Below are 72,089 nucleotides of genomic sequence, written 5' to 3' on the forward strand. Positions count from 1 at the left end.
CTGGGCAAGTTTTTTCAATGACAGCCTAGGAACAGTGGGTTAAGTGCCTGTTCAGGGGTAGAACGACAGATTTGTACCTTGTCAGCTCGGGGATTTGAACCTTTCCAGTCCAACAATCCAACACTCTAACCACTAGGTTACCCTGCCTCCCCAATTACTTTTAACCCGTTGAAAATCAAAATCAAAATGTAACTTGTTATCCGGCCTGCCTTTGTGTATCACCACATCATTGTTTGATCTAGCATGGATGACAGCCTGTAACAAGCAACAACAAAAAAGCAGGCACTTTATCCAGGTTAGCTGGTCTACTAACAGATGAGACTATCTGTGTATTTGATTTTATTTTCATGTCGTCAACATGAGCCGCTGCCTTCCCTCCATCTCTGGGAGAATACTTATGTTTTTTTTTTTTTTTCATTTCTCTCAATCTAATAGCATTATTTGGAATAATAATTTTGCCTTGGAGGCCTGGGGGAGACATCTTAGCGATGCGCCGTGCTAGTCTTCATTTCAGTGCTCCCCGCTGCATCTCAGCAAATGTTCCCCACAGTTTATTGCTTTCTGAAATAGCTCCATTAGTGTCGAAGGAAGCCTACAATATTGGAATGCAGACAGGCTGGCGACTAGCAAGCTATCCATGTGTTGAGCAGGGGTGATTGACAGATGGAGAAGAACAAACCTAGGCTACCTGAAAAACCAACTGGGCTACTGAAGTTATATAAGACTGGTGAAAGTCCTGAAAGTTTGTTAGGCTAGTTGAAATGATGAAGACACCCATCCAATTTCCATAAATCAGTCACAAAGAGTAAACCAGTGAAAAGACGAAAAAATAACAAAGTTTGTTATTGAAACAAAGTAACAGGTGGTTGTTTGGCAAATCGTTGTTTGTTTAAACTTTCTGTTAAAAAGCCCAACTGACTTTCAAAGAGTGGGAGTCCAGTCAGTAGTGTGAAAGATGACAACCTAGTAAATGTCATCCAGCCTTCTGTTCCCAGGCCGACTAACTGAACAAACACTGAACATTCTTCTAGTACAGAACCTTGCTGAGACATTTGAGGCAAGGTGAGTGGCAGGTCTTTATTTCAACCCCACACCCTTCCCCCTTGATGCCTTCCCCTGTTTATCCACAACTAGACAGCCCTTTATCCATACAAATATGGGAACCTACCAAATAGTAACCCATGTGTTTCTACTCAGACAGGGAGCAGAAAGTGACAGTAAACAACTGTTTACAGGGTGAGCTCCAACGCCCCGCAGAAAATGGAATGTATTTCCTGCCGTCCTGCATCCCACTCCTGAGCCTGCATGGGACGAGGCAGGAGGATGATCAGTCATGTCAGAGGCAGTGTTTGTTTACCTCATTGTGGTGTGTTTTTGTGTGCTGTGTGTCATACTTTACGTGCTGCCGGGGGGCGATGCCACAATGAATTACAGCTTACACAGAGGAGGCCAACAACCCACCCAGACAGATGAAGCCCCTCCAAACTCTGTGTTTTCATTATTGTCAGTCAGACTTTTAACTCCCTGTATGTGTGTGCCTGTGTGTGTTCTCTCCCTGTCAGTTGTGTTCATGCCCACCGGCGGCAATCAGCCCTGGAACTGCACTGTGACAATTCAGAGGAAGTAGAGAAAATAGAACTAATGGGGGGTACAAAACGCTACCACCTCTCCTGCCGCAATATCACTGTGTCTTCAGCCTGCAGACTGTTTAGTACAGAATTTGCCCTGAGATATCAAAAGCTTTAGTAGATGTTTTGTTTCATGGATCTAGTATCTTAATCATGTTGTTATCAAATTTTGAACATGGTTCTTTCTGAGTAACAGCTGTGGTTGTTTTCTTGGAAGGCCTGAGGGCAGAGCGACAAGGGGCTAGTGGGGGTGGAGATGAGGGATCTGTGGTCCCCAGATGGTGCTCTCTCTGTGGTCATGGGTCCAGTGGGGTGGAGGGTGGCTCCCTGGTACCAGGCCATGATTGGATACGCTGACCTGTGAAATCACTTGGAACACTTCGCTTCTCCAGCTATGTACTGTAGCTCCGCAGGCTAAGTGCTTTTGGTTTGGAAGCTGGTCGTTAATGGCCTATATTCTACAGGCAATCAAATGCTGTAGCGAATGTAAGATCATTCTCGTGAGATTGGTGGACAGGGGGTCGCAGGATCACTTATGAGACAGAACTATTCATGTCACCCCTCCCTACTCTGTTCCTTACACTGTACCTCCTGCACTTCCCTGACAGAAGTCCACTCTGTCTGTTCCTCCCTGATCAGCTTACCTTCCACCATGAGGACAGCAGAGATATGAAACATGGCTGCCTTCTCATATTGTCATGTTGTTCCCTAAAAGCTGCTGTAAAGGTGAAGTGTTTAGGGGGTCTGGGACACAAAGACAGGTCAGATCAATAAACAACAGCTTTTCTCTTGCAAGGAAGGGCTTGCATTCCAAATGGCACCCTATGGGCCCTGGTCAATAGAAGTGCAATATAAAGGGAATAGGGTGCCATTTGGTATGCACTTAGAGAGAATTCCTTGGGACATTATGGAGTAACCTCCCTGTCAACACATTAACACAGTGCAAAACATTCACTGGAAGGGGATGGGTAGGCGCACTGAGGAGAGGAAGGTGCAGAAAAAAATCTCTGTGTATTATATTTGAGTCATTTAGCAGACACTCTTATCCAGAGTGACTAACAGGATGAATTAGGGTTAAGTTCCTTGCTCAAGGATTTTTCACCTAGGGATTCGAAGCAGCAACCTTTCTGTCACTGGCCCAACACTCTTAACCGATAGGCTACCTGCCTGGCGCTAACATTAATATGTTGTCCTGTCCACATTCTGATTGGCTCCCGAGTGGCGCAGCGGTCTAAGGCACTGCATCTCAGTGCTAGAGGTGTCACTACAGACCCTGGTTTGAGTCCAGGCTGTATCACAACCGGCTGTGAGTGGGAGTCCCATAGGGCGGTGCACAATTGGTCCAGCGTCATCCGGGTTAGGGTTTGTCCGGCATTGTAAATAAGAATTTGTTCTTAACTGACTTGCCTAGTTAAATCATAAATACAATTAAAGTGTAGAAGTCGCATTGTGATATGACTTTCCTGACCACCTCCGAAGACAGGCAAGATGCATTGTTCCTGGGTATCTTGTAGACAGATCTGGACAGCGAAACTGTTTAAATCACTATTTTACCACTCTCTAAAATCGTTGACAGGTGGCACCATTGACTCATGGTGTCAAGACGTCTCTTAAACGAAATAATATTTATGTAAACAAAATATCTGTAAAATAATTTGCATACAGGGAGGGACCATGAAATCTGGTCTCAAAGCAGACGTGGCTAGTGGATAAGAGTCAAATGTTTATATCATGTGTAAATGCAATGGCTAAAAGGTGGGCACATTCAGAATGTGGACAAGACCTGGACAAATGATTCCAAGTATAAAAAGGGCTTTATATAACAAATACTCAATTTGGTCAAGTTGATTGAAGACATAAAAAAAAAAGTAGTAGGGAACATCACGTTCACAGACAGTTGCTGTAGACTGTACTGAAGAGTCTTGTTTATCCCATTAGTGTTTTAATTGCAGAGGTCGTCATGAGTTGTTGCTGTTGGCCCACCCATCACCACCATCAGGCCTTTTCAACAAGGACAACGACTGTGTTTTTCCTCAGGTTATCATGATGATTACTTCCTAGATCAGCTCTCCTACTTTGAGATGCTTCATGAATAAGTGTTCAGTTCACTTGAACGTTTGCTACGTTGTGCAACGTTTGAACTAAACAAAACATTATTGTACATTCTTGAAAAGAATTTCAGGTATGTTTGCTCCTGCTCGGTGGGCGTGGCGAGGTGTGGTTTGAAGCAATGAGTGAAGTATTTTTAAGAAAAAAATATTTACCTTTATTTAACTAGGCAAGTCAGTTAAGAACAAATTCTTAATTTCAATGACGGCCTAGGAACAGTGGGTTAACTGCCTGTTCAGGGGCAGAACGACAGATTTGTACCGTGTCAGCTCGGGGATTTAAACTTGCAACCTTCCGGTTACTAGTCCAACGCTTTAACCACTAGGCTACCCTGCCACCCCGGGCAGTGGCCATGCTGACAGCACTCCCCAAACACTCCCTGTTTTTCAACTGGGCTACATTCAGTACATACAAACTTAATAGAATGTTCAATTGAATAAAAATGATGCTGTACTGAATGACCAGTTGAGAAAGAGGGAAAGGTTGGGTTGTGGCTTCAAAATGCACCAGTGCCCTTTAAATACATCCCTATTTGCTTCAAGTCACACCCCGGCACACCCACTAAACGTAGCAAACGCATCTCAAAGTCTGCTTTGATGGTTTGGTCCAGTAATTCTTGCATTATGGGTCCATACTTGCAAACATTAGAAAAAGTTTATGTTTAAGCAATAAGGCCAGAGGGGGTATGATAAAATGGCGCCGGAAGAAATGGCAGCAGTTTAACCAACTGTGCTATTATGTGTTTTTTATCGCATTATTTGTAACTTATTTTGTACATAATGTTTCTGCAACCGTATCTTACGGCAAAAAAAAGAGCTTCTGTATATCAGGACAGCGATCACTCACCTCGGATTAGACAAAGAGCTTCTGTATATCAGGACAGCGATCACTCACCTCGGATTAGACAAAGAGCTTCTGTATATCAGGACAGCGATGACTCACCTCGGATTAGACAAAGAGCTTCTGTATATCAGGACAGCGATGGCTCACCTCGGATTAGACAAAGAGCTTCTGTATATCAGGACAGCGATGACTCACCTCGGATTAGACAAAGAGCTTCTGTATATCAGGACAGCGATGACTCACCTCGGATTAGACAAAGAGCTTCTGTATATCAGGACAGCGATCACTCACCTCGGATTAGACAAAGAGCTTCTGTATATCAGGACAGCGATCACTCACCTCGGATTAGACAAAGAGCTTCTGTATATCAGGACAGCGATCACTCACCTCGGATTAGACAAAGAGCTTCTGGATATCAGGACAGCGATCACTCACCTCGGATTAGACAAAGAGCTTCTGTATATCAGGACAGCGATCACTCACCTCGGATTAGACAAAGAGCTTCTGTATATCAGGACAGCGATCACTCACCTCGGATTAGACAAACATTTTTCTTCAACAAGGAGGACACACAAGATATTCTCCAAACACCCCACAGGCTGACATCCCTGTTATTTGCAAGAGGAAGCGTCGCAGGTACGGAGGACAAAGAGCCGGATGTCTGGTCAGGACCTGGAGAAGGAGAGTGGGAAAGCTGCTGTTACCGTCAATACTACTCGCCAACGTGCAATCATTGGACAATAAATTAGATGAGATTACGATCACGAATATCCTACCAACGGGACATCAAAAACTGTAATATCCTATGTTTCAAGGAATCGTGGTTGAATGACGACATGGATATTCAGCTAGCGGGATATACGCTGCACCGGCAAGATAGAACAGCACACTCCAGTAAGACGAGGGTGGGGGGGCGGTCTGTGCATATTTGTAAACAACAGCTGGTGCACGAAATCTAAGGAAGTCTCTAGATTTGCTTGCCTGAAGTATTGTACATTGTGATAAATTGCAGGCCACACTACTTGCCTAGAGAGTTTTCAGCTATACTTTTCGTGGTTGTTTATTTACCACCACAGACAGATGCTGGCACTAAGATCGCACTCAGACAGCTGTATAAGGAAATAAGCTAACAGGAAAACACTCACCCAGAGGTGGCGCTCCTAATGGCTGGAGACTTTAATGCAGGGAAACTTAAATCAGTTCTACCAAATTTCTATCAACATGTTAAATGTGCAACCAGGGGGAAAAAAATTCTAGATCATCTGTACTCCACACACGCGTTCAAAGCTCTCCCTCGCCCTCCATTTGGTAAATCCGACCACAACTCTATCCTCCTGATTCCTGCTTACAAGCAAAAATTAAAGCAGGAAGTACCAGTGACTCGGTCTATAAAAAAGTGATCAGATGAAGCAGATGCTAAACTAGAGGACTGTTTTGCTATCACAGACTGGAACATGTTCCGGGATTCTTCCGATGGGATTGAGGAGTACACCACATCAGTTACTGGCTTTATCAATAAGTGCATCGAGGACGTCGTCCCCACAGTGACAATACGTACAAACCCCAACCAGAAGCCATGGATTATAGGTAACATTCACACTGAGCTAAAGGGTTGAGCTGCCGCTTTCAAGGTGCGGGACTCTAACCTGGAAGCTTACAAGAAATCCTGCTATGCCTTGCGACGAACCATCAAACAGGCAAAGCATCTATATAGGTCTAAGATTGAATCATACTACAACAGCTTTGATGCTTGTCTTATGCGGCAAGGCTTGCAAACTACAGTGCCTTGCGAAAGTATTCGGCCCCCTTGAACTTTGCGACCTTTTGCCACATTTCAGGCTTCAAACATAAATATATAAAACTGTATTTTTTTGTGAAGAATCAACAACAAGTGGGACACAATCATGAAGTGGAACGACATTTATTGGATATTTCAAACTTTTTTAACAAATCAAAAACTGAAAAATTGGGCGTGCAAAATTATTCAGCCCCTTTACTTTCAGTGCAGCAAACTCTTTCCAGAAGTTCAGTGAGGATCTCTGAATGATCCAATGTTGACCTAAATGACTAATGATGATAAATACAATCCACCTGTGTGTAATCAAGTCTCCGTATAAATGCACCTGCACTGTGATAGTCTCAGAGGTCCGTTAAAAGCGCAGAGAGCATCATGAAGAACAAGGAACACACCAGGCAGGTCCGAGATACTGTTGTGAAGAAGTTTAAAGCCGGATTTGGATACAAAAAGATTTCCCAAGCTTTAAACATCCCAAGGAGCACTGTGCAAGCGATAATATTGAAATGGAAGGAGTATCAGACCACTGCATATCTACCAAGACCTGGCCGTCCCTCTAAACTTTCAGCTCATACAAGGAGAAGACTGATCAGAGATGCAGCCAATAGGCCCATGATCACTCTGGATGAACTGCAGAGATCTACAGCTGAGGTGGGAGACTCTGTCCATAGGACAACAATCAGTCGTATATTGCACAAATCTGGCCTTTATGGAAGAGTGGCAAGAAGAAAGACATTTCTTAAAGATATCCATAAAAAGTGTTGTTTAAAGTTTGCCACAAGCCACCTGGGAGACACACCAAACATGTGGAAGAAGGTGCTCTGGTCAGATGAAACCAAAATTGAACTTTTTGGCAACAATGCAAAACGTTATGTTTGGCGTAAAAGCAACACAGCTCATTACCCTGAACACTCCATCCCCACTGTCAAACATGGTGGTGGCAGCATCATGGTTTGGGCCTGCTTTTCTTCAGCAGGGACAGGGAAGATGGTTAAAATTGATGGGAAGATGGATGGAGCCAAATACAGGACCATTCTGGAAGAAAACCTGATGGAGTCTGCAAAAGACCTGAGACTGGGACGGAGATTTGTCTTCCAACAAGACAATGATCCAAAACATAAAGCAAAATCTACAATGGAATGGTTCACAAATAAACATATCCAGGTGTTAGAATGGCCAAGTCAAAGTCCAGACCTGAATCCAATCGAGAATCTGTGGAAAGAACTGAAAACTGCTGTTCACAAATGCTCTCCATCCAACCTCACTGAGCTCGAGCTGTTTTGCAAGGAGGAATGGGAAAAAATTTCAGTCTCTCAATGTGCAAAACTGATAGAGACATACCCCAAGCAACTTACAGATGTAATCGCAGCAAAAGGTGGCGCTACAAAGTATTAACTTAAGGGGGCTGAATAATTTTGCACGCCCAATTTTTCAGTTTTTGATTCGTTAAAAAAGTTTGAAATATCCAATAAATGTCGTTCCACTTCATGATTATGTCCCACTTGTTGTTGATTCTTCACAAAAATATACAGTTTTATATCTTTATGTTTGAAGCCTGAAATGTGGCAAAAGGTCGCAAAGTTCAAGGGGGCCGAATACTTTCGCAAGGCACTGTATTACAGACTACAAAGGGAAGCACAGCCGTGAGCTGCCCAGTGACACGAACCTACCAGACGAGCTGAATCACTTCTATGCTCGCTTCGAGGCAAGCAACACTGAGGCATGCATGAGAGCATCAGCTGTTCCGGACGACTGTGTGTTCATGCTCTCCGTAGCCGATGTGAGTAAGACCTTAAAAACAGGTGAATATACATAAAGTTGCGGGGCCAGACGGATTACCAGGACGTGTGCTCCGAGCATGTGCTGACCAACTGGCAGGTGTCTTCGCTGACATTTTCAACATGTCCCAGATTGAGTCTGTAATACCAACATGTTTCAAGCTGACCACCATAGTCCCTGTGCCCAAGAACACAAAGGCAACCTGCCTAAATGACTACAGACCCAAAGCACTCACGTCTGTAGCCATGAAGTGCTTTGAAAGGTTGGTAATGGCTCACATCAGCACCATTATCCCAGAAACCCTAGACCCACTCCAATTTGCATACCGCCCCAATAGATCCACAGATGACACAATCTCTATTGCACTCCACACTGCCCTTTCCCACCTGGACAAAAGGAACACTTGTGTGAGAATGCTATTCATGGACTACAGCTCAGCGTTCAACACCATAGTGCCCTCAAAGCTCATCACTAAGCTAAGGATCCTGGGACTGAACACCTCCCTCTGCAACTGGATCCTGGACTTCCTGACGGGCCGCCCCCAGGTGGTGAGGGTAGGTAGCAACACATCTGCCACACTGATCCTCAACACTGGAGCTCCCCAGGGATGCGTGCTCAGTCCTCTCCTGTACTCCCTGTCACCCACGACTGCATGGCGAGGCACGACTCCAACACCATCATTAAGTTTGCAGATGACAAAACAGTGGTAGGCCTGATCACCGACAACGACGAGAAAGCCTATAGGGAGGAGGTCAGAGACCTGGCTGGGTGGTGCCAGAAAACAACCTATCCCTCAACGTAACCAAGACTAAGGAAATGATTGTGGACTACAGGACAAGGAGGACCGAGCATGACCCCATTCTCATCGACGGGGCTGTAGTGGAGCAGGTTGAGAGCTTCAAGTTCCTTGGTGTCCACATCAACAACAAACTAGAATGGTCCAAACACACCAGGACAGTCAGGCACGACAAAGCCTATTCCCCCTCAGGAAACCAAAAAGATTTAGCATGGGTCCTGAGATCCTCAAAAGGTTCTACAGCTGCAACATCGAGAGCATCACTGCCTGGTACGGCAACTGCTCGGCCTCTGACCGCAAGGCACTACAGAGGGTAGTGCGTATGGCCCAGTACATCACTGGGGTTAAGCTGCCTACATTTAGGACCTCTACACCAGGCGGTGTCAGAGGAAGGCCCTAAAAATTGTCAGACCCCAGCCACCCCAGTCATAGACTGTTCTCTCTACTACCGCATGGCAAGCGGTACCCCAGTGCCAAGTCTAGGACAAAAAGGCTTCTCAACAGTTTTACCCCGAAGCCATAAGACTCTTAAACAGGTAATCAAATGGCTAGCCGGACGATTTGCATTGTGTGCTACCCCCCAACCCACTTTTTACGCTGCTGCTACTCTCTGTTTATCATATATGCATAGTCACTTTAACTATACATTCATGTACAGTGCCTTGCGAAAGTATTCGGCCCCCTTGAACTTTGCGACCTTTTGCCACATTTCAGGCTTCAAACATAAAGATATAAAACTGTATATTTTTGTGAAGAATCAACAACAAGTGGGACACAATCATGAAGTGGAACGACATTTATTGGATATTTCAAACTTTTTTAACAAATCAAAAACTGAAAAATTGGGCGTGCAAAATTATTCAGCCCCTTTACTTTCAGTGCAGCAAACTCTCTCCAGAAGTTCAGTGAGGATCTCTGAATGATCCAATGTTGACCTAAATGACTAATGATGATAAATACAATCCACCTGTGTGTAATCAAGTCTCCGTATAAATGCACCTGTACTGTGATAGTCTCAGAGGTCCGTTAAAAGCGCAGAGAGCATCATGAAGAACAAGGAACACACCAGGCAGGTCCGAGATACTGTTGTGAAGAAGTTTAAAGCCGGATTTGGATACAAAAAGATTTCCCAAGCTTTAAACATCCCAAGGAGCACTGTGCAAGCGATAATATTGAAATGGAAGGAGTATCAGACCACTGCAAATCTACCAAGAACTGGCCGTCCCTCTAAACTTTCAGCTCATACAAGGAGAAGACTGATCAGAGATGCAGCCAAGAGACCCATGATCACTCTGGATGAACTGCAGAGATCTACAGCTGAGGTGGGAGACTCTGTCCATAGGACAACAATCAGTCGTATATTGCACAAATCTGGCCTTTATGGAAGAGTGGCAAGAAGAAAGACATTTCTTAAAGATATCCATAAAAAGTGTCGTTTAAAGTTTTCCACAAGCCACCTGGGAGACACACCAAACATGTGGAAGAAGGTGCTCTCGTCAGATGAAACCAAAATTGAACTTTTTGGCAACAATGCAAAACGTTATGTTTGGCATAAAAGCAACACCCTGAACACACCATCCCCACTGTCAAACATGGTGGTGGCAGCATCATGGTTTGGGACTGCTTTTCTTCAGCAGGGACAGGGAAGATGGTTAAAATTGATGGGAAGATGGATGGAGCCAAATACAGGACCATTCTGGAAGAAAACCTGATGGAGTCTGCAAAAGACCTGAGACTGGGACGGAGATTTGTCTTCCAACAAGACAATGATCCAAAACATAAAGCAAAATCTACAATGGAATGGTTCAAAAATAAACATATCCAGGTGTTAGAATGGCCAAGTCAAAGTCCAGACCTGAATCCAATCGATAATCTGTGGAAAGAACTGAAAACTGCTGTTCACAAATGCTCTCCATCCAACCTCACTGAGCTCGAGCTGTTTTGCAAGGAGGAATGGGAAAAAATTTCAGTCTCTCGATGTGCAAAACTGATAGAGACATACCTCAAGCGACTTACAGCTGTAATCGCAGCAAAAGGTGGCGCTACAAAGTATTAACTTAAGGGGGCTGAATCATTTTGCACGCCCAATTTTTCAGTTTTTGATTTGTTAAAAAAGTTTGAAATATCCAATAAATGTCGTTCCACTTCATGATTGTGTCCCACTTGTTGTTGATTCTTCACAAAAAAATACAGTTTTATATCTTTATGTTTGAAGCCTGAAATGTGGCAAAAGGTTGCAAAGTTCAAGGGGGCCGAATACTTTCGCAAGGCACTGTACATACTACCTCAATTGGGCCGACCAACCAGTGCTCCTGCCAACCCCTCTTGGCTATCTGCATTGTGTCCCGCCAACCCCTCTTTTACGCTACTGCTACTCTCTGTTCATCATATATGCATAATCACTTTAACCATATCTACATGTACATACTACCTCAATCAGCCTGACTAACCGGTGTCGGTATGTAGCCTCACTACTTTTATAGCCTCGCTACTGTATATAGCCTGTCTTTTTACTGTTGTTTTATTTCTTTACTTACCTATTGTTCACCTAAAACCTTTTTTGCACTATTGGTTAGAGCCTGTAAGTAAGCATTTCACTGTAAGGTCTACATCTCTTGTATTCGGTGCACGTGACAAATAAGCTTTGATTTGATTTATATGGCCAGTATACCACGGCTAAGAGCTATTCTTATGCACGATGCAATGCGGAGTACCTGGACACAGCCCTTAGCCATGGTATATTGGCCATATATCACATCCCCCTGAGGTGCCTTATTGCTATTATAAACGGGTTACCAATGTAATTAGAGCAGTAAAAATAAATGTTTCGTCATACCCGTGATATACCACAGCTGTCATCCAATCAGCATTCAGGGCTCGAATCACCCAGTTTATAATTAAAATTTGATCCATCTCAAAATGCGCATCAGCCAATTAAAATCGTTGACATAGTTGCACGTGATAAAACACTGCATGTTAGCTGTTACCATTACCTAAACTGGCACATTTAGTCCTATTCTAACCTGACCAGGTGGCAGTGATTTATATCTGGTAACAAATGCTGCATCAGCCAATTAAAAATGTTGCCGTAGATGGACGTGATAGAACAGGCAGAAATACATCCAGTATGAAGGGTTTTGCTTCATACCGGCTGTATTTCTGCCTGCTTGAACGGCAATAGCTCAGATACACATGGCATTACCCCGGGAATAGATAGAACATCCGTCCGAGATGCACAAAAACGATATAACATTCTGAATTGATGAATCTTTCCTTTTAACAGAAGTCCTACTGCAACATCCGCTAATCAAAGTCACTAAAATACAATTACAACTGGACCAATATTCAGTGTAGCGAGCCAGGCTTCTAATAATTGACTGCCTTTGCGGAAAGTTCGAAACCCAGGTGAGATACGTTTGTTCCTCTGAAATGTAGAATTATATTGATTGTAGTGTTGCGAAGGGAAGTGCAGCCAAAACCTTGTAAATTAAGATTGCATATATTTAATTAGGAGCTTCTTTGAGTCCCTCTTGCAGACCTAGTGGGGTCCCCACTTCTCAGAATGGTGCTCATTTAATAAAGTTTATATCAAAGCTGAATCAATGTCTTACAAGATCACTTAATGATTCATTAGTATTCTACATAGGCCTAACATACTGAATATGATAGCATAGTATAACATTACTGTTAGACCAAAAACGCCATGTAATTTCTTATGTAGGCTACACTTACATGTACAACGTTTTATATGAATTATTATAATCATCCACTCCGTCACATATACGTTTTTTGAATAGAACATCGAGGACCAGCAGTGAACAGTTTTATCCTTAACAAAAAAGCTTGAAGGGGCCTCGAACCCACGGTTACAGTACCCAGAAGATTCAGTCAACTGCCTAGCAACAATGGTACTAGATGTACATGACAGCTGTTTGACAAAATCATAAGGCTCTTTGACTTTTTGTTTTTACAATGTATGATCAAATTAAAATGTTGTATGTACCTATCTTTTTGTGTAAACGTACGTGGATGTGTGTGAAACTGATAAGTAAAAACGTGTGATTTTGTCATATGCGAAAACATGCCTTATGAATTTTGTCTTAAAGTCTTTGATAGGCTGATGAGGGATTTTTGACAGGAAATCATCACTGCCACCTTGTCAGGTTAGCATAGGGCTAAATGTGCTAGATTATGTGATGTGAACAGCTAACATGTAGCGTTGTAAAAAATCTAAACAAAAAAAAATCCAAATCTAATTTTATTTGTCACATACACATGGTTAGCAGATGTTAATGCGAGTGCAGCAAAATGCTTGTGCTTCTAGTTCCGACAATGCAGTAATAACCAAAAAGTAATCTAGCTAACAATTCCAAAACTGCTACCTTATAGACACAAGTGTAAGGGGATAAAGAATATGTACATAAAGATGTATGAATGAGTGATGGTACAGAGCAGCATATGCAAGATACAGTAGATGGTATTGAGTACAGTATATACATATGAGATGAGTATGTAAACAAAGTGGCATAGTTAAAGTGGCTAGTGATACATGTATTACATAAAGATGCAGTAGATGATATAGTGTACAGTATATACATATACATATGAGATGAATAATGTAGGGTATGTAAACATTATATTAGGTAGCATTGTTTAAAGTGGCTAGTGATATATTTTACATCATTTCCCATCAATTCCCATTATTAAATTCCCATTATTAACAGTCTGATGGCCTTAAGATATAAGCTGTTTTTCAGTCTCTCGGTCCCAGCTTTTATGCACCTGTATTGACCTCGCCTTCTGGATGATAGCAGGGTGAACAGGCAGTGGCTCGGGTGGTTGTTGTCCTTGATGATCTTTATGGCCTTCCTGTGACATCGGGTGGTGTAGGTGTCCTGGAGGGCAGGTAGTTTGCCCCCGGTGATGCGTTGTGCAGACCTCACTACCCTCTGGAGAGCCTTACGGTTGTGGGCGGAGCAGTTGCCGTACCAGGCGGTGATACAGCCCGACAGGATGCTCTCGATTGTGCATCTGTAGAAGTTTGTGAGTGCTTTTGGTGACAAGCCGAATTTCTTCAGCCTCCTGAGGTTGAAGAGGCGCTGCTGCGCCTTCTTCACGATGCTGTCTGTGTGGGTGGACCAATTCAGTTTGTCTGTGATGTGTCTGTGATTGTATCACGTGCAACTATGTTGACAATTTTAATTGGCTAATGCGCATTTTAAGATGCAGAAAAACTTGTTTGCAAGGATGGACCCTATGTGTTTAGGGGGTCTGGGACACAGACCGGCCTTATCAATAGACACACAGTATAAGACCTCTATTGGGAGGGGATGGGTAGGTGCACTGAGAAGAGGAAGGCGCAAAAAAGTTTGTGTAGCTGTTATGGACAGATGATCAACAATTCAGCAACATCACTTACATAATCATTGCAATAGTTTAAATCAATGTTTATTCATTTAAAAAACAAAACATGACATTTAGTTGTAGTGCGACTAAAGAAACTAAACTAATGGAATCCTCCTGAGCATACCCCAACTTAAGTACTAAATCAATTCACAAATCTAATATAACAAATTCTCAATGAGGTCAAGAAGATATCAAATACATAGTAGGGAACATCACATTCACAGATAGGATGTTGACGTAAACTGAAGAGTTGTTTATCCCATTACAGTGTTTTCATTGCAGAGGTCATCATGTTGTTGTTGGCCCACCCATCACCACCATCAGGCCTGTTCAACGAGGACAACTGCTGTTGCCATGACAATTTGTTGCGTCAAGGATTGGGTGAGTGGGGTTGAAAATATTCATACAGGGCAACAGGGAGTCGTTTCAGGGCTATAGAGTCATACTAGTACCCGTTGTCAGTAAAGACATTCAGTGCTGCTGCAACTAGACTAGACAAACATTATTCACCCCAAGCTTGATATAAAAAAGACATGACTAACACAGGACATGCTCATTGGATTAGTTTGCACAATGAGTGTTACAGACAGTGTCTTTGTAGACCTTAGAGATAGTCATAACTAGGATATTCTTGACAAGAGTAACTTATGACAACAGTAGAACAGTTTTTTCTCTCTCTCTGGAGTAAGGTAAATCCAGCACATTCTGCGACTGATGACCTTGTCCAATACAATGGGTTGGTGCTTATTCACAGTAGGCTACAGGTCTTAAGATGATTGACAGGCTTCCTCTCCACCGTCTGGTGTTCTGAGCCTGTATTAAGAGTCAGAGTAGCAGTAGTGATGTAGGATCCGTTTGGCCTTTTAAATCATAAGGAATAAAAAGAGGGACCTAGATCAGCACTTCTCTCCTGAGATGCTTCATGAATCAGGCCCTGGTATTCTGTTCCTGTGTGTCCCCTCTTCTCTGATTGGCTCAGGCCTGCAGTAGTTTCCTGAGGTCCTCGTCCATGCCCCGCCCACTGAGCTGCTCCAGGCTGTGGTAGCGATGGATGACCTGGTCGGCGGTCACTACCACCACCCTGACCCCGTGGGTGTCCTCTCCCAGCTGGCAGCCTATAGCGGAGCTCACCACCATGTCCAGGCCATTGTGGAGCCCCCCCGCATTACGGTGGTAGTGGCCGGAGAACACCGCCTTCACTCCTACACAACACAGAGCAAGAGAGAGAGTGTGAGGAGGAGGCTTACAACAATACGAGAGAGGAGGAGTAAGAGGAGGAGTAAAGAAGAGGAGTAAGAGGAGGAGTAAGAGGAGTAAGAAGAGCTAGAGGAGGAGTAGAAGAGGAGTAAGAGGAGGAGTAAAGAAGAGGAGTAAGAGGAGGAGTAAGAGGAGGGGTAAGAGGAGGAGTAAGAAGAGGAGTAAGAGGAGGAGTAAGAGGAGGAGTAAGAAGAGGAGTAAGAGGAGGAGTAAAGAAGAGGAGTAAGAGGAGGAGTAAGAGGAGGAGTAAAGAAGAGGAGTAAGAAGAGGAGTAAGAGGAGGAGTAAGAGGAGGAGTAAGAAGAGGAGTAAGAGGAGGAGTAAGAGGAGGAGTAAAGAAGAGGAGTAAGAGGAGGAGTAAAGAAGAGGAGTAAGAGGAGGAGTAAGAGGAGGAGTAAAGAAGAGGAGTAAGAAGAGGGTTATCAAAGCTTTTTGGCTCACCAGACCCATTATGTCCAGCCACAATATTGGGGTTTCGTCCCAAAAAACAGCAACCCCAGAAAGTGACGGTATCGATTAATAATCCAATTAGTATTGATTAACCTTAAGTGACATGTGACCATATGGTGTCGGTGTCTGTTGGGTTTGTTGGAGAAAGACGGTTCTGTTTTCTACACAGCTCCAGTCTGCATCCTGTCTACATGCATATACAGACCTAAATGTAACACAGGCAAACTGTCCCTGATCTGCATACAACAGCAATATATTCATATTAGCTCAATATAATTGCATAATGAGATCATTGCCATATCTGTCAGATAGACTGAAAACAAATGCCTGAGGGAGGGGGGGAGGAGAGAAAAATGAGAGGGAGAGAGATGGGAATGAGAGGGAGTGCAAGCTGAGAGAAACTGAACTCATTTTTGAATAGTTTGTAAAAATGTAGAAACTTTTCAGGGGCTTTTTACTTTTCAATTTCTTTTCCATCACAATCGTTGTCATTATTAAATTGATTTCTATCGGTGTTTCTGCAGGGCTCGGGTTTCTCCTGAGAAATAGAAGGCACTGAACTGATTTCACACTCACACTGGTTGGCCAAGCAAGCCCCTGAATGAGAAGTGCAAATAAGTAATTATCTTTTTGCGGATGTGTGTGCGTGTTCCCCACTGTGAGTTCACTCTAGGTTTTGGCAGACAGAGGAAGTAAGATGTTTCGTTTCTAACAGTAGCGGGGTAGTTAGACTTCTACCCGCTTGCTGCCATTCCTCAATACACAACACATGCCAAGGATATAATTAAAACGGGCTAAAGCTGGCAACGAAGAAACTAAATTCCTGTCCACAGTACACATGAACATGACTCATGTCCTGGAAATCCATCCAATCCTCAACACTAAAATAACATAAAGAAAACCCTGGAGTTGCTTTTCAAAAAAATACTTTTTCGTCCCCTGATCAGCAACATTCAGATTCTACACATAATGGGTGCACCATTGAATAATGAATCTAATATAGATGGAAGTTGATAAACATTTTTTTGCAGGCTAAATTAATTTGCTATCAAAACCCAGCGGCTATTCTACTAGCGTTACTTAGTTATGCCAATGCACTCATCAACATATCAACCAGCTGGTTACAGACTCATTTTCACGTGGATACATTTTACACATCATACTAACTATGTTATTTATTTAAAAGTTTAAATTAGTTAGTCCGTCGAGCCCTCTCCCGCTAGAATAAACGGCATGCATCTTCTAGCGATCTATTGATCACAAAGTGAGCGATGACAGGGAAACGCAGCAAAGAGGAAGAAGCAAAGTGAGAGGTTTCACTCTCGCCAAAAATCTGTCCAAAAAGGCTCTATTAGTTTCTATGACGTAATTTAGACCTAAGCTTGTCGCCTGCCTTCCCGCCTTTGGGACGACTCCCATTGTAAGGGCGGATACCTGAGTATCTTCTAATTATATACAGATCTCGGACTGCAGTGGAATTTCTTTTCGGAGGAAAAGAGCATAATGCTCGTAAATTTGCACGTCCATGTAATGTAAATAAAAACACAATTCCTAGGTTTCCTGTCCGGGCCAGACAGTGATGCCAAAGTTAGTGACTCGTCTCATCAGTCAATAGGCAGGTTTCCATTGACTCAGGTTTTTTCAACAAAAGCAATGTTGCACTTTTTTTTTTATTGCGACAGATGTAATGGAAACGACAGACATAGGAGACATTTTCTAAAGATCCACAACATTTTTATCCATTGATTTTTCTTTTGTCAAATAATTTATTGTGATAAATGAAGATTGCCGAATACTTTTGAAAGTACGCAGCCAGGCACGTGATGTAATCACGTTCCACATTTAATTACATTTTTTCCAACTATAATCATTGTTTCTTTGCAGGACAAGGACTTTCAAAAATTCCTGAATTGCTTCGCTGGTTGGCTGGCAAGTTTCATCATCCAAGTGGCACAGCGGCCTAAAACACTGAATCTCGGTGCTTGAGGCGCCACTACAGACACTCTAGTTCGAATCCAGGCTGTATCACAACCGGCCGTGATTGGGAGTCCCATAGGGTGGTGCACAATTGGCCCAGCGTCGTCCGGGGTTGGCCGGTGTAGGCCGTCATTGTAAATAAGAATTTGTTCTTAACTGACTTGCCTAGTTAAATAAAATAAAAACATCCAATCTACATGAGTGCAAATTTATGGAAATACAGTGCATTCAAAAAGTATTCAGACCCCTTGACTTCTTCCACATTGTTACTTTACAGTCTTATTATAAAAATGATTAAATTGTCCCCCCACCTCAATCTACACACAATAACCAATAATGACAAAGCAAAAACTGGTTTTTAGAAATGTTTGCAAATGTATAAAAAAATATATATAAAACTGAAATATTATATTTACATAAGTATTCAGACCCTTTACTCAATACTTTGTTTAAGCACATTTGGCAGTGATTACAGCCTTGAGTCTTCTTCAGGATGACGCTGCAAGCTTGGCACACCTGTATTTGGGGAGTTTATCCCATTCTTCTCTGCAGATCCTCTCAAGCTCTGTCAGGTTGGATGGGGAGCGTCGCTGCACAACTATTTTCAGGTTTCTCCAGAGATGTTTGATCGGGTTCTGGCTGGGCCACTCAAGTACATACACTTTCCCAGAAGCCACTCCTGCGTTGTCTTGAACGTGTGCTTAGGCTCGTTGTCCTGTTGGAAGGTGAACCTTGCTCAGGAGCAGGTTTTCATCAAGGATCTCTCTGTACTTTGCTCCGTTCATCATTCCCTCAATCCAGACTAGTCTCACAGTCCCTACCGCTGAAAAACATCCCCACAGCATGATGCTGCCACCACCATGCTTCTCCGTAGGGATGGTGCCAGGTTTCCTCCAGACGTAACGCTTGGCATTCAGGCCAAAGAGTTCAATCTTGGTTTCTTCAGACCAGAGAATCTTGTTTCTCATGGTCTGAGAGTCTTTAGGTGCCTTTTGGCAAACTCCAGGCAGGCTGTCATGTGCCTTTTACTGAGGTGTGGCTTCCTTCTGGTCACTCTACCATAAAGGCCTGATTGGTGGAGTGCTGCAGAGATGGTTGTCCTTCTGGAAGGTTTTCCCATCTCCACAGAGGAACTCTGGAGCTCTGTCAGAGTGACCATTGGGTTCTTGATCACCTCCCTGACCAAGGCTCTTCGCCACTGGTTGCTCAGTTTGGCCGGCAGGCCAGCTCTAGGAAGGGTCTTGGTGGTTCCATATTTCTTCCATTTAATAATGATGGAGGCCACTGTGTTCTTGGGGACCTTCAATGCTGCAGATATTTTGGTACCCTTCCCCAGATCTGTGCCTCGACACATTCCTGTCTCGGAGCTCGACGGACAATTCCTTCGACCTCATGGTTTGATTGTTGCTCTGACATGCACTGTCAACTGTGGTACCTTATATAGACAGGTGTGTGCCTTTCCAAATCATGTTTAATGTCATTATGGGGTAATGTGTGTAGATTGATGAGAGGGGGGAAAACAATTTAATCAATTTTAGAATAAGCCTAACATAACACAATGTGGAAAAAGTCAAGGAGTCGGAATACTTTCCGTGTGTGTGTGTGTGTGTGTGTGTGTGTGAGAGCAAACGATGGAGTGAGTGTGTGTAGGACCCTGTGAGTGTACATAGATACACTGCAAAAATAAGAATAAAATACAAGGGTCAACTTAGTCCGTGTAGCCATTTAGTTAGCTATTTAACAGTCTTATGGCATGGGGAAATGAAGCTGTTCAGGAGCCTGTTGGTGTCAGACTTGATGAACCGCTTGCCGTGCGGAAGCAGAGAGAACAGCTTGGGTGGGTTTGTAGTCTAATGATTTTCTGGGCCTTCCTTTCACACCGATTGACGCCCTTCTGAGGTCCTGGATGGCAGGGAGCTCGGTCCCAGTCATTCGAAGAAGATGGTGAATTATCACTGCAGGAACAGTAGGTAGTAGAGCCTCATTCTGTCTCAAATATGATAATTAGGGCCCTCACGGAATCCAGGCATTAAAACATAATTCAACAATATTAAAAAACATTTGACCTTAGCAGGGAATCAACTAAATGTATTGAATTAATTCAATTTGCAGATGTTTATCATAAGACATGAACAGAATGCATCAGTGATTCGTATTTGCTGTGTGTGTGTGCAAAGCTACCACTTTGTGTAGCCATTAGCGATGATGCTAATGAAAAGTCTTCTGGTAGATGGAAAGCTTTCCCAAAAACTTTCTCAATTAAATGTTAACTACGAAGTAGCCTATACTTATCTGGCAGAATAATATCATGATTATTTTAATCAATCAAGATGGTAGAGTTTGCAAAACAAATACCCTACAAATGTGGAGAAAAAAAAACACTTGCTAGATGCACACTTGAATTGAAGGGTAACTACTAACCTTTCTGCAAACCCTTAAAAGATTAAGAAAATACAAACCACAGCAACAATGACGTAAGCATCAGAGAGGGAAAAAAACAGAATTACCAGGAGGAAAAATAAGAGGAAGTGAACCAACAAGACGAAAGAAAAATTACTTTTTAAATGAGTAGGTTTCCTCTGAGGACCATCACAGTAGAGGTAGAGAGAGAGATAGAGGTAGAGAGGTAGAGAGAGAGGAGAGAGAGAGCAGTAAGCTACTAATTACAGCTGGCAACCAGCCAGCCCAGTCTAAATCAGCCATACATCTCTCTTTCTCCCGCTCCCATTTTGATGTCCTACCTCTGGGTTTATTCAGGAGACTGAGACAGAGCAGTTCAGAATGTTCTGATTTAAATACATGTATTGTTTGACTCTTTGTTGTTACGGAACCGAAGGACCTCTATCCAGTGCATGTCTATCTGCAGGGGTCACAGCAGGACAGGAACTGTGCCTAACCTGCCTAATGCTTGAAGGGTGAGGAGGGTGTCACAATCTGTGGGTTCGGCTATCACACCTTACACAATCATCCTATCATTCTTGATAACACGAGTTGAGAACTCTACGTACCCCAGAATGAAAAGTAAAAGCTATTAATGTTATGATGAAATCATCCTGAATTAATTTGAATACATCAGTGTTACAGTCATGAAAAAAGCTCATGAAACCAAATGAGAATGATTTATAAAACAAACACAAACAACATAAAACAAGCCATGTCACTTAGCACTTTTGTTCTTCACCAATTGAGCTAAAACCATCTGTCAATGTTGAGGAGTAGTCAGCCTACTCTGCTCCTCTTGATAGTGTGGTGAAGCTTCAGGATTAATTGGTAGTGATCACTTAACAGCCAGTGTTACTGGCTCATTCATATCTCCAGCTAGAGTCAGGCCTGCTGTCGAGTCCAAATGGAAAAATGAGATGAGAAACATCTACACACTCTGTCTGCACTCACAAGTGGTATCAGTCACTAGCTCTAATGACCTAACGTAGTCTGTTTCCCTCAGGAGTTCTTCCTGACCACGCCATTAAAAGGATTTGGATAAATAAGTGGTCCAACCTGTTCAGACCTGCTCCAGAGCACTCAGGACCTCAGAATGGGGTGAAGGTCCCCCAATGGTGGAACAAACTCCCTCACGACGCCAGGACAGCGGAGTCAATCACCACCTTCCGGAGACACCTGAAACCCCACCTCTTTCAGGAATACCTAGGATAGGATAAAGTAATCCTTCTCACCCCCTTAAAAGATTTAGATGCACTATTGTAAAGTGGCTGTTCCACTGGATGTCTTAAGGTGAACGCACCAATTTGTAAGTCGCTCTGGATAAGAGCGTCTGCTAAATGACTTAAATGTAATGTAAATGTAAGGTTCTCTCTCTGGACTCTCCCTTAGCCTCCCACTCTCACACTGTTCACTCCCAACGGAGCTGTCATTGACACATCTGTAAGACTGCGGTGTGCGTGTGAATGTGTGTGCATTTCTACCCTTTGTGTGTGTGGTAGAGGGCGAGTGTCAGAGTATTGGACTAGAAATAATTCATCATGAAAGCGTGTCCAGCTGTAGATAATTAGCATGACCGAGGGAAATAGAAAACTTAAGTAGCTAGCATGTGGATTTTCATCTATGGCCTGTGCCTGAAAGATCCATCACTCTCATCATATCTCTCTTATTGCATCCCAACTGGCACCCTAATCCCTATATAGAGCACTGCCTTTTACCATTTCATGATGAAATGTATTTCTGTATATAGGGAATAGGGTGCCATTTGGGACATGGCCTCTATCTCAGGATCCCGTTCCAATGTCCTCACCCTACACATAATACTACTGTGCTGTGTGTTACTGTGGTGTGGGGGTAGATCAGAGGTGCACAGCTTCAGTCCTGCTGTTTTCTGGTCTTTTATCCCGAGACTGATTCCTAGATGATTTCTGATTTCTACTCTTTAAATCACTTGTTCTGTTATGTCTTAATTTCTTGTCCTTTTTTAAAATTGTGTGTTATTGTGTTGCTAGGTATTGCTGCACTGTTGGAGCTAGAAACACAAGCCTTTCGCTGCACCTGCAATTACATCTGCAAAACTGTGTATGCAAAAAATTAACTTTGATTTGATATCAGTAACATCCACGAAACGCTGGTGAAAAAGATTTCCACCTGCCTGGGAAACCAGATATGTACGTTCTCCACTCTCAGTAACATCAATAGAGCGCCAGAGAGAAATTAAAAACCAGTTAATATATCTGAAGGGGCAATATATCAATCATGAATACTAAATCATCAGACATGAATGGAAAAACACATGATTCATCTTGGTCGTAGTAGTATTCGCATTGTCAATTCACATGCTTGACAATACAAAAGAAACATGGTTACAACTAAAAGCTTACATCATATTATACACAGTTAAAGGGATACTGCGAGCAACGCTACCATACCTGTAGACTTCGTCATTGCGCTAAGGCTAATTAGCATTGGCTTGTGAAACTACCCCTAACTTCCTACACACTGCACGCAGAGACATATCAATGGTATCCATGAGTTCCTCGGACTCTGTGGAAGTAGAAGGGCCTACATGCCAGAATCTGGCATTATCCCTTTAAGTGTCCCCATTCTGAGAGCACGAGGAACAACAATGCTCATGCATCTATAAATGCCCTTTCAATAGAAATGACTTCAGAGTCCGAAACAATACTGTAGAGACAACCTTCATCTTCCCTGGTCTGTAAACACACAGAAACCTCCTTCACCTAAATTAAACAGTGAGGGTATATGGGCGTGCAACAAGTTACACATACAGATTGAAAAATAGTTGGGAAGAGATTTTTGATGTACCGATTCCATGGTACAGGGTGTATGAGTTGATATATAAAACACAAGATTCAAGACTTCGTGCTTTTCAGCTAAAATTATTATACAGAATTCTTGCCACCAACAAAATGTTGAATATTCGGGGCATACAATCATCGAAGCTCTGTAGATTTTGTTGTGAGAATACAGAATCAATAGACCATTTATTTTGGTATTGCCCTCAGGTAGCCTGTTTCTGGTCTCAGGTTCAGGAATGGCTGAAAAGGCATAGCATTGATCTAAAATTGACCCTAGTAATAGTACTGTTAGGAGATCTGGAGAGACCTGGTCAGTCAATTACTAATACACTAATACTCTTAGTAAAATCATTTATATTCAACTCGCAATCTGTGTATCCTATTTGATTAGATTGATTGAAAATGTACGTTAAACATTACAGCATAGTTGAAAGATATGTGTTGCGTAGAAACCCGAAGTGGGTGGCCAGCAGAGATAGATGGGATGGGCTGAGGGAAGCTGAGGGTTGGGATGTGGGTATTTTTTTAAATTTTCTTCTTGAGGGGGGGACGGGACTTGGAGGGTTCGGATTCACATTTTTTTGGCCTGGTGGGAGATCTGTCAACGTGCCCTTGAGCAGGACGGTGACCCTGAGATGCTTCGGTGTGTCTCTCTGAATGGGAGTCTGTTGGATGACTAATATGATGTAGTTGTTGAGCGGCTTCACTGCAAGTATATTGTATGTTTCGGATATTCAATAAAACATTTTTTAAACAGTTACACATTCCCCAGAGGACATTCAACACCTTCACTTTGGTTCCCATCCCCTGGGCTCTGACACCCTGGTGCTACACTACACATTATCACCAACCTCCATCTCTGTTCCCAAGGCTTTACACCTCCTCACTCCTCTCAGGCTTAAAACAAGGGGGTTAAAGTCTTATCTCCTAATCAAATCCCTGTGGATAATAAAAGAGCTCTGCACACCTGGATTGTACAATATTTTCAATCTAAAATTCTTCAACAAACAACTTGACACAGAGCTTGATCATAGCTTAAAAATGACTGTCTAGCTAAGTAAAAACTGTAACTAGGCCACTCAGGAACATTCAATGTCTTCTTGATAAGCAACTCCGGTGTAGATTTGACCTTGTTTTAGGTTATTGTCCTACTTAAAGGTGAATTTGTCCCCCTGTGTCTTTTGGAGAGCAGACTGAACCAGGTTTGTCTCTAGGATTTTGCCTGTGCTTAGCTCCATTTAGTTTATTTTGTATCCTGAACAACTCCCCAGTCCATTCCGATGACAACCATACACATAACATGATGCAGCCGCCACTATGCTTGAAAATATGTAGAGTGGTACTCAGTAATGTGTTGTATTGGATTTGTCCCAAACATTACACTTTGTATTAGTTGGCTAATTGCTTTGCCACATTTTTCACAGTATTACTTTAGTGCCTCGTTTCAAACATGACACATGTTTTGGAATATTTGTATTCTGGAAAGGCTTCCTTTTCCCTCAGTCAATTAGGTTAGTAATTGTGGAATAACTACAATGTTGATCCATCCTCCGTTTTCTCATATCACTGCTTGACTGAGGCACCTTACAGATAATTGTATGTGTGGGGTACAGAGATGAGGTATTGTGGCAGCCCAGGGGAGTCAGAGGTGAAACTCACAAAATAAGACAGCCGGAGACCATTTTGCGGCGCTCAAACAAAAGTTGATCTTTAATAAAAGGTTTGGAGGAACGGGGAGAAATACAACTGAAAGGCCTCTCAGGTAGTGGGTGGGTCACTGTGTGGCAGCTTCTCAGACCGCCTGTGTTAATGAACAAGAGAGAGCAATGAGTCCGGGGCATGCTGCCCGGGAATGGGTCCTCTTCTCCAGTTCTTCTGAGGTCTAGGCGTACCCACTTCCTGTCTGCCGACGCGCCCGAGTGACTGCACCTCTACTTATACCCATTTGGAGTAACGAGGGACAGGTGGGACTATTTCCAGGTGCCAATTGGTTGCATCACCTGGACTGGGTAGTATTGGTGTCAAATCACCAGCCACAGTGGGTGCCTATAAAGCTGTCCATGGTGCTGACTCACCTTGGAAACTATCTAGCCCTCTGGAGCTGACAGAAGTCCTGCTCCTGGCTTTGTAGCTCCCTGCTGGCCCCCGGGTTGCCACAAAAATCATGTTAAACACTATTATTGCACACAGAGTGAGTCCATGCAACATCTTATTTGACTTGCTAAGCACATTTTTTTCTCCTGAACGTATTTAGGCTTGCCATAACAAAGGGGTTGAATACTTAACTCTAGACATTTCAGCTTTTCATTTTTAATTCATTTGTAAAAAGAAAATTACACTGACATTATGGAGCATTTTGTGTAGACCAGTCACAAAAAAAATCTAAATTTAATACATTTTAAATTCAGACTAACGCAACATGTGGAACAAGTCAAGGGGTGTGAATATTTTCTAAAAGGCACTCTATTTTGAAATGTGTTTCGGTCGGTTGAGATATTTTTTACCAGACGCCAGCATCATGCCCTGCAGTGAAAAACACTTCATATACACATCTCCAGTTTTCCAATAAACAGGAACAAGGTGTCTCTAAAACGCAATATTTCTTTTGGAGTCTTCGTACCAAAATACGCTGCAGCCAGTCTGCCTACTGCTGTATGATGCAAATAGAACAAAACAAGTAAAACACTAAACAATAGCTGAGAGACCGTAACCAGTATCTGACCCTGGTGATTAGGAATGATAGGAATAGCAGCACTTCTCCTGCTAACAGAGAGAGAGAGGATGCTGATCATAGCTTGCCGGACAAAACAGACAAGCGTCTCAGAATAGATGAGCTCCATCTGCAGAAAATATGTACAGTAGACAATATGGCAGCCTCGTACATTACAGTAGACAATATGGCAGCCTCGTACATTACAGTAGACAATATGGTAGCCTCGTACATTACAGTAGACAATATGGTAGCCTTGTAAATTACAGTAGAGTGGACAATATGGTAGCCTCGTACATTACAGTAGACAATATGGTAGCCTCGTACATTACAGTAGACAATATGGTAGCCTCGTACATTACAGTAGACAATATGGTAGCCTTGTAAATTACAGTAGAGTGGACAATATGGGAGCCTCGTACATTACAGTAGAGGAGTGGACAATATGGTAGTCTCGTACATTGCAGTAGTGTGACCAATATGGTAGCCTTGTGCATTACAGTAGAGTAGACAATTGTAGCCTCGTACATTACAGTAGACTGTGGTAGCCTCGTACACAGTAGAGTAGATAATATAGTAGCCTCGTATACAGTAGAGTAGACAAAATAGTAGCCTCATACATTACCGTAGACTATGGTAGACTCGTATATTACAGTAGAGTAGACAAAATGGTCACCTTGTACATTACAGTAAACAATATAGTAGCCTCGTACATTACAGTAGAGAAAATTGTAGCATCATACATTACAGTAGAGTAGACAATGGTAGCCTCGTACATTACAGTAGACAATATGGTAACCTTGTACATTACAGTAGAGTAGACAAATGGCAGCCTCGTACATTACAGTAGAGTACACAAATGGTAGCCTCGTGGTTAGGGTGGCAGGGTAGCCTAATGGACTAGTAGGTTGCGAGTTCAAATCCCCGAGCTGACAAGGTACAAATCTGTCGTTCTGCCCCTGAACAGGCAGTTAACCCACTGTTCCCAGGCCGTCATTGAAAATAAGAATGTGTTCTTAACTGACTTGCCTGGTTAAATAAAGGTAAAATAAAAATAAATAAAAAATTACAGAAGACAATGTGGTAACCTTGTACATTACCAAATCAAGCTGTCACATGCGCCGAATACAACAAGCATACAAAACAAATGGGGGGGAAGCCCACAATTTTATGGGCTTTCCTCTGACACCGCCCATTATATTAGACAACATAGCTTGCATCACTAAGAGAACATTGGCTATGTGTGTTATATTACTTTACTACAAGGGTATGAGTGCGATACTTAACACTCCCATGCCCTAGTCTATAGCTGTACTAGCATAACAGCTGGGGAAATATTAGTGTGGATGAGTTGAACTTGATCTTCCTTTCATATGAGCTTGACATGTTGGTAAAAAAAACAGCAGACCCTGAAATCATTAGATAGAAGTGCTGAAATCCATTTTGAGAGTTTGTGTTTAGGCTAGAATGAATGGTGGTCTGTGCCTGAGAGTAAACATAACTGTAGAGTTAAAAACGTACTCACACTCAAGCTATGAGAAGGGGGAAAAGCAAGGAGGCCGAGATTCTAAAATATTCTTAATTCAATCCATGCTCAAAAGAATGCAAAAGTTGAAAGTGCTAAAAAGGGCTAAACCAAAAAAAAGGAGCATAGAGGTTTCAGCTTTTACATCTTCATCAGTGCTGTACAGACTAACTAAAATGACACACTTAAGACATACAGGTGTCATTTGAATTAGTTTTACGTCTTCAGCTTTATACAGCACTGATGAAACGTATGCTCCTTTTTTTCTTCAGCACTATGCACTTTCACCTTTGTATACTTTTGAGCATGGTTTAAATTAAGTACAGTGCCTTCAGAAAGTATTCATACCCCTTGACTTATTCCATATTTTGTTGTTACAGCCTAAATTCAAAATTGATTAAATATAAATTTCTCACCCATCTACACACAATACCGCATAACGAAAAAGTGAAAACATGTTTTTAGAAATGTTTGCAAATGTATTGAAAATGAAATACAGAAATATAATTTACATAAGTATTCACACCCCCGAGTCAATCATTTGTAAAAGCACCTTTGGTAGCGATTACAGCTGTGAGTCTTTCTGGGTAAATCTCAAAGAACTTCCCACACCTGGATTGTGCAACATTTGCCCATTATTCTTTTCAAAATTATTCAAGCTCTGTCAAATTGGTTGTTGATCATTGTTATACAACCATTTTCAGGTCTGGCCGTAGATTTAAAATAAAAACTAACTCAGCCACTCAGGAAAATTCACTGTCTTCTTTGTAAGCAACTCCAGTGTAGATTTGGCCTTGTGTTTTAAGTTTTTGTCCTGCTGAAAGGTGAATTCATCTTCCAGTGTCTGGTGGAAACCAGACTGAACCAGGTTTGACTGTGCTTCATTCCGTTTATTTTTTATCCTGAAACTCCCCAGCCCTTGCCGATAACAAGCATATCAATAACATGATGCAGCCACTACTATGCTTGAAAATATGGAGAGTGGTACTCAGTAATATGTTGTATTGGATTTGCCCCAAACATAACAAGTTGTATTCAGGAGAAAAAGTGAGTTGCTTTGCAGTAATACTTAAGTGCCTTGTTGCGAACAGGATGCATGTTTTTGAATATTTTTATTCTTACAGGCTTCATTATTTTCACTCTCAAATGGGTTAATATGGTGGAGAAACTACAATGTTGATCCATCCTCAGTTTTCTCCTATCACAGCCATTCAACTCTGTAACTGTTTTAAAGTCACAATTGGCCTCCTGGTGAAATCCCTGATCTGTTTCCTTCCTCTCAGGCAACGGAGTTAGAAAGGACACCAGTATCTTTGTAGTGACTGGGTTTATTGATACACCATCCAAAAGTGTAATTAATAACTTCACCATGCTCAAAGGGATATTGAATGTCTGGTAAAAAAAAAAATCAATCTACCAATATGTGCCCTTTGCAAGTCATTGCAAAATCTCCCTGGTCTTTGTGATTAAATCTACAATTATCTGTATGTATGGGGTACAGAGATGAGATAGTCCGTTAAACACTATTATTGCACAAAGTGAGTCCATGCAACTTATTTGACATAAGCACATTACTCCTAAACATATTTAGGCTTGTCATAACAAAGGGGTTGAATACTTATTGACTCAAGACATTTCAGCTTTTTGTTTTTAATTTATTTGCAAAAAATATTGAAAAACATAATTCCACTGACATTATGGGGTATTGTGTGTAGGCCAGTGACAGAATCTCAACTTAATCATTCCACTGACATTATGGGGTATTGTGTGTAGGCCAGTGACAGAATCTCAACTTAATCATTCCACTGACATTATGGGGTATTGTGTGTAGGCCAGTGACAGAATCTCAACTTAATCCGTTTTAAATTCAGGCTATAAATGTGGGAAAAAAATTCAGGGGCTGTTCCTCCTTGGTCCTCCTCACTGTGACTTATCCTGTAGTAAACCTGTTGACACACTAATCCCATCTTTCCCTGGTGTGAGGGCTGTGTTGCACAGCTAAATCTGGGCTGTGTTCACTAAGCACAAAACAAGAGGAGACCACTTCCTAAATAAAGGTTGTGGCGTGAATCCTAACTTCCGCTGAAATGTAATTTTCACTAAGTCTAACATTGACATCAATGCATGAAGTGAAAATAAGTCTAGTGGAAGTTAGATTCGCCCCTGAATAAAGGTTAAATCAAGTTAAATGACCTACCTGCCCGTTTGAACCTGCCTAGGAGGCTCTGCCTCGTGGCGGTCTGCAGGTTAAAGTAGTCGTCCTCCTCGTCGGGGGTCTTTAAGTACAGAGGGATGTGCTGGAACACCAGGACGTGTTTGGGGGTGACCCCGGGCCCCTGAGAGGCCCTCTGCAGCTGGCCCTCTAACCAGGCTTCCTGGGCGTCTCTCAGGTCGGGGCAGGCCGACGCATCAAAGAACAGCTGGGAGTTCAGCACCAGACACAGCACCCCTCCAACCTAAAAATCAGAGTGGCACGTTTGGGATTACAGTATAGGTTAAGGTTATTAAGATAATGTCATTGCCATGGTTCTCATTAATGCCTTTAAAGCAGCCATAATACAACTGACCTGACTAGAGACAGTTGTCTCAGCATTATGACATCACTTTGCTTTCAGCTTGGGCCCCACAGAGTATACAATAACAGTAGTAATTCATGTTGGATAAAAAGGGGTGTCACTCTGTTCCTACTGTTCATACCTCATGTTACAGGTCAATTGTTCCTATCCAGCTCCAAGGACCAGTGTTTATGTAAGGAACTTAAAGAGTTTTGTACAATCCACATCTACAGTAAGTTTTCATCTCACTCTAGCCACCCACCCAGAAGCTGAAGTAGTCGTCTCCCCAGGCGTTGCAGAACTGGGCTACAGTCTCTGGGGTGGGTGTGTTACCCAGGTCATGGTTACCACTGACAAACACCAGAGGGATGGAGGGGTCTGTGCCCCTCAGAGCCACCTTCAAGTCCCGCTCCTGCCCCTCCCGGTACTGGGTGCCTGTATGGGGGAGAGGACACAATCACTGGAACAGTGGTAACATTTAGTTTGAACTTCCCAGGGTTTTTTTTGCATTTAAAGTTTGGTTGGACGTTATTACCCCCTGCCTATTCACATTATTCATTACCGTCCACACAAAGAGGATACAGAATAAAAACGGAGAAATGTAACCACTCTTAATAAAGTAAGGAGAAAGAGTACAATGGGTCCATTTATAATTTACAACGTGTATCAAACAAACCCATTAATGCATAGCAAAGTATTTCATGCCTTCCTTTCTTCAGGTTTTTATTTTTTCATTTAAGTAATTATTTTACTGCCCTACTTTTGGAGATAGAAGTTTGGACAGAGTTTGTTTCATAAGACGAGTATTTCTGACAAAACGAAGAACGAGAGAAAATAACACAAGATAAAAACCTAGTGGGGTGGGAGCCCAATCAGCCCATATGTCCTGTATAAGGGACTGGACGAGCAAGCAATCCTCTGATGACTAGTGTGGGAGAATACACCCGATCAGAGAGCCATCTGGACTAATAGTTACAATACAATAACATTATTTAAAATCAGAGGAACGTTAAATCGTAAACCGCAACAAAATCAATCAGGTAAAAAAGAATAAGAGAGAGAGGTCAACTGACTACTGCTGTGAACAAATGGACAATAAATAGAGTCTGGTCTCAGGCTTTCATATGGGTTTCACTTTTTAGAATATTAGCTACTGGCAAATACATTTTTCATAAGTCCTCTTAAATCAATCTTTAAAACAATATTACAATTGTAAAAAAGGAGGCCTCGCCTACAGACACAGATAGGCTACTGTTGTTAGAGCCGCCACACAGGCTACTATTGTTAGATCAACCACACTACACCATACAGCAATTAGCTGCTATGACACTTCCATGAATCACCAGTCCCAACCATGCTCCAGCACAGCCCTGCTCCAGCCCCATCTCCAGCCCTGCTCCAGCACAGCCCTGCTCCAGCACAGCCCTGCTCCAGCCCCATCTCCAGCCATAGCCAAGCTCCAGCCCTGCTCCAGCACAGCCCTGCTCCAGCCCCATCTCCAGCCATAGCCAAGCTCCAGCCCCTGCCCTGCTACCGTTATACCTCATCAATATGGATTTGGGACACTTAAACTGAGATGAATGAAACATGGCTATCTGTGATTTCTGTAGACACATTCCCATTAAAACACTGACTGCAGTTAAACTGTAACCTATAACCACGTCTCATTGCAATGCTGACTTTCATTCACCTAGCCTGCTACAATCTCTGACCTTAAAGTTATGATTTATTACAATGGTAAGGTCACTTTAGTTAGACAGCGAATGGGCTGAGCTAGACTGAGTAGGGTTCAGAACATAGCTGAGAAAGAGGATTTTGACAGGTTTGGATAAACACATTCCCATGTGGGGGGGGGGTCTATAGTCCTGTACTCAGCTGTATACCGCATCCTTGGCTCAAGCATTTAGGAGACGGAATGGTTCTCTAGCTTCAGTCTAGCTATGCATCCATATCAAATCAGACTGTATATAGGCTATGCATCCATATCAAATCAGACTGTATATAGGCTATGCATCCATATTCAGACTGTATATAGGCTATGCATCCATAGACTGTATATAGGCTATGCATCCAGACTGTATATAGGCTATGCATCCATATTCATACTGTATATAGGCTATGCATCCATATTCAGACTGTATATAGGCTATGCATCCATATTCAGACTGTATATAGGCTATGCATCCATATCAGACTGTATATAGGCTATGCATCCATATCAGACTGTATATCGGCTATGCATCCATATCAGACTGTATACAGGCTATGCATCCATATCAGACTGTATATAGGCTAACTCTCCTTTCTGGTGGTGGTTCTGAAACATCTCCCCTACAGGGTCTCCTCTCTCCTGTCCCCAACCCCTCACTTAACCCATTAGAAGCTTTTCCTATTGGAAGTCCCCATCAGCAAAACACAGAGTATACTACACTCACACACACACACACTATGCCTTCTCACAGAGCCTGATTTCTCCAATCTCTCTCCTCTCCAAATTGTGTTCTGCTGCTGCTCAATTCCACCCAGAGTCCCACTAACTGCCTTCAACAGAAATTAGGGGGTGTTCAGATGGGTGGAGGGGGAGTTGGTGTTTTTCCACTAAGACATACCCCCACCCCAGTGTGTCACCAGTGTTTTATGTTAATGTAAGCTCTAGTGTTATTGTGCTTCCATCGGGCAGAATCAACAACCTCTGCATCATTCAAGGCTTTGTGGCAAGGTGTTAAAGTGTGCAATTAGCCATTGTTATGTGTAGATGCCAGCCGAAAACTACCCAGGGCCTTGGCTTGGCTCCAAGTTAGAGCAGGTCCGCCAGAGCCATGGCCCAGTGCGGCATGGGTACCGGCCTGCGTAGATGGAAACAAAAAAGTCTGAGCCTTTTGGGTAAAACACTGTGGTAAATCCTCAATGGAAACTCAGCATAACCTCACTCTCACCTTCCCCTGTTTGTTGGCTCTCCTCGCCCACAAACAAACCCCTGAGGACGTCCCTGGAATCCTTTGTAGTGCTCATTAGGAGTGTGTTAGGTCCATCACTTTGCTCTAATCATCTCTCCTCTGAACGTTTCATGGCTCCTTGGTCTCTATGAGTCTCTGTGAAGGGGAAGTCCTCGTCAGTGGGATGGGATCACAGAGAGATCTGTCAATAACAGCAGCACGGCTGGGAAACTGACAGTGTTCCGTGGGAATATGTTCCCTTTGACAGCTGCTTTTTGTGGATTGTGGTCAGGGATGGGCATTTTAATTGGGCCCAGCATGGAGCCTTGTGGTTCACAACAGGTGGTTAACGAAGGTGATGGTCGATCAAACCGTCAGTTGCCGAGTCCTTCAAGGCCCTGTGTTATCCTGATCACTACAGTGATAATGTACAGTGTTGAAGGATACAAGTAGAGAATTTAAATTTATAATGTAGCCTCTCTCCTTCCATGATGATGGAGGTGTCAACAAATAGTCTGCACACTGCGATGCCTACCCATCGAATTCCGGCCCACCCTTTTTACACAGCACCATCCTGCACCCTTTTTTACACAGCACAATTTTAAGTCATTATTTTGGACAAATTCATTTGGAGAGAAATAAGATATGTGTTTTCACACAATAGAGAGAGGGATCCAAACAAGTTGAGATGGGAGATGTTTACCACAAGAAGAACAAAGAGACACCAGACAAAACACAGTTGGGGCCAATATCTTGTCTGTCCCTGACAGCCCTGTTTGTTGACAATCCTCTGGCCAGCAACAGTTTTATACTCTTTGTAAATAAACACAAACAGTTTAGGTGTAAATCAAATGTCAGTTAGGCAGCGTTGCCTGGTGATACCCCCCTGGCAGTGGGCACTGTGGAAACGACTGTGCATCTGACAGACGTGGTGTGTAATGCGTCTGGCACACACAACCTGCTCAGGCTGCTTGACGGTAACAAGGAGAGACGGCAGGCCATTTAAAATGTTCCCAAACCCTGCGGTTAGACTATCACTGTGTGTTTGGTAAGGACCGCTGATCTCGCAGTGACCTATAAATGCAACTGATCAGGGAGGGAGGGACTAGGCGGAATGAGAGGGAATCGTGCCCGGATTAAACTGAAAAGAGACACTGGGCACTAAGGATTGTGCAGGTGTGGAATGCATTTTAATGTAGAAATGTGTCCATTATGGTGTTCATGAGCAGAACGCACAAGGCAAATTCGTAGTCATTATTACTAAGCATGGACGAAATGAGATAGGGCGTGGGCTGAGGACACCCCTGCTGTTTCAGTTTGGCACAACATGTGTTATGTAAGCAGAGGTAGGATTTGGTCCTCCTCATTAAGCTAAATGTGCATCGTGCAAAATACAATACAAATTATACCTTTTATATAGCCATAATAAAATCATGTTCATTATAACTAGGCTATATCAGACATAGCCTAGTGGTTAGAGCATTGGACTAGTAACCGAAAGGTTGCAAGTTGGAATCCCACAGCTGACAAGGTACATATGTCTTTCTGCCCCTGAACAGGCAGTTAACCCTTCAGACCCCTTCACATTTTGTTACGTTAAAGCATTATTCAAAAATTTATTAAATTCCCTCAATCCACACACACACACACACACACACAATAATGACAAAGCGAAAACAGGTTGGTATAAATTTTTGCAAATGTATTAAAAATACACAGAAAAACCTTATTTACATAAGTATTCATACCCTTTGCTATGAGATTAGAAATTGAGCTCAGGTGCATCCTGTTTCCATTGAACATCCTTGAGATGTTTCTACAACTTGGAGTCATCCTGTGGTAAATTCAAATGATTGGACATGATTTGGAAAGGCACACACCTGTCTATATAAGGTCCCACAGTTGACAGTGCACGTCAGAGCAAAAACCAAGTCATGAGGTCGAAGGAATTGTCTGTAGAGCTCCGAGACAGGATTGTGTCGAGGCACAGATCTGGGGAATGGTACCAAAAAAAAATCTGCAGCATTGAAGGTCCCCCACAGTGGCCTCCATCAATTCTTAAATGGAAGAAGTTTTGAACCACAAAGACTTTTCCTTGGTCAGGGAGGTGGTGACAGCATCATGCTGTGGGGATGTTTTTCAGCAGCAGGGACTGGGAGACAAGTCAGCATTGAGGGAATGATGAAGGGAGCCAAGTACAGAGAGATCCTTGATGAAAACCTTCTCCAGAGTGCTCAGAACTCCAGACTGGGGCGAAGGTTCACCTTCCAACAGGACAACGAGCCTAAGCACACAGCCAAGAGAACGCAGGAGTGGCTTCGGGGAAAGTCTCTGAATGTCCTTGAGTGGCCCAGCCAGAGCCCAGAGTTGAACCCGATCTAACGTCTCTGGAGAGACCTGAAAATAGCTGTGCAGCAACGCTCCCCATCCAACCTGACAGAGCTTGTGAGGATCTGCAAAAACTCCCCAAATACAGGTGTGCCAAGCTTGCAGCGTCATACTAAAGGCTGTAATCGCTGCCAAAGGTGCTTCAACAAAGTACTCAATAAGGGTCTGAACAGTTCGCAGTTGTAAATGAGAACGTGTTCTCAACTGGCCTACCTGGTTAAATAAAGGTGAAATAAAAAATATATAAATTGTGATCTGTTTTATATATATATAAATATTTGCTTTGTCATTAGTTTTTTTTGTGGGATACACAAGGCAATTCTAGTTATTGTGGCACATTTTGGTTAAACTACCCCCAATTCAATGGAATTGCAACCCTCTGCATGCACAGTGCATTTTTCCATCACATGTACAACTGATTCTCAAGATCTTGCACACTAATGAGATGCTATTGAGCCCACACTACTACATTGTCTGAGCCAAGGACTACATGCTTTCTGGTAAGTTTTGATTACAATACTGGGTGGGGTGAATATATTTTACATGACCTACATTATTTTTTTGTTAACTAGTAAATAGTAGCCTACAGAAAAGTGTGTTTAAATCATTTCTAACTTGTTAACAATCTCTGCTAGTTTGTTTTTGCTACCATATGGGTTTTAGCTTGCTTGAGCCTGCTAACTGCAGAGTGTTAATTCACCTGTTTCCATACATGTTTCATTTTAAAACCTTTATCTTACAAAGGAGTTGTTTAATCTAACTGCTTAACAATTTATCTGTACATGGAATGGTATTATTTTTTCTTCTAATTATTACAGGAAAATGACAAGGGCACTATCTGATGCGTGGAGACATTTCATTGCAGCTAATGTAGAAGGAAAAGCTGTGTACATTTGCAAATACTGTGCCAAATCATATGGGAAAAATGCAACAAAGATGCAGAATCATCTGGCCAAGTGCATAAAGTTCTCTCAGGGCTCAAAACAAGCAACCTCTGACAAAAGTCCCTCTACTTCTATTTGAGGTGCAAAATGATTAATCAAACACTATCGATAGCGACAGCTCATGGTCCTCCTGGAATCAGAAGGTTTTTTTTTTACTCAATGGAGGAACGTAGTCAGAGAAATGCTGATGAGTGTCTTGCTCAAGCTGTGGATGCAACTAGTTCACCTCTGATGCTCACAGGCAATGTATACTGGAAGAGATTTCTGAATGTTCTTCACCCAGCATACACCCCTCCAACCAGACATGCTTTATCTACTCATTTGCTGGATGCAGAGTCCAACAGAGTTCAAGTGAAGGTCAAGCAAATCATAGCGAAAGCAGACTGTATTGTAATCATCTCTGATGGGTGGTCGAATGTTCGTGGGCAAAGAAAAATTAACTACATCATCTCCACCCCTCAACCAGTATTCTACAAGAGCACTGGCACAAGGGACAAGAGACACAACGGTCTCTACATTGCAGATGAGCTGAAGGTAGTCATTAATGACCTTGGACCACAGAAGGTATTTGCACTGGTGACAGAGAATGCTGCAAACATGAAGGCTGCTTGGTCTAAAGTGGAGGAGTCCTACCCTCACATCACACCCATTGGCTGTGCTGCTCATGCATTGAATATGCTCCTCAAGGACATCATGACACTGAAAACAATGGATACACTCTACGAGAGAGCCAAGGAAATGGTTAGGTATGGGAAAGGTCAAGTTATAGCAGCAATCTACCTCACCAAGCAAAGTGAGAAGAATAAAAGCACCACATTGAAGCTGCCCAGCAACATCCGTTGGGATGGTGTTGTCATCATGTTTGACAGTCTCCTGGAGGGGAAGAAGTTTCTCCAAGAAATGGCCATATCACAGTCTGCCGATATGGACAGCCCCATCAAGAGGATCCTCCTGGATTATGTATTTTGGGAGAGAGTGGTAAGCAGCCTGAAACCTATAGCAGTAGCCATTGCACGGATTGAGGGAGAGAATGTAGGGCTGGTTGGTATACCTATATTTTACTATATACCGGTATTGATGCACGGACCGGTTTGGGTTTTTTACTTTACCTTCTTTAAAAGGTATTTGAATGTTTGTTTTGTTAAATGTGATACTCCGTGTGTAACGTCCATTTGTATAGTTTACTCCGCTACTTGATTCATCCCTCTCCGTGCCACTTTACGCACAGACCTAGTCCCACCCCGTCACTCAAGGAGCGCATATGTTCTTACTTGACCACAAGACACTTTCGTTCAGTCTGCATGGTCAATGCAGCACATGCAACAATGTTGTTTCCAATTGGATCTTAATATATATCCACAAGCACTCTATAATTACAATATCAGTTTGTGTTTCTTACATCTGCAAACAGCTAGTTTGTATTTTCTTAGCAAGTTAAGATAAATCGGGTTAGCCACTAATGCTAATCGCTAGTTAACTGGCTAACTAAATCAAAGTACTGAGTCAGAGCAAACGTAGCTAGCTAATACAGCCTGATACCAGTGCTGGTGGAGGCCTAAATCAGCATGTTGTTTGTGCAACAGTATCTTCTAAATCAACGAGGAATAAGCAAAGCATGAATATGTTGGCTACATGACTAAAGATTGTAATGTAGCCAAAGATTATAGGGTCCCCTAGGAAACACTGAACATCACTTTGGTTCCTACCCTGTCACAATAACTCGTTCATGGCATTTTCATTCTTTGTCATGTAAAACAACACCGTATTCAAAGTGCCCACTATTATTTCTATTCTAACTGTAGAATTATAATAAACATTCTATTTCCGTGATTCCAAAAGTTCACCCAAGTGTTTTGATCTAAATTGCAATTGCAACATTTGGTTAAAAATAAGGCCTATTTTTTTCCCCCATATCGTGGCAGTGTGGAAATGATCTCAAATGAGTGCAGGAAATGCAGGAAGTTATTTTAGGTTTAAGTTGAATTGACAGTATAAAACAATCAGAATGGAGAACAACCCATTGAAAAAATGTAGAATACATGTGTTGCCACACTAGGGTCACGCACTACTCAAGGAAAATGAAGAACTTTTATCAAAAACATAAAATACGTATGTTGAAAACGTTAATGGGAGATGCGATGGATCATTGGGGATCATTCCATATTTCCTTTCTTTTGTTCAGTGAAATGATCCCATGTGAAGAGACAACTCATTTAAATAAAGTTCAATTCGTAACTAAATTGTTTTTGTGTTTTTTTCTATTGGAAGGATTTAATAATTTGCAATTATGTCTACTTATGATAAGGTAAAAGGTTTATGTTTCTGTCTCCATATATGGTAAATATATCCAATGAAAAAAACAGAGTGGGGAGAACAAGTATTTGATAACCTGTAAAATCGGCAGTGTTTCCTACTTACAAAGCATGTAGAGGTCTGTAATTCTTTATCATAGGTACACTTCAACTGTGAGAGACGGAATCTAAAACAAAAATCCAGAAAATAATATTGTATGATTTTAAGTAATTCATTTGCATTTTATTGCATGACATAAGTAAATGATCACCTACCAACCAGTAAAAATTCCGGCACGCACAGACCTGTTAGTTTTTCTTTAAGAAGCCCTCCTGTTCTCCACTCATTACCTGTATTAACTGCACCTGCTTGAACTCATTACCTGTATAAAAGACACCTGTCCACACACTCAATCAAACAGACTCCAACCTCTCCACAATGGCCAAGACTAGAGAGCTCTGTAAGGACATCAGAGATAAAATTGTAGACCTGCACAAGGCTGGGATTGGCTACAGGACAATAGGCAAGCAGCTTGGTGAGAAGGCAACAACTGCTGGCGCAATTATTCGAAAATGGAAGAAGTTCAAGATGACGGTCAATAACCCTCGGTCTGGGGCTCCATACAAGATCTCACCTCGTGGGGCATCAATGATCATGAGGAAGGTGAGGGATCAGCCCAGAACTACACGGCAGGACCTGGTCAATGACCTGAAGAGAGCTGGGACCACAGTCTCAAAGAAAACCATTAGTAACACACTACGCTGTTATGGATTAAAATCCTGCAGCGCACGCAAGGTCCCCCTGCTCAAGCCAGCGCATGTCCAGGTCCGTCTGAAGTTTGCCAATGACCATCTGGATGATCCAGAGGAGGAATGGGAGAAGGTCATGTGGTCTGATGAGACAAAAAATAGAGCTTTTTGGTCTGAACTCCACTCGCCGTGTTTGGAGGAAGAAGAAGGATGAGTGCAACCCCAAGTACACCATCCCAACCGTGAAGCATGGAGGTGGAAACATCATTCTTTGGGGATGCTTTTCTGCAAAGGGGACAGGACGGCTGCACCGTATTGAGGGGAGGATGGATGGGGCCATGTATCGCGAGATCTTGGCCAACAACCTCCTTCCCTCAGTAAAAGCATTGATGATGGGTCGTGGCTGGGTCTTCCAGCATGACAACGACCCAAAACACACAGCCAGGGCAACTAAGGAGTGGCTCCGTAAGAAGCATCTCAAGGGCCTGGAGTGGCCTAACCAGTCTCCAGACCTGAACCCAATAGAAAATCTTTGGAGGGAGCTGAAAGTCCGTATTGCCCAGCGACAGCCCCGAAACCTGAATGATCTGGAGAAGGTCTGTATGGAGGAGTGGGCCAAAATCCCTGCTGCAGTGTGTGCAAACCTGGTCAAGAACTACAGGAAACATATGATCTCTGAAATTGCAAACAAAGGTTTCTGTACCAAATATTAAGTTCTGCTTTTCTGATGTATCAAATACTTATGTCATGCAATAAAATGCAAATTAATTACTTAAAATCATACAATGTGATTTTCTGGATTTTTGTTTTAGATTCCGTCTCTCACAGTTGAAGTCTACCTATGATAAAAATAAGACCTCTACATGCTTTGTAAGTAAGAAACACTGCCAATTTTGCAGGTTATCAAATACTTGGTCTGTATACACTGTATACATTTAAATGGTATTAATATTCATTTGCATATATTTCCGTTAATTGCCACGGAAAGTTTCCACCTCTGAAAATTCCCCAAAATGTGCAACCCTATTTGGGTAACGTGTGTAGATTGAGGGGGAAAAAACTATTTAATTAATTTTAGAATAAGGCTGTAACGTAACAAAATGTGGAAAAAGTCAAGGGGTCTAAATACTTTCCGAATGCACTGTATTCAGCACAGCTGGACAGACAGGCACGCCTGCTGTCTCCTGTAGATGCACGTCAGAGCCACGGACTCCACAGATATACCCCTGGAAGGCAAGGCCCCCCACGACCCTTAATTGTAATGAAAAGGTAGTTCTGTTGTTAAGCAGCACTTTTGCGCGCAACAATATTATCTCTGCAGTGGGTCTAGCCTGCCGATTCCTCTTACCTTTATCAAATTAGTCAGCTGGCTGTCAAACACTCACCAAGCTATAGCCCCTCACTGAAATTGCATTCACCACCAGCATCTGTTTCCAACTAACACCTTTCAGGCATACCTCTCCCACTTATCCTCCTCTTTAAAACCACACAGGAAAGGATGGGGTTTTAGGACTTTTTTCTTACACTGACAAATGGGAGGTAAGTTTTCCTTAAGGCCTGACAAACCTCTGCTGTGCTAAGCCAGCCTCAGATCTATTTGAGTAGATAAAACTCATTAATTTCCCTAGATCTACCATTGTGTGAAAAATGGCTTAGAGGCAAACACTTCATTCATAGATTTTTGATAAAACATTGCACAGAGACAGTAGCGGGAGTTTACAAAGTCCGCCGGTATCAAGAGACGGCTCATTCTTCTGCATCTCATAGAACATTCTGTAACGATTCCAAACCCTCTAACGTTCTCAAGAGTGCATAAATTAAATCAGGAGAATCAATGTATCATTATATAACAGTCATATTCCACTCCCTTTATAGACTCATGGAATATCAGAGACCTTCACACTGATCTATCAGAATGTCAATTACAGTGCATTTACATCGCTGCTTGACATTGAACTCTTATGGTCACACGGCTGCAATGAAATGTGCCGTAGCAAAACTATAGCACAGATAGAACAAAGAGACATATTTCACCGGATGTATAAATGTGAAGCATTTATACAAAATATGGTAGTGAGAGGAAGCCCAGTGGCCGGCAGTTGGAGAAGATGGAACGAGATGGATTCTGATAGACATTCTGCTAATTTACTCATCGATTAAACATTTGATCGCAATACAGTTCTCTGTTCCCAAAACTACAATCTGTTTACGAACAGAGTGGACAAAGTTTTGGAGACTTAACCCGTTGCATTGTTTAGGAGTGAAAAGGTGATTTGAGTTATTGCACACGCGCACTTCACAGAGTAGCGTTCCCCAAAGGAAATATGCAAATTAACGCTAGAACGCGCCAATAGGATCTCTCTAGCTCCTGCTTGGCTCTGCCTACCTAATTGCTTGTTCGGCCCACTATGGCTAATTCATTCCCATTTGAAACGGCAGGCTGTGGTCTATCTTGGTTTAGTTATAAAAATCTTTGACTTCACTCTTCCACTCCCAGTTGTCGTTCTGAATACAAACGGCGGCATCACGTTGAGGACAGTACACAAAAGGGATCCCGTCATTGTCAAAGTATGACTGGACTGCTCTCTTCCACATAGTATGTCTACCATACGAAAACAGGTAATATCCTTATGTTTACACCTGTTAAGGCTCAGGTGTGTTTCTTTTGAACATTGTCTTACTTGGCATGGCATGAACCAGGTCCCCACACAGCACCATGAACTTGGGCCTGGGGCTCAGCTTGTTGACGGCCTCCACAGCCTGCTGGGTCAGCTGGACCTCATCGGTCCACTCGTCCCCTCCCCCGTCACAGTCCCCCTCCCTCCAGGTCTTCATCAGACCCAGCTGGGGGTCTGCAGCCTGGATGAAGCAGAATGGGCCTCTCCATTCCTTCTGTTCATCTGAGAAGGTAGGAGGAGTTCAGGGGAGAGAGTCATGCCAGGGACATGAGATAGAATATAGAATCAATATACAGTGGAAAGTATTCAGAACCCTTCACTTTTTCCAAATATTATGTTACAGCCTTATTCTAAAATGGATTCAATCGTTTTTTTCCTCATCAATCTACACACAAATGTGAAAAAAGTGAAGGGATCTGAATACTTTCCGAATGCACTATACTTTATTGCAACGGGTGTCTCTATTTATGAAAGTCATGATGAAGTTAGTCCTAAAAGCAGTATTCTTACAAATTGACCCTGGGGATGCAGGATTTTGTTCTAATCATCAAGCCCTTGACTAGTTGAATCTGGTGTTGGTATTGGGTCTGGAGAAAAAGCCTGCACTGATGTAATGGTTGTTGTCAGTCCTGTTTCCCTTCAGCATAGAAAAAGTTTCAATATATTAACAGAACTATGGATGTTGATGCGTGCATTGCAAAGTGTTGAACATAATCCGGACATTGCGTAACTGGTGCCGTAAACCTACAATAATTACTCTCATATTCATAAAAAAAATACAAGGCACTACTCGATGTGCCAGTGAGTAGCATGAAGGGACAGATCTGACATCATGTTTAACAGATTGCCCTTGTTGCATGCAAATGGCCAACAGAAACAGCCATCCACTATCCATACGATGTGTTAAGAGGAAAGACAAACAAATGCTCTCTCTACTCTGTTCTGCTTCACTCACTTTGTTCCAGCAGCTCAAAATGTAGCTATATGCTTTATACACACATTACAATATACTCACTCTCTCACACACACACACACACACACACACAGCGGGACTTCCTTGTTCATCAGGATCTTCAATGTTTAACATGCTCTTCATGCATTTCTCTCCAAAATTAGTTTGTTAATTCTCTCCTCCAGAGAAGCTTGTGCGGCAAATGAAAGCCTGAGAATCCCAGTACTGGGAACAACAGTGCAAGAGCCTTTACTTTGCTCTTTGTATCTTCATTTAGAAAATAATGGGGAACATTCCCTGCTTCTATGGTTAACATTAACATCAGATGTATTAAACACAACACAAATTAGACGCCTTACTTTATGGCTATAAATGCACAATCATGACATGGGAAGTAGCAGGCTATTTGGAAGGATCAAAGGTAAAGAAAATACAAACACATTTTAACTACAATTTTCAGTCTAAGGTTATGTTCATATCATCATCACTGAAGACAGGATGCTGCTTTGGTACATTACATAGGTTGAAAACTTTCCTGACTGGGGCTTGAACTTTTACAATTCAGAAAAATACTTATGCTGCTAAGGCTTATTCTGCAATATAACTTGCATCAGTCTTCTATACCAATCAATCAGTCAAATATATTTATAAAGCCTGTTTTACATCAGGAGATGTCCCAAATTGCTTATACAGAAACCCATCCTAAAACCCCAAACTGCAAGCAATGCAGACGTAGAAGCACGGTGGCTAGGAACAACTCCCTAGAAAGGCAGGAATTTAGGAAGAAACCTAGAGAGGAACCAGGCTCTGAGGGGTGGCCAGTCCTCTTCTGTCCTGTGCCGAGTGGAGATTATTAGAGTACATGGCCATTAAGGCCAGATTGAACATCTTGAAGAACAAACATTCATAGATGACCAACAGGGTCAAATAATAATCCATACCATACCGTGAGAATATTAGTCTTAGTTCACTGATCTCTCCACCACCAATTAGAAACATGTATATTCTAACTAGGTTGCACGCAAACTGTTTCCTCCCATAACTAGAAATGTTAAAAGGTTAAGCCCCCCCCCCTTTTTTTACCGACTCATGAGACATACATGATTTGTAAGGCTTTTACACCAGCCTAGCTTTGACTCTCCCTGAGAAAAAGCCTGGTATCTTTGTTAACACAAGCTTTACAGTAGTGTGATTGTCTCAGGAGTCACTGCTGTGTGAACTATAAAAATAAAAAAAGAATTGAAAAAGAGTAGCCAAAGCTCCCGTGAAAGCCGATAAGTACACCCAGCTTTGTGTGGCTGCGCTGAGCGAGCTTCACTTCAAACATAAATCTAAGGGATTTCTCATCTGACAGACGGTGCATTCAAACAATACTAATCATAATTCACGATTAGAGTGGAGGGCCTTTAAAAAATAATTTTAAAATGAAATATGGAACTTTTGTTGAATTCTCATTTGAAGAGAAAAACCTATTCATTTCACCATCCGTTTGTGGTGCTGAAAATCAAAAAAAGTTTGTTGAGAGATGAGAATTGCGAGTTGCTCTCGAGAACCCAAGGCATTCTGCCTCATCCCAAGGATGCTCAGCTATAAACGCTGCTTACCGGGGGAGACCATGTGAACTACAATCCCGAAGCTATGTTTTAACATTTAGAAAACGTCAATCATCGCTTGAAATACAGTTTAAAGAACGTAACTCTCATATCAGCGAGAAAGAATCTTTCAAGTTAAAAAGTTACACTTACTGTAGCAGGTTTGCACAGATCCATATGGCTGTGTGTGCCTCGAGCCAAGAACTACACTTTCCGCCCAGTTACGCTTACACACGTGTGCGAGCACGCTAGATAGCGAATTAGTGCAGGTTTTCGCCTCTGTCTTCCATCTGTCTGTCTTCCGTAAACAAGTGCTGTAACATGGAGACATGGCAGTGTGGGAACACTAACCCTAACTTTATCAAGGTGTGTGTCAATTTAACCTTTTCTTAATTATTATTTCTCTCTGATTTGAAAGATAAGGTCCTTTTGCTTCCAAAACCATACAGCAAGAGACACGTTAATGGTCAGACTGCGCATCTGGACTCTTAACAAAACACACCCGTACAGAAGACGCCTTCATCCACATCAAAACCAAATTTTATACATGTAGGTAGAGTTATTAAAGTGACTATGCATAGATAACAGCAGAGAGTAGCAGCAGCATAAAAGGGGGGGCAAATAATCTGGGTAGCCATTTGATTAGATGTTCAGGAGTCTTATGGCTTGGTGGTAGAAGCTGTTTAGAAGCCTCTTGGACCTAGACTTGGTGCTCCGGTACTGCTTGCTGTGCGTTCCTCTGACACCGCCTGGTATATAGGTCCTGGATGGCAGGAAGCTAGGCCCCGGTGATATACTGAGCCGTACTCACTACCCTCTGTAGTGCCTTGCGGTCAGAGGCCAAGCAGTTGCCATACCAGGCAGTGATGAAACCCGTCAGGAAGCTCTCGATGGTGCAGCTGTAGAACCTTCTGAGGATCTGAGGACCCATGCCAAATCATTTCAGCCTCCTGAGGGGGGAATAGGTTTTGTCGTGCCCTCATCACGACAGTCTTGGTGTGCTTGGACCATGTTAGTTTGTTGGGAATGTGGACGCCAAGGAACTTGAAGCTCTCAACCTGCTCCACTACAACCCCGTCGCTGAGAATAGGCGCGTGCTCAGTTCTCCTTTTCCTGCAGTCTACAATCATCTCCTTTGTCTTGATCACGTTGAGGGAGAGGTTGTTGTCCTTGCACCAGATGGTCAGGTCTCTGACCTCCTCCCTATAGTCTGTCTCTTCATTGTCTGTGATCAGGCCTACCACTGTTGTGTCATCAGCAAACTTAATGATGGTGTTGGAGTCATTACACAATGACTTATGTGTAATGTATGGAACTGAGTGTCATGATCAAGGGCTATTAGTGTCTATGAATGGGCTAGGCTGTGAGAGGAAGAGACTGTCTGTGAATCTGATTAGTTGTTAAACAATTAAATTCCTCAGTCTGTAAGCTTGGGCAGAAATGGAGCCATTCAGCCTAGTCGGTTCACTGGTCAAAGGTCTACAGTAGACAGTGACTGACTTCCTATCACCCGCCAATCCGAAAATAGGCCTATAAAATACATAAAAAAAGACGGGAGGTATTCATGTGTTTACTTAGTCTTCCATACAACATAACACGTGTAATAGGCCATTGCATTTGGGCAGAGAAATGTTTTGGGGTAAACGGCAATAATGCAACTCACATTTACAGCTAACGTTACTGTTAGGAATTTGTAAATCAATCTTCAGAATCAAGGGCTAGCTATATTTCATGAGTTGAAAGTATTATTACTGACTGTGAATTGGTGAAAAGGCTAGTTTACAGCTGAGCAGATTCAAACAAATGAGAAGTATTGTTCTGGAACTCATCTCGGAAACGCAGAGTAAATGGCAAAAGGCTAAACAGCAACTTTTGTAAACAACATGACACGTCTCGGGAAAGTCGTTCACGTGTAGCACAGATAGCTAGCTCGTTAGGTTACTCGATGGGTTAATTTAGCGTGCATATTCGTAACTATGTATCCTTTATATTAACCAGTCAGGAATACAAAATTGTAAAACAGATGGATGTTAGCCAGCCTGTACAGTTAACTAACTATAGCTAGCCAACTAACTAACATTAGCTACCTTCGGTCAGTCCAGTGAAGGTCCGCTGTTTAGCTCTAAGAAAAATATCCTCTGCTTCAGCCATGGCTTCACGTGTCCCTCAAAGGTTAACGTTCGTATTCTTAATGGCTTGATGTTGATCCTATTTTGTCAATAATTAACTGACTCTTGAGATTAGTCAGTGTAGCTAGTTACGTACAGTGAATACCAAACGTAAAGCCGGAAGCACCGCCTAGTTCTAAAATGTCTACAACATCCCCTTGTTGCTGACGAGGGTGACTTCCAGACAGTGGCAAGGGGATCAATAAACCCATCAACTTCGGGACACACTCGTGACTTGAATGATGCAATTCATATTAAATCATTAAACAAGTATGGCATTCACATTTTGGATTAAGCCCGTAGACTCCTCGCTCATTTGAAATCGACTACATCAGCTATCTATTATCTGTGCCTGGCTGCATATAACTTTTGGATCGGTACTATCCGGAATCCTTGGGACGTTCATACCCCTTGAAGTTGAACATGGTTAGGTAAGCGTAATGGTTAGGTAAACTCTACGACCCCTACAAGAGTATTGGGACTCGTCTGATGTCGGTACAGCCGATCTGCCGATTTCTTTCTGTAGCGTCCAAACAGTTTGGGTTTAACACTAATATGACCCCTCTGTGTAAAGGTGAGACTCGTGTACGAACACGTACATGTTTCTTTGCTCTAGGATACACACAGGCTCACAAGACTCGTCTGAAGGTCCCCCGGTACCAGTCGAACAAATTAATGGAAGTATATATGTTTAGTGACCAAAAAAATAATGGTTTCTTTAAAAAACGTAAAAATAAAAACATAACAAATATTTCCTGATGTTTCTTTAGATTTTTTTTGGGGGGGGGGGGGTTATCTCTTGTCCCATGTAGTGAATCTGTTATTCAATGCGTTTGTATGGGCTCATAGCAGTAAGGCCAAAGAAAATGCTGAATCAAATCCTTTTTTTATATATTTTTTTGATACTTCAAGGGGTCTTAAAATTCTAAATCAAATAGCAAATTGATCCTTTGTATGACATTCTTAACACAATTCCACATAGCTTTGTAGAACCCCTCCCCTGGCTTAGACATGGCTTAAACTGTTTAGTGCCAAAAAATAAGGGGTTAAATACATGTAAAAAAATGTTTCCTGATCTTTCTTATATCTTTCAGACAATGGCGTCCCGTCATTCAGGGCACGTGGGGCAGAGCTCCACCTGTTTGAGCCCCACATTTTTAGCAAAAATTTAAATAATTATATATTTTTTGGAGCTTGTCTGTTTTGCATGTTATTTTGGCATTAATACAGTGGGGCAAAAAAGTATTTAGTCAGCCACCAATTGTGCAAGTTCTCCCACTTAAAAAGATGAGAGAGGCCTGTAATTTTCATCATAGGTACACTTCAACTATGACAGACAAAATGAGAAAAATAATGAATTTATTTGCAAATTATGGTGGAGGTATTTGGTCAATAACAAAAGTGTACCTCAATACTTTGTTATATACCATTTGTTGGCAATGACAGAGGTCAAACGTTTTCTGTAAGTCTTCACAAGGTTTTCACACACTGTTGCTGGTATTTTGGCCCATTCCTCCATGCAGATCTCCTCTAGAGCAGTGATGTTTTGGGGCTGTTGCTGGGCAACACGGACTTTCAACTCCCTCCAAAGATTTTCTATGGGGTTGAGATCTGGAGACTGGTTAGGCCACTCCAGGACCTTGAAATGCTTCTTACGAAGCCACTCCTTCTTTGCCCGGGCGGTGTGTTTGGGATCATTGTCATGCTGAAAGACCCAGCCACGTTTCATCTTCAATGCCCTTGCTGATGGAAGGAGGTTTTCACTAAAAATCTCACGATACATGGCCCCATTCATTCTTTCCTTTACACGGATCAGTCGTCCTGTTCCCTTTGCAGAAAAACAGCCCCAAAGCATGATGTTTCCACCCCCATGCTTCACAGTAGGTATGGCGTTCTTTGGATGCAACTCAGCATTCTTTGTCCTCCAAACACGACGAGTTGAGTTTTTACCAAAAAGTTATATTTTGGTTTCATCTGACCATATGACATTCTCCCAATCTTCTTCTGGATCATCCAAATGCTCTCTAGCAAACTTCAGACGGGCCTGGACATGTACTGGCTTAAGCAGGGAGACACGTCTGGCACTGCAGGATTTGAGTCCCTGGCGGCGTAGTGTGTTTCTGATGGTAGGCTTTGTTACTTTGGTCCCAGCTCTCTGCAGGTCATTCACTAGGTCCCCCCGTGTGGTTCTGGGATTTTTGCTCACCGTTCTTGTGATCATTTTGACCCCACGGGTTGAGATCTTGCGTGGCGCCCCAGATCGAGGGAGATTATCAGTGGTCTTGTATGTCTTCCATTTCCTAATAATTGCTCCCACAGTTGATTTCTTCAAACCAAGCTGCTTACCTATTGCAGATTCAGTCTTCCCAGCCTGGTGCAGGTCTACAATTTTGTTTCTGGTGTCCTTTGACAGCTCTTTGGTCTTGGCCATAGTGGAGTTTGGAGTGTGACTGTTTGAGGTTGTGGACAGGTGTCTTTTATACTGATAACAAGTTCAAACAGGTGCCATTAATACAGGTAACGAGTGGAGGACAGAGGAGCCTCTTAAAGAAGAAGTTACAGGTCTGTGAGAGCCAGAAATCTTGCTTGTTTGTAGGTGACCAAATACTTATTTTCCACCATAATTTGCAAATAAATTCATTAAAAATCCTACAATGTGATTTTCCGGATTTTTTTTCTCATTTTGTCTGTCATAGTTGAAGTGTACCTATGATAAAAATTACAGGCCTCTCTCATCTTTTTAAGTGGGAGAACTTGCACAATTGGTGGCTGACTAAATACGTTTTTGCCCCAGTGTATGTGTCACATATCAGTTTTCAAAAACGATGTAATATATATATATATAATTGATTTAATAAAGCCGCATACAAACATGGTCTCTTTTTTGTTTTCTTGAGTAAGGCAGCTCCAAAAGGCAGGTGTTTCAGTATAGCTCAGTACTTTCTGTGGTGCTGTGGCAAGCCAGCAGAAAATACGGAGCGTTGTGCCGTGATTGCCTCAGTGTTCTGTCACTCATGGGGACAATACGTCACTGCCTAGTCTAAGTGTAGAGCTCAAAAATTCAAGCCCCTTGGGTGCTGTCATAGAGTTACATTAGAAGTGCCCATCCAAGAAGTTTCAAGGTCAATGGACAAAGATAAAATGACATCAAATACATTATATATACAGTAGCTTTGATTGGACTGATCATGTCAACATCATACTTTCAAAATCATAGCTAGCAGTCATCATCTTAATCAAGTCGACAGTCTAGTGGAAAATCCTATATAATCCTTGTCATATGAAGATAAATAATTAAGAGAAATTATAAATAAAACGTATCGGTGCTCAATTGACCATTGGACATAAACATTACACAACAAGTTGGAAATCGCAAATTCAACATTGAGTGGTTTGGAATGAATCAGTGGCTAACTGCAAGCATTGCAAAACAATCATTAGCCTGCTATTCAGTGGAGTGGCTGTGTGATCCCAAGTCTAAGATTAAGGGTCTATATTCCTAGCTTAAAATTATAAACATTTAACATTGACCATGCTGTCAATGAAGCATGATTTGTGCCGCGCCCAAAACAACTGTTAAGTCAGAACTGCAAAATCTGACTTTAGTGAGTTCAAGACAACTGGGATCTTTGGAAAAAAGGAGCTACGACTGGGAAAATATGTTTTGAACTTTCATCCAACTCTGAATTGTAAATTGGGAACTCTGGCCTCTTTCTAGAGCTACGATCTGAAGATCACTGATGTCATCATGATTCAACTTTTTTTCCTCCAGGTTCCTAGGTGTCTTGAAATCACTATAAATCCAGAGAATCTCACTTTGACGAAGTTTGATGACAAAATGTGCCCACGAAGGACTGCCGTGCCACCTTTCTGTGAGCACAGCACAACAAGGTGAGTCCAAAAATGTATTTTATTCTGCTGTATTAATGATGTAACATGCCAGGGAGATATGTATACTGTAGCTAAGAAAGTGTATGTACTAAGTGTATGTTGTGTAGTAAACTGTTAGTAGCCCATGTGTCTAATAATTTGGTCTATTTTCACCTCTTAATTTCACCTACTATTCTGACTTGATGGTGCACATGTAGCCTATAACCTGCTTTTGAAAAATGTAATCATCGAATATTGTAAAAGCTTTCATTGTCTGCTTATATGCCTCCTTTATTTATCCTATGGTTCTGACTTGGTGTACAGGGAGAACACTGTAAGAACGGCCCATGTTCTGAATTATGTCATTGTACATTTCAAAAGTGCTGAACAAATAGTTATATTGATTAAGCCCGTCCTAGATCGCTCATTAATGTCTTAATTCGAAATGACAGATTGCCTCTTATCCGCTTGTTGTCCCAGTATGGCATAGTTTGTCAATTGTCAGTAGAAACCACATTTGTTTAAGCAAGTCAGCCATATCAGCTATGTTTTTCAAAAGGCAGTAAATGAGGCTGAATTAATTGTTTTGCTGCCAGACAAGGCTCTGCTGTTAGCCAGGTGTAGCAGTGGTAAGGTGTTGGGACTGCTGTTGGGACAGCTTTATGTAGGCCCTAACAGTTTGTGGACACCGTTTGTCACCATTATAGTTCAATTAATGTATTGTTTAGTGTTGTGTTGTGTAGTGGCTTTGCTGGCCTGCATCACAAACATTTATTTTTTCCCCCTACAAGATTTACATGCTAAAATCGCCACTGCTCTCAGATATAGGACAGATACTTCAGAACTAACTTCCTTTAGATGTTTTTAGTTGTTCCATGTCATTCACGTGTTATTCAATGCGTTTGTGTGAGCTAATAGCGGTAAAGCCAAAAATATTTTTTCAGAAAAAATATATTTGTAATACTTTAAGGAGTTAAAACGTTAAATAAAACAGCAACATGATCCTTGGTATGACCTTCTATGGGTTAAGGCTAAGGTTAGGGTAGGGATGTCCCACGACCCCAGATAGGACTGACCATCATTTTTGTTTAGCAGCAGTAGTTACATCTGCGGATATATCTTGACTTTCTCCGCATGTATACCAATGGCAATCAGCACGAGAGCATGTAGGAACTTCTTCATTATAATTCTAAACTAGCTCTTGCACACGCTATTTCTGTCTCCCCCAGCCTTGTCGGTTTCTCCCGTCGACTTATTTAGCCTGGTTTAGTGTTGGGGAGTTGGCAATCAGGTCCATGGACAGTGCGACTTGTTGAGCAAAATAATTTCAGCACCATGGACAGCTCGACCAGAAAGACGCTAATTTGCCCTAATATAGACCTATCCATGTTTCTGTACAGTATTTTTTTTTTAAAGATGAGGTGAGCTTTAATCAGGTTTAAGACATTGCGTGGAATGTGATAGCATATGGTAAATATGCATTACATATAATATAAGGGAATGAATTCCTAAAGGAAAAAGACTACATCGGCAGAACTTTTTTCAGGCATAGAAAATAGCATTTAGTGATGAATATAAAAACGTCTCTGGGTATGATGACACTGTGCTTGGAACGACACCATTGTATGTGTGGACCATTATTCAGTCCAGTGAATAGAAGTATATACTCAATTTAATTTCATTAGCCTGCCCATTTTTTTTCTTGTGTAGCCTATGCTACTCATGCTGGCAAAAACAACCACCCTATAACGCTCTCTCTAATCTCATTTGGAAGTTACCATAACCGGAATGTCTGCATCCGTGACCATATTTTGTCCGTGCACAAATTATGAGAAAAAAATTAATTGCTCGGCCGCACAACTCGACCCATATTTCCTCATGTGCGTTTTGGGCTGTCACAGATTCACCGTCATTGTTTAACAATACATGAATCTCTCTCTCTCCGTCGGAATGCCTCCTCCCCTACTCGCTTTGCGCACCATGCTCTCTCCCATCTCAGGTCTGATTTGCTCACCCGCGCTCAAATAGCTTGTACAGTTCTATCTCCACCGACTCCCATGCCTGCAACCGCGCTGACGTGTTTGAAAATTGAAGTAGCCTAGTTTTGATAACGTCATGGAGATAATTTTCTAAGAACACCTGTAGAGAGATTGTGCTCTGAGGAACAATTCTGAGGAGGACAATATCTATATACATTCAACGTTTTATTTTGAAAAAATAACCGAATGATTTTCTATACCCTCATGGATGACGAGAACATTCGTGAAAACTCTCACCAACACGGATGGTAGTGTTCTCTAAATTGGATATATGTTTCTGGACTTTTATAATACCAAGACTGTGCGCTCTTCTTCTTCGAGTATCTTCTTACATGCGCTAGAGAAGCTGAAAGGAAGGGGTGGAAGGACAGCACAATGAGGGGCAAATACTTTATACTGGGTTACTTGTTGGTCAAAGTTATGGCGCTGGTCTGCAAGGCGGACGGAGAACCAGGACAACTGGAGGGCTTTGTCATGATGACGACGTGCAACGGATCCAGGGAGGACGAGGGTGCAAGCTTCTCGGAGCCCCCGCACACGGAGGACAGGTGCCGGGGGTATTACGATGTGATGGGCCAGTGGGACCCGCCGTTCGTTTGTAAAACGGGCGATTATCTGTACTGCTGCGGCACCTGTGGCTTTCGGTTCTGCTGCTCCTACAAGACCTCGCAGTTGGATCAGAGCACCTGTAAAAACTACGACACTCCGGTGTGGATGATGACAGGTCAAACCCCGTTTAAGAAAAACGACATTCGGCACGACCCCACCAAAGATAAAACTAATTTAATCGTGTATATCATCTGTGGAGTAGTGGCTATCATGGCACTTGTTGGGATATTCACCAAACTCGGCCTGGAAAAGGCGCACCGACCCCAGAGCGAGAATATGACTAGGTGGGTTTCTGGGGTCCTGCTACAGTTGAGCGTGCCGCGATCTTCTTTGTTGTGCTTGTTTTCAAGGAGCTTGTTTGGTGCTCACATGTAGGCTAGAGCGCGCGCCACAATAATATTTTACTCTTGGGTTCTAGCCTCATGCTTGCCAGGTTTATATTGGCAAACTACGATAGGCTAACTCATTCTAATAGCGTTGTCGCTGAAATAAGAACGCTAGGATATCATCTAAACTTGTTTTTTGTTAACATTATAATACATCAATCAATGACTTTTACGCGCACAATACACGCTTCTTCAATGGGTAGAAAGTAGCTGTCATCGACAGTTTATTAATTGGACTAGATTGCATAATGTCATCACCTGTGTGGGCTGCTTGCCTGATTCATTCGCAGAGAGCGCGGGGGCGTGTGTCTCTTGCAGTGGATAGCCACATGCTCTCCGCTCCGCAACATGCGCAGGCTATTCCTTTATTTGGAGACCTTTCTCTAACAATGAATCAATAGCTCTTCTTTATGAAAATGTCTTACTTATTCACTGAGTTTTATATTTTTCTAATTAATGTGGAACCCGCTCACTCAATCAAACAGTTAAATGTAAAAAATCATATGAAAATGTTGCTTTATATGGAAGCAGAGATGCAATATTTTATATTATGTGATCATCTTGAACTAGGTGCCCTGTGCACACAACTGTGCAGCGTTGAAATCAAGCGTTATGCACGGTTCTTCAATGGACATATTTTTCGTTGTCTGTCTGGCTATTTCTTACATCTGGATAAATGGCAATCTCTCTCTCTTTTTCTATCTTTCTCACACAGGGCTGTCCAGAGTGTGTTACCGGTCGGTTGTCCAGGTGAGCAGTTCCACGGGGAGGACACCCTCGCCATGCACGCACAGAACTATGACACAAGGGTCAACAACCTCCGTAAGTTTCACACTTTCGGCCCCTATAGGCAGAGGTTTTTGGTGGTATGGTTGTGGACTGAAGGGTTGGTCATGGAGGCCCCAAACAGACAATAGCAAACATAATGTGGGCAGGTTGCATATTGTACACAGACTCTCAATTAAGCATGTGGTCTCTGTAACGGTATAGGTTGTAGCCCTTGTATCAAAGCCAGGTTTATTTGTTTCAAATGTGGCATTCATTTTATAATCTTAGATGTATTCATGTGGAGGGAAACAAACTGCTTTCTGCTTTGTAAATCCAGTGACAATTCACTTTTATTTTTGTCCCATGCCTACATGATTCAAGATGTGTAAAAAGGAGGGGAGAGAGAGAAATAAAAGAGAGAGAGAGAGAAGAGGAGAGAGAACAACACAGCAGTGTGAATGGCATCTATTTCTGTTGCGTCCCGTGGGCTGCAACCACAGTTATGGGCTTTGTATTTTAACACAGATCAACCAACTCAGAAACACAGAAGAGTATTGGAGTATTTAATACACCTCATGCTGTTGTATTACTGATTCTGATTCCAATATGATTATATCACCCCAGTTTGTGACTGGATGTGTTTCGACCTAAACATTTAAAAATGATCCCAACACAAAGCAAGTGGCACATCTAAGCCCCCTCCTACTTGAAAGGATGTATTTTAAGACATACTGACTGAGACCATGTGTGTAGCTGACAGTGCTGTTGTTAGTGGAATTTGTCCTATTTTCTTGATTCTATCAAACACAATCAGACTGACACACCTTATCATCCGGTGTGACGGTACTGGGCTCCTAACAGCTCTCCTTCTAATCACTTTAAAGTAGGGCCCTTTGTCCCTAATGTCTTCTGGGGTGCTAGTTTCTGCTGTCATCGATTTATATCTATAAATAACTGCCACTGATGCTTCGAAGAGGCAGATGTACCAGGTCTACCTGGCAATGAAAGTTTCAGCCTCAAGGGATCTTTCCTGGTTAAAAAATGGCTGTACACTGAGTGTATAAAACATTAGGAACTCCTACTCTTTCCATGACATAGACTGACCAGGTGAATCAATGTGAAAGCTATAATCAGTTATTGATGTAAGTTGTTAAATCCACTTCAATCAGTATAGATGAAGGGGAGGAGACAGGTTAAAGAAGGATTTTTAAGCCTTGAGACAATTGAGACATGGATTGTGTGTGTGTGCCATTTAGAGGGTGAACGGGCAAGACAAAAGATTGAAGTGCCTTTGAACAGGGTATGGTAGTAAGTTTGTGTCAAGAACTGCAGCGCTGCTGGGATTTTCACTCTGAACAGTTTCCCGGATATATCAAGAATGGTCCACCACCCAAAGGACATCCAGCCAACTTGACTCAACTGTGGGAAGTATTGGAGGCAACATGGGCCAGCATCCCTGTGGAACGCATTTGACACCCTGTAGAGTCCATGGGGCTATTCTGAGGGCAAAAGAGAGGAGGATGGGGGTGTGCTCAACTCAATACCTGGGAGTCCTGGCTGGGGAAATAGTGATTATTAGCAATGTGGAACCCTGCTCCCTGAACCATTTAGTCTTAGGGCTTGTGGGTAACCATGTGGAATGTTATTAACCCCTGTGATCTGATTAGATCCCCAGAGAGGCCCCAAATTGGTTTAGAGGTCTCTATCAGCCATGAGACAGATTTATCATAGAAAGAGGTATGGATGGAGGGATGATGGGGTGGGGGGTAAAAGTGATGCGGTTCATGTGGAGTGTGGATGTATTACAGTATTTGTCTTGAAGATAAATTAAAGGGAGAAGCTAAATCTTGTGAGATGCCGATTGAGGTGAAACACACTACTGTTCAAAGTTCGACTGTGTACGTCTCTTGTTGATCACATTCTATTTTTAGAGCAGACCATCTATTGATTATAGCTTATGGCCAGATTGCCCTGTTACTGGCAACATCAATAGATCCCATCTTAGGTGTCCTCACCCAGCTTTGGAGAAAAATGCCCAGGGCAGTTTGTATGGCTGATACTCATAACAATCCCTGTTTCTACAGGGCAATGGCGGTTAACAGCTTGGGATTAGCTACTTCTCCCCCAATAATTTTCTCCAAGCACCTCTTAGTATAAGTTGAGGACAAGACTAGAACAAGAGTTTTGTTCCTAACATTGTTTTGTTTTGACAGCGTGTGGGATGTTTTAATGTGTAAAAAACATTTACCATGTATCACACATGTCAGATGTCTCACAGAACACATCAACAAGTAGCTAATACGTCAGAACTCAGATCTCATTATGTTATACCCCATGAAGACTGGGGCCTCTGCTACAGTTTAGTCCTGAACCAAGCAGCCCTCCTATCCCCTGAACCAAGCAGCCCTCCTATCCCCTGAACCAAGCAGCCCTCCTATCCCCTGAACCAAGCAGCCCTCCTATCCCCTGAACCAAGCAGCCCTCCTGTCCCCTGAACCAAGCAGCCCTCCTATCCCCTGAACCAAGCAGCCCTCCTATCCCCTGAACCAAGCAGCCCTCCTATCCCCTGAACCAAGCAGCCCTCCTATCCCCTGAACCAAGCAGCCCTCCTGTCCCCTGAACCAAGCAGCCCTCCTATCCCCTGAACCAAGCAGCCCTCCTATCCCCTGAACCAAGCAGCCCTCCTATCCCCTGAACCAAGCAGCCCTCCTATCCCCTGAACCAAGCAGCCTTCCTATCCCCTGAACCAAGCAGCCCTCCTATCCCCTGAACCAAGCAGCCCTCCTATCCCCTGAACCAAGCAGCCCTCCTATCCCCTGCTGGGCTGGTGATCACAATTGAATGTAATCTCAAAACTGAATACTTTTTTTAGAATTCTTAAAGAACTCAAAATCCTGTGTCTCTGAGCCTTCAGCATCAAAGACGGAGTGAGAGATGGAAATAAAGTGGGAGAGAGACACAGAGAAGGGGAGAGGGAGAGAGAGAAAGGGAGAGAGAGAGAAAGGGAGAGAGGATGACATGTCAAGACTGCACTGATCCTCTTTGACAATGTCAACAGTTAAATATATTTTGAGTGACAAAAGTTGACATACTGTAGGCAGAATTTAACCTCGTTTACATCTGTGAAGGGTAAAGTGTCATACAAACTATATGAAACCACTGCTGCTACTGGTAGGATTGCAAAGAAAAAGGTTTTTGTTTTGTCATATTGTCAATCAACCTGAACTCTTGAGGTGGGACATTGAGAGAAACAGAGGATAGAAATGTATTATTGAGAGCCCCAGAAAGAGGGCAGGGTAGGCTTTCCATCCATTAGCTGACTGAGACAGTGATCTGTATTCACAACTCATGTTCACAAAGATAATTACCTGCCTAGCAGTTATAATCTTCCGCTATACATCTCCAGATATGCATTAAGCACTTATTATATTTAATAGGTAATTGCTTGGAGACCACACAGCATGAAGAAAGACTCTGTCTGCAAAACAATCTCCACTCTAGAATTACTCTAACCTCATCTACTGTTTATTAATTATGCCAAAATGGATCACCTGCAGTGGTGTGTGTGTGTGAGTGTGTGTGTTGCGTGTTTGCGTACGTGTGTGGTGTATGTGTGCAAGTGGGGGTGCGAGTGTGTCTAAAATGTAACGCTACTGCTGGGTTTATCAGATCAGACTTTTGCTGAGAAGTACAACTTCACCCTGACCTCTAAGTCACCCGTCACCGAAGACTCTTGTCAGTTCTTATCTGCAACTCTTCCATCCTGACCCCTTCACAGACAGGCATCCAGGAAGCGGCCACAGACAGGCATCCAGGAAGCGGCCACAGACAGGCATCCAGGAAGCGGCCACGGACAGGCATCCAGGAAGCGGCCACGGACAGGCATCCAGGAAGCGGCCACGGACAGGCATCCAGGAAGCGGCCACGGACAGGCATCCAGGAAGCGGCCACAGACAGGCATTCGGGAAGCAGCAACAAACAGGCATCCAGGAACCAGCCACAGAGAGGCACAAAGCAAATGAAAAGAAAGAACATTGTAATTTTCCAATCAAGGTGCAGGAACAGGAGCAAGCTAAGGATAAAACAAATATTCAGCGACTCTAGGGAGGACAATAAGAGTTCACATCAAAATAATTATTTATAATAGGCAAAAAACATAATCAATAAAAAATATAATTATAACATGAAATTCCATTGTCCTCCTAAGAGTTTCAAAATGTTTTTTAATCCATTGGCCTCCTAAGAGTTTCATAATGTTTTTGAATCTACAGCCCGACCCAGGCCCAGACGCGCTCCTCCCGGGCCTCGTTCCTGTGCCCTTGCTTAGGCTAATTACCCTAATGTGGGTCCTCTCAGCAGCACCGGAGATCGATTAGGCCTTGTTCATTAGGGCTGTGGGCCTCCCAGCCTCATCAGATGGATCTGATTGACTAGACACAGTAATCAGCTCATTCAGACACACGGGGAGGTTGGGACTCACTGCTCCTTGGAAGAAATAGAAGTCAAGTAGAAAACCGAGAAAACAGAAGTGACAAAGTTGAGTAAGGGAAGTAGAATAGCCAAACTGTTGAAATGCTTTCAGAGATCTATCTAAGGATGTTTATCATGAAGGTCCCATGTATGTCCTGATTGTCCTCCATCTGACTGATTACTGGACTTGGCCTTAATGTATGGCTCGGTTCATATGTATAATTGTCCATCTTGTTGTCATGGTGTAATAATAAAATAAGCTGTAAGGAGTCTATATCTAAGTAGGGTATAATCAGCAGACTTCCCTCTCTCCTTGCACCACCCTGGGGAATACTAATCGGTTCATTTACAGCCAGAGACTCAAATCAAATGTTTTACAGGTAATTACTTGTGTGTGTGGAGTGGGTCGAACTGAGTGCAAGTGAATAGCCTATCATGTCTTCAAGGTAGCAAGTCATCAGACATTTATACACTATATATATTGATCACACGCACTGGAATATGTTCCGGTCAGCCTCAGAGAACAACATCAACCTATACGCTGACTCGGTGAGTGCGTTTTATAAAGAAGTGCATTGGAGATGTTGTACCCACTGTGACTATTAAAACCTATCCTAACCAGAAACCGTGGATGGATGGCGGCATTCGTGCAAAACTGAGAGCACGATCCACCGCATTTAACCAAGGAAAGAAGTCTGAGAATATGACTGAATATAAACAGTGTAGTTATTCCCTCCGCAAGGCAATCAAACAAGCGAAATGCCAGTACAGGGACAAGGTGGAGTCGCAATTCAACGGCTCAGACACGATAAGTATGTGGCAGGGTTTACAGGATATCACAGACTACAAAAAGAAAACCAGCCACGTCACGGACACCGACATCACGCTTCCAGACAAACTAAACACCTTCTTTGCCCGCTTTGATAATACAGTGCCACCCTCTCTCTGTGGCTGACATGAGTAAAACATTTTAAGCGTTTTAACCTTCAAAAGGCTGCTGGCCCAGACGGCATCACCTGCCATGTCATCAGAGCATGCGCAGACCAGCTGGCTGGTGTGTTTATGGACATATTTAATCGCTCCCTATCCCAGTCTGCTGTCCCCACATGCTTCAAGATTGCTACCATTGTTCCTGTACCCAAGAAGGAAAAGATAACTGAACCAAATGACTATCGCCCCGTAGCACTCACTTCTGTCATCATGAAGTGCTTTGAGAGACTAGTCAAGGATCATATCACCTCCAACTTACCGGCCACCCTAGACCCACTTTAGTTTGCATACCGCCCCAACAGGTCCACAGACAACACAATCACCATCACACTGCACACTGCCCTATTCCATCTGGACAAAATAAATACCTATGTAAGAATGCTGTTCATTGACTACAGCTCAATATTCAACACCATAGTACCCTCCAAGCTCATCATCAAGCTGAAGGCCCTGGGCCTCAACCCCGCCCTGTGCAATTGGGTCCTTGACTTTCTGACGGGCTGCCCCCAGGTGGTGAAGGTAGGAAACCACATCTCCACTTCGCTGAACCTCAACACTGGGGCCTCACAAAGGTGTGTGCTCAGCCCCCTCCTGTACTCCCTGTTCACCCACGACTGCGTGGCCATGCATGCCTCCAACTCAATCATCAAGTTTGCAGACGACACAACAGTAGTGGGCTTGATTTCCAACAACGACGACGCAGCCACAGGGAGGAGGTGAGGACACTCGGAGTGTGGTGTCAGGAAATCAACGTCAACAAAACAAAGGAGAGGACCATGGACTTTAGGAAACAGCAGAGGAAGAACCCGCCTATGGTACACCCACACAAATGGTCCACCCACACAGATGGTGTGGTGAAGAAGGCGTAACAGCGCCTCTTCAACCTCAGGAGGCTGAAGAAATTTGGTTTGTCACCCAACATCCCGACAAACTTTTACAGATGCACAATCCAGAGCATCCTGTTGGGCTGTATCACCGCCTGGTACGGCAACTGCACTGCCCTCAACCGCAAGGCTCTCCAGAGGGTGGTGCGGTCTCCACAACACATCACTGGGGGCAAACTACCTGCCCTCCATGACACCTACTACACCCGATGTCACAGGAAGGCCAAAAAGATCATCAAAGACATCAACCACCCGAGCCACTGTCTGTTCACCACTACCATCCAGAAGTCAAGGTCAGTACAGGTGCATCAAAGCTGGGACCAAGTGATTGAGAACCAGCTTCTATCTCAAGGCCATCAGACTGCTAAACAGCAATCACTAACTCAGAGAGGCTGCTGCCTACATCGAGACCCAATCACTGGCCACTTTAATAAATGGATCACTAGTCACTTTATACAATGCCATCCTAATAATGTTTACATGTACAGTGGGGCAAAAAAGTATTTAGTCAGCCACCAATTGTGCAAGTTCTCCCACTTAAAAAGATGAGAGGCCTGTAATTTTCATCATAGGTACACTTCAACTATGACAGACAAAACGAGTAAAAAAATCCCGAAAATCACATTGTAGGATTCTAAATGAATTTATTTGCAAATTATGGTGGAAAATAAGTATTTGGTCAATAACAAAGGTGTACCTCAATACTTTGTTATATACCATTTGTTGGCAATGACAGAGGTCAAACATTTTCTGTAAGTCTTCACAAGGTTTTCACACACTGTTGCTGGTATTTTGGCCCATTCCTCCATGCAGACCTCCTCTAGAGCAGTGATGTTTTGGGGCTGTTGCTGGGCAACACGGACTTTCAACTCCCTCCAAAGATTTTCTATGGGGTTGAGATCTGGAGACTGGCTAGGCCACTCCAGGACCTTGAAATGCTTCTTACGAAGCCACTCCTTCGTTGCCCAGGCGGTGTGTTTGGGATCATTGTCATGCTGAAAGACCCAGCCACGTTTCATCTTCAATGCCCTTGCTGATGGAAGGAGGTTTTCACTAAAAATCTCACGATACATGGCCCCATTCATTCTTTCCTTTACACGGATCAGTCGTCCTGTTCCCTTTGCAGAAAAACAGCCCCAAAGCATGATGTTTCCACCCCCATGCTTCACAGTAGGTATGGCGTTCTTTGGATGCAACTCAGCATTCTTTGTCCTCCAAACACGACGAGTTGAGTTTTTACCAAAAAGTTATATTTTGGTTTCATCTGACCATATGACATTCTCCCAATCTTCCTCTGGATCATCCAAATGCTCTCTAGCAAACTTCAGACGGGCCTGGACATGTACTGGCTTAAGCAGGGGGACATGTCTGGCACTGCAGGATTTGAGTCCCTGGCGGCGTAGTGTGTTACTGATGGTAGGCTTTGTTACTTTGGTCCCAGCTCTCTGCAAGTCATTCACTAGGTCCCCCCGTGTGGTTCTGGGATTTTTGCTCACCGATCTTGTGATCATATGGTCAAAACATACTTTTGGTCATGTACTGTATTACTACGCCCATCTACTCTACATCTATGTCATTATGATACGTAGGGATAAAAATATGAGCATTCCTCCTTTAGTGTCTTTTGAGTAGGTGGGAATCCATAGAATTTTAATTAAATGTTACAGTGAGTATCATATTGTACAGTTTAATTTATTTGATTTCATTAAGATGTTCACAAACATTAGGATTATGTGTTTAATCTGCTAAAGGGAATTATTTTTTCCAGATGTCCTCTGATTTGAAATGTCTTAAGTTGTAATGTTGACAGCTATGTCACCTGATACTAATACTTACGTAGGGAAATAGTTATTGATTGAGACTCGGTGTTATGATGCATATGGAATACATCGATATAGCTCATACTGAAAAATACACTTGTCTTGTTGACAAAATACATATTTTTCTCCTCTGTCAAAAAATATATTGTAATGAAGGGAGGAAAATTTGAGAGAGTCATTCTAACACTATTTAGCATCTGTATGTGGCTACGCAGTAGTATTTAGCTTCCCAAACATGTGCCAGAGTTAGTATTTAGTTGCCCTAACATGTGGCTGTGCTACACAGTAGGAAATCCCCTGTAATCTCTTGTATTGTTAGAGATTTCATCATATTTTCACTGAGAAAATTCAATTTGAATATTCTTTCTTTAAAATTACATTACGTTGATAAACGCCTCTGTATGTAGGTTGGCATTGTAAAATTGTATTGTGAAGAAAGGCTATACAGAGTTTTCATGTTGGTTCAAATCTCTGACCCAAGAGAACCTCCTGCGAATTATGGTACAATCTCTCTGTACACGGACGGAGATGTTTGGCTGAGAGAGCGAACAGGCTGTTTTGGGTGGGGTGCCCACAGCAACAGATCAGTCATGTCCCAAGGCAATAACCTTACACACACACACTCCCTCAGGACATGCCCTTGGGGCAGGCAGCAGATCCGCTTGGCTAACTGACTAGCGCCACCAGCAATGTCATATTACTGGCAGGGAGACCGCCAACTGAGAGCACATTTTGTGATGTACCACCACCTTCCCTCTCTCTTAAGGCACCTCTCTATGGAGAGTTAGCCCCTTGCTGCCAGCAAGTCTCTAGGCGGGGGACATCTCCCTGTCTGCCTCCTGGGCTCTGGCCCTGCCCAGGGAACTGGGACATGTGGTGGCTGTGAGAAGTGCATCACGGAGCTGGACACATTCACAGGTCTACTGCTGAACTGGTCTGATCTGGTCTATCTATTTAGGTTTGCTGTTTACACATATTGAATCCTGCTGCTTTCTGGGTTTTGGTTTTGTCAGACTTTTATAATTAGATTGCGATGGATTTGAGAAGCATTGATTGTAGGGATTATTTGTAAGTTATGCTTTACTTTGTTTTGAAGTGTGACCTTTTTGATGTTTTTATGAACAAGTTGTTTCTTTCATCAGTCGTGTATGATGATAATACCTGCCAGGAAACATGTTTTACAATTAACCCTCTAGAGTCTGATATGCTGACCAGACCACTCGCGCGCCATCACGCACGTCTTGATTTTGTCCACCCACACCAGGCGTGATCAAGACACAGGCTGAAATATCAAAACAAACTCTCAACCAACTATATTAATTTGGGGACATGTCGAAAAGCATCACACATTTATGGCAATTTAGTTGGCTAGCTTGCTAACCAATTTTGTCCTGGGATATAAACATTGGGTTGTTATTTTACCTGAAATGCACAAGGTCCTCTACTCAGACAATTAATACACAGATACAAGGGTAAACCTAGTTAGTTTCTAGTAATCCTCCTTCAGGCTTCTTCTTCTTTGTACTTTATATGGCGGTTGGCAACCAACTTTAAGGTGCATTACCACCACCAACTGGACTGGAGTGTGGACCCCAGTTCATCTTTCAATCACCCACGTGGCTATATGCTCCTAAAAATCAATGAAGAGATGGGAGAAACAGGACTTTCAGCGCATCAAGCGTCACAAATAGAACCAAGTTCTATTTTAGTGCCTGGCTACGTAGATGCTTGTTGACGCTCGCGAGCAGTGTGGGTGCAATGATTGAATAACATTTTACAATGCGAGTGGTGTGGTCAACATGTAAGCCTGGTGTGGGTTCTGCTAAGCTAACGTATTGAATTGTTTTAAGATGGTCATACCAAGGATCATATATACAGGAAAAGGAGGACCAAGCATGCCCCCATTCTCATTGACAAGGCTGTAGTGGAGCAGGTTGAGAGCTTCAACTTCCTTGGCGTCCACATCACCAACAAACTAACATGGTCCAAGCACACCAAGACAGTCGTGAAGAGGGCACAACAAAACCTATTCCCCCTCAGGAGACTGAAAAGATTTGGCATGGGTCCTCAGATCCTCAAAAGGTTTTACATCTGCACCATCGAGAGCATCCTGACGGGTTGCATCACTGCCTGGTATGGTGACTGCTCGGCCTCCGACCGCAAGGCACTACAGAGGGTAGTGCGTATGGCTCAGTACATCACCAGGGCCAAGCTTCCTGCCATCCAGGACCTCTATACCAGGTGGTGTCAGAGGAAGGCCAAAAAAATGGTCAAAGACTCCAGCCACCCTAGTCGTAGACTGTTCTCTCTGCTACCACATGGCAAGCGGTACCAGAGCGCCAAGACTAGGTCCAAGAGGCTTCTAAACAGCTTCTACCCCCAAACCATAAGACTTCTGAACAGCTAATCAAATGGCTACCCAGACTATTTGCACCCCCCTACGCTGCTGCTACTCTCTGTTATCATCTATGCATAGCCACTTTAATAATAATAATAACCCTACCTGCATGTACATAATTACCTCAACTACCTCGACTCTGTATAGCCGCGCTACTGTTATTTACTGCTGCTCTTTAATGATTTGTATTTCTTAATTTATTGTTTTATTTTTTAGGTATTTTCTTAACTGCATTGTTGGTTAAGGGCTTGTAAGTAAGCATTTCACTGTTGAATTCGGCGCATGTGACAAATACAGTTTGATTTGATATTTGACTTGTAATTTTAGGACCCCTTTATTTATCCCCAATGAAACACTGAATCTGGCCTTACTGCTAATAGACCATAGAAACATGAAATAACATACATGAAAAAACAGTCAAACAAAACAGACCCAAAGGACGTTTGTTTTGAAGTGTCTGTCCTATATCTGACAGATCAGGATTTTTTCTGTACACATATTTAACCCCTTTTTTGGTCACTAAACTACTTCCAAATAGACTGAGTATACCGAACAGTAGGAACACCTTCCTAATAGTGAGTCGTCCTCCCCACAAATTACATCAATAAGGGGTCATAGCTTTCATAACATCATAGAATGCATAATATCAAAGACTTCCATATGACCTTAGCCTTCAAAAGAAAGACAGGGATCAAATCTGGTTGAATAGATGAGATCATAGGATAGAAATTTAACTAGATTGGTAAAAAACGGACTCCACCCATCATCATCTCTCTACCTAGCTTGATCTGTTATAATATATAGATAATATGATTATGATCTGTTATCATGTTTATCATTCACTTCACTCTGCTCATACATTCTTAGCATTTTTTTGCTATCTAGAACCAAAAATGGTTATTCAGCTGTCCCCATAGGAGAACCCTATGAAGAACCCCCTTTGGTTCCAGATATAACCCTTTTGGGTTCCATGTAGATCCCTTTCCACAAAGGGTTCTACCTAAAACCAAAAAGGGTTCTCCTATGGGGACAGCTGCAGAACCCTTTTGGAACCCTTTTTTCAAAGAATGTAGATGTATTTGTGAACCTGGTGATTCTCATGGAAATGCTGCTAGTTTCTCTGCCCTTTTGTCACCCACTGTATTTTGTCTAATGCATATATGCAAATGCACCAGTTCAGGATCTCCACAGATGACACGGATCATGTGCACTCCGTCTGGGATCATGCAGAAAACCAAACAGTTATGAGTTTCTGTTTATTGGATCAGCCATCAAGTCAAGATTCAGTGTGATATGATTACAGGTGATTGATAACTTTATCTAACACTGTCGCATCGTACTGCATCTAGCACTGTGACATATTGGCACTTTTTGACTCAGCCATTGTTTCTGTCTTGCCAGTATGTTAGTCTTTGCGACGTGACAGCAAGTTTCCCCTTGGGGATCAATCAAGTCTGAATCTGTCTGTCAGTACGGCACACTGCAGAATACTCCCTTCAAACCCTACTTTTAAAGGTGTGCAATATTTGTTCATAATCTCCTTTTCTTCAAAGTGAAACATGCATAATTCAACATTTCCATTGTCTGAACATGCACAGACTAAACTCATGCAGGCAATAAGTACCAATGACTGAAACAGAGAGGACAGACTGGACAGAGAGTGACTGAACCAGGGAGGACAGACTGGACAGAGAGTGACTGAACCAGGGAGGACAGACTGGACAGAGAGTGACTGAACCAGGGAGGACAGACTGGACAGAGAGTGACTGAACCAGGGAGGACAGACTGGACAGAGAATGACTGAACCAGGGAGGACAGACTGGACAGAGAGTGACTGAACCAGGGAGGACAGACTGGACAGAGAGTGACTGAACCAGGGAGGACAAACTGGACAGAGAGTGACTGAACCAGGGAGGACCGACTGGACAGAGAGTGACTGAACCAGGGAGGACAGACTGGACAGAGAGTCACTGAACCAGGGAGGACAGACTGGACAGAGAGTGACTGAACCAGGGAGGACAGACTGGACAGAGAGTGACTGAACCAGGGAGGACAGACTCGACAGAGAGTGACTGAACCAGGGAGGACAGACTCGACAGAGAGTGACTGAACCAGGGAGGACAGACTCGACAGAGAGTGACTGAACCAGGGAGGACAGACTCGACAGAGAGTGACTGAACCAGGGAGGACAGACTGGACAGAGAGTGACTGAACCAGGGAGGACAGACTCGACAGAGAGTGACTGAACCAGGGAGGACAGACTCGACAGAGAGTGACTGAACCAGGGAGGACAGACTGGACAGAGTGACTGAACCAGGGAGGACAGACTGGACAGAGTGACTGAACCAGGGAGGACAGACTGGACAGAGTGACTGAAACAGAGGACAGACTGGACAGAGAGTGACTGAACCAGGGAGGACAGACTGGAGAGAGAGTGACTGAAACAGAGGGACCATGCTCAAAGGGATATTCAATGCCTGCTTTTCTTTGTTTTACCAGTCAACAAATAGGTGCCCTTCTTTAGAAAGCATTGTAAAACCTCCCTGGTCTTTGTGGTTGAATCTCATGCAACTTATTATGTGACTTGTTCAGCCAGTTTTTACTCCTGAATGTATTTAGGCTTTCCATAACAAAATGGTTGAATACTTATTGACATTTCAGCTTTTCATTTTTTATATACATTTGTAAAAGTTTTGTAAAACAGAATTCCACTTTGACATTATGGGGTATTGTGACATTATGGGGTATTGTGACATTATGGGGTATTGTGACATTATGGGGTATTGTGACATTATGGGGTATTGTGACATTATGGGGTATTGTGACATTATGGGGTATTGTGACATTATGGGGTATTGTGACATTATGGGGTATTGTGACATTATGGGGTATTGTGTGTGTAGGCTAGTGACAAAAAAATATTTCATACATTTTAAATTCAGGCATTAACACAAAAAAATGTGGAAAGATTCTAGGGGTGTGAATACTTTCTGAAGGCACTGTATCCTCCTGATGAAAAACAAGCACGCTAGTGTCTGTCTCTGCTCTCTTCTCCCAGACCTCTGCAGACAGCTCCCCCTGGGCACAGATGTCAATTCAACATCTATTCCAAGTTGGTTCAGCGTAATTTCATTGAAATGACGTGGAAACAATGTTGATTCAACCAGTAGGCTGTGTTTGTTTATTTGTGTTCTAAAATGATTTGCTAGCAGAATGAGAAGGCCACAGGTTGTGGATGGTAATGAGTTGAGAGAGAGTCTTGCTGGTAAAACGGTGGTGGCGGATCATTTTCTCCCGAGGCAGTGATTGGCATTAATTACCTAACAGGTGTTAACTGGAATCTCATAATTAACTATTTTAAAATTGTAATTTAACTCTGTGCGTGTGTGCGTACACGCATGCTTGTGTGTGTAAGCATGCATGAAAACACGCATACCGTACATACAGTTCTCTTTGCTGAAGGCGCTGAGTTAGTTCTGCAGCCTTAAAGGCATTGTGGCCGAACCGAGCGGCCGGGGTTCCATATGGGGTTTCCTAGCGACCCACTTCGCCATCCATAACAAAGTAGTTCCTCCCTTACGCTGCTTCATATTAGGCAGGAGATCCTTTGTCTTGGACCAACACATTTTTCTCCCTGTTGCCAAGACGCTGCAAGGCGAAGCACACCAAACATACCACTCATTCTGCTTGTGTCCTCATGAACAGTACCAGATAACTAGGTTACTAAACACAGCCTTTCTCTCTACGGTATGTGTTAGCTTGCATTTTTCTCCAAGGGAGTATAGATGTCTTCTTTGAACAGATCTACATCTCTCAGATCATCAATAAGTTCCATGTTTAGTTTTATAATAGAAATCATGAGCATCCATCTAGAATGTAGATGGATAGGCTGGTCCGATGCAGGGCAGAAATCACTGCTTTGCTAATGTGCCCTTCTCATTGCTCATTCATTTGGGATGCTCCTGCTCCTCCTGAAATATATGCCTCTGCATCTTTTATGAGCTGTAGGAGAGGAAAGGTATCTGCTGCTGGAGTGTTGACCTAGTCTCTCTGTGTCAACAGACTTTGCAGCAACCCGTCAAACACAGAGAAATTAGAGCAAAGCAAACTGACAGACACTTTCCAAACACAGAGAGAAATTAGAGCAAAACCCAGACAGAGACCCATCAAGCTCCCCAGCCCCATAAATAGTATGAGGTATATTGTCTTTTATTATGTCATTTTTCAGTAAGTACATTTTCTCTCAATAATGGAAAATGAACCTGTAAATAGAGCAGCTTAATCATGTTCTATTTCAGGTAATTATAGTTTCACTGCTGCCTTTCACAGACACTAAGCTCCATGCTGGGAAGACCTCTCCGGAAGACTCTGGCTACCCTGCCTGGGCTGATTTACAAAAACACCAGCATAACATTTCATGTGAAAACGTGACCAGGCGAAAATCATGTGGTTTTCTGAAAGGGTGAGGACCATGTTAGGATGTATGTAAGATGTTCTCAAGACATTTGTTTTACCAGGACGTCACAGGATGGTCTCAGATGGTCCCAACCCATTATAATGAAAGTAATGAAATGGTATGGTGGTTTAAAAGTTTGTGGTATGCTGTTCAGCCAAAATATGACCCCACAATGAGATTTGAACTCACAACTTCTGAATTTGGGGTATGTTTATCTTTCTGCTGCACCACAAAGTCTGTAGCATTCTCAGAAGTCCCCTACACATTCATGACCTATAGTACATCTCTACACTGAGCAGCAGAGTGCCATCTGACTGCTATTTTAGTTATCAGTTGTTCTTACTAAATTGATATACTTTACTTATCTCGTCAATTTGAGGGTTTTCTGTATAGTTGTCTAATGTTAGTGGGGCATATTATTAGAGTTTTATAAAAAAAATATTGACAAATTTGAGATTCACTTTGAAGTCTAAAGTGTAGGAATACAGATGAAATCAGATATTAACACAGACATGGTGGCATAGCAGAAGTATTGGAATGCCATGAACAAAGAGCTTGTGAGTTCAAATCCCAGGTGAAGACGTGTTGAATAATAATTACTGCATAAATAAACATACAGTGCCTTCAGAAAGTATTCAGACCTCTTGACTTTTTCCACATTTTGTTACGTTACAGCCTTATTCTAAAATGGATTTAATAAATAGAAATCCTCAGCAATCTAGACACACTACTCAATGACAACAATGGGAAAACAGGTTTTTAGAAATGTTTGTAAATGTATTAAAAAAACATACCTTATTTACATAAGTATTCAGAACCTTTGCTATAAGACACAAAATTGAGTTCAGGTGCATCCTGTTTCTATTGATCATCCTTGCTGTTTCCACCCATGGTAAATTAAATTGATTGAACATTATTTGGAAAGGCACACACCTGTCTATATAAGATCCCACAGTTGACAGAGCTAGAGCAAAAACCAAGCCATGATGTTAAAGGAATTGTCCGTAGAGTTCCCAGACAGGATTGTGTCGAGGCACAGATCTGTGATAGGATACCAAAAAATATCTCCAGCATTGAAGGTCCCCAAGAACACAGTGGCTTCCATCATTCTTAAATGGAAGAAGTTTGGAACCACCAAGACTCTTCCTAGAGCTGGCTGCCCGCCCAAACTGAGCAATTGGGGGGAAAGGGCCTTGGTTAGGGGGGTGACCAAGAACCCGATTCTCACTCTGACAGAGCTCTAGAGTTCCTCTGTGGAGATGGGAGAACTTTCCAGAAGGCCGACCATCTCTGCAGCCCTCCACCAATCAGGCTCTTATGGTAGAGTGGCCAGACAGATGCCACTACTCAGTAAAAGGCACATGACAGCCCTCTTGGAGTTTGCCAAAAGCGACTAAAGATTCTCTGGTCTGAAGAAACCAAGATTGAACTATTTGACCTGAATGCCAAGCGTCACGTCATCCCTACGGTGAAGAATGGTGGTGGCAGCATCATGCTGTGGGAATGGTTTTCAGCGGCAAAGACTTCGAGACTAGTCAGGATTGAGGCAAAGATGAATGGAGCAAAGTACTGGGAAATCCTTGATGAAAACCTGCTCCAGAGCACTCAGGACCGCAGACTGAGGTGAACGTTCACCTTTCGACAGGACAACAACCCTAAGCTAAGACAACTCATGAGTGGCTTCGGAAACAAGTGTCTGAATGTCCTTGATTGACCCAGCCAGAGGCCGGACTTGAACCTGCTCGAACATCTCTGGAGAGACCTGAAAGTGGCTGTGCAGCAACGCTCCCCAACCAACCTGACAGAGCTTGAGAGGATCTGCTGAGAAGAATGGGAGAAACTCCCCAAATACAGGTGTGCCAAGCTTGTAGTATTATACCCAAGAAGACTCGAGGCTGTAATCGCTGCCAAAGGTGCTCCAACAAAGTACTGAGTGAATGGTCTGAATACTTATGGAAATCCGGTAGTTATTTTTATTTTTTGTAGAAATTAGACCGAACAAAGTTGAATTACTGTTTAACAGATTCCCTGCCTTACTTTTCTCCAGACCTCGCATATTAAAAAAATATTTTGGGCAATATATGCAGCGCTTTGTTTATATTGCACTGTCCGCTCTCCCTTGAGGCTTTCCCAAGTTGATGCTGTCATGGAAGATTACTTCAGTAGTCATGCAATCCCATGTTTTACTGTTTAAACAATTGTCTCTTGTTCTATGTTAGTGTTTTTTATAACCTGATACAAACTTGTCTTTGTAGGACTTATTCATAAGACTGGGCGTATAGTTAAGGTCCGCTTGGGTGCAACCGCAGCATGTGACATCCCATGGCTTTACTATGTACAGGAAGTCGCATGTATGGAAACTTGCAGAAAGGAGCACATTATAGTGTTTGCTGTTGTGAATGCAGTTAGACGGTTGAGCCCTCAGGGTATCAACCTCATGCTATCTTAAAACTGCACAGACAACTAATTGCCTTTTGCAAAAATGGAGAATCAACCATCCACTCAACAGTGCATAGTTGAAAGCTCAACGAACAGTGTCAGTTCTCAGCTTTTACAGAGAAGCACATCCTTTTTGTATACGTGGCAGTCAGCAGATAGTGTGTAAATCTT

At 42.7% G+C, this 72,089-nt stretch overlaps 2 protein-coding genes across 8 annotated transcripts; one reads left to right on the plus strand and one right to left on the minus strand.

Moving 5' to 3' along the window:
* Window positions 1-14,380: 14,380 nt before the first annotated feature.
* On the minus strand, window positions 14,381-46,953 carry LOC115112902 (serine/threonine-protein phosphatase CPPED1-like). 6 transcript variants are annotated; one of them, XM_029639937.2, is made up of 5 exons: window positions 46,709-46,940; window positions 42,081-42,299; window positions 30,353-30,525; window positions 29,733-29,991; window positions 14,381-15,558 (listed from the first exon to the last, which is right to left on the minus strand). In XM_029639937.2, exons 1-5 carry the CDS (start codon window positions 46,770-46,772, stop codon window positions 15,332-15,334), a joined length of 942 nt encoding a protein of 313 aa, XP_029495797.1. In that variant the 5' UTR covers window positions 46,773-46,940; the 3' UTR covers window positions 14,381-15,331. The 6 variants fall into 6 exon arrangements, with proteins under 6 accessions (XP_029495797.1, XP_029495798.1, XP_029495802.1 ...); XM_029639938.2 differs by lacking the exon at window positions 14,381-15,558 and adding an exon at window positions 24,941-25,101 and having other exon boundaries at window positions 46,709-46,953; XM_029639942.2 differs by lacking the exon at window positions 14,381-15,558 and adding an exon at window positions 24,982-25,435 and having other exon boundaries at window positions 46,709-46,944.
* A 5,702-nt stretch (window positions 46,954-52,655) lies between these two features.
* LOC115113825 (protein shisa-9A-like) lies at window positions 52,656-70,092 on the plus strand. 2 transcript variants are annotated; one of them, XM_065012650.1, is made up of 3 exons: window positions 52,656-53,591; window positions 54,409-54,515; window positions 69,353-70,092. In XM_065012650.1, exons 1-3 carry the CDS (start codon window positions 53,074-53,076, stop codon window positions 69,487-69,489), a joined length of 762 nt encoding a protein of 253 aa, XP_064868722.1. In that variant the 5' UTR covers window positions 52,656-53,073; the 3' UTR covers window positions 69,490-70,092. The 2 variants fall into 2 exon arrangements, with proteins under 2 accessions (XP_064868722.1, XP_064868721.1); XM_065012649.1 differs by lacking the exon at window positions 69,353-70,092 and adding an exon at window positions 58,240-59,197 and having other exon boundaries at window positions 52,662-53,591.
* Window positions 70,093-72,089: the final 1,997 nt, after the last annotated feature.

This window comes from Oncorhynchus nerka, linkage group LG28 (assembly GCF_034236695.1).
Source record: "Oncorhynchus nerka isolate Pitt River linkage group LG28, Oner_Uvic_2.0, whole genome shotgun sequence".
NCBI classification, from domain to species: Eukaryota; Metazoa; Chordata; class Actinopteri; order Salmoniformes; family Salmonidae; genus Oncorhynchus; species Oncorhynchus nerka.

Bases quoted from the DNA above. Each gene is read 5' to 3' on its own strand.
- LOC115112902 (XM_029639937.2), bottom strand. From the start codon at position 46,772: ATGGCTGAAGCAGAGGATATTTTTCTTAGAGCTAAACAGCGGACCTTC. The intron at 42,300-46,708 runs GTAGCTAATGTT...CTACCTTCTCAG, and splicing joins CTTCACTGGACTGACCGAAG to ATGAACAGAAGGAATGGAGA. The intron at 29,992-30,352 runs GTGGGTGGCTAG...TCTGATTTTTAG, and splicing joins ACGACTACTTCAGCTTCTGG to GTTGGAGGGGTGCTGTGTCT.
- LOC115113825 (XM_065012649.1), top strand. From the start codon at position 53,074: ATGAGGGGCAAATACTTTATACTGGGTTACTTGTTGGTCAAAGTTATG. The intron at 53,592-54,408 runs GTGGGTTTCTGG...TTTCTCACACAG, and splicing joins CAGAGCGAGAATATGACTAG to GGCTGTCCAGAGTGTGTTAC. The intron at 54,516-58,239 runs GTAAGTTTCACA...ACCCCTTCACAG, and splicing joins CACAAGGGTCAACAACCTCC to ACAGGCATCCAGGAAGCGGC.